This window comes from Nothobranchius furzeri, chromosome 9 (assembly GCF_043380555.1).
Source record: "Nothobranchius furzeri strain GRZ-AD chromosome 9, NfurGRZ-RIMD1, whole genome shotgun sequence".
NCBI classification, from domain to species: domain Eukaryota; kingdom Metazoa; phylum Chordata; class Actinopteri; order Cyprinodontiformes; family Nothobranchiidae; genus Nothobranchius; species Nothobranchius furzeri.
This window is the reverse complement of record NC_091749.1, coordinates 30,689,243-30,750,005: the sequence shown is the minus strand read 5'-3', so window position 1 is coordinate 30,750,005 and position 60,763 is coordinate 30,689,243. Positions and strand designations below refer to the sequence as shown.

The following is a 60,763-nucleotide window of genomic DNA, read 5'->3' as shown; positions in this document are numbered from 1 at the left end:
GTACTGATTTGTGTGTTTAGTTTTAGTTAATAAAAGTTTGTCTAGTAATCCTTATTGTTCATATGGTCTGATCAGCCAGTGTGTATATATAGAGCTCCGGGAGTTGACGTCACTTCTCCCAGCGTGCAACAGTTCAAATTGAAACGGCACCATCTTGGCAGGTAGAAGCTCGCAGCTGGGCTATTTGTTATTGTCAGAAAACTCAATCAAACGGGAAATATGGTAGATTCCTGTTGTGCCCCAGGATGCCAGAACAGACGCGGACGACATAAGAAATGAGCCATCTACAGAATTCCCCAAGATCCGGAATGCCGCAAACGTTGGATCATTGTAATAAAACACACTAGTGGCCGGGCTAAAATGAAACTGTGGGATCCCGAGAGTAAAGGTTTTCGCGTATGCAGCGACCACTTCTTATCAGGTACTTAAACCAACGTTTCCTCAACTGTATATGGTATTTATTTTAAATGCTTTCATTACAATTCTTAGTGGGCTTCCTAAACTTATTTTGGCATGGTTTTTCTTTCTTAATACTCACAGCAACAAGTAAACATCATGTAAAACGTAGCCTTGTGATGTTTTTTTTTACCTCTTTTATGAGCTTGAGCTATTTTTGTGACGATATTTTAAAAACAAAGAAAATTAAAGAGCCTCAATTTTTGGAGATTCCCTGTGTACCTCCACTTATTTGACTTGGTCCCGCACAATCACACATTTTAGATCCTCCTGAGTTTATGCTGCAGCACTAATCACTGACTTAAAGGGATATTCCACCCCTAAGTGAAATGTCTATTTCCGCATTCCCTAGAGTTAAGTAAGTGAGAATAAAGCATTTTGTAATTCTCCTGGTCTGGCAGCAGTCCGTCAGCTTTAGCTTAGCATAAACAATGGCAGTGAATAGCAGAAACTAGCATATTTTGTGCTAAAGTGATTAAAATTACTCAATGATACTAAATACTCCTGGTGAGCTCAATAATCATGTTGACTGCAAATGAAAAGTAAGAAGTAACCCGATGCTGCATGGCGCCTGGATAAAACAGCGGTCCACAGGGCATCTACGTATATAGGTTTGTGACAACACTGGTCATCGAGGAACTCGGGGCATGAACCCCCAAACTGGAGGAGTGGCTAAAGCAGGTCCCAGGAAAAACTTCAGACATCTGAGTCCAGAAAAGTGCAGTTCTAGGAACAGCTGAGATACTGCGCTCTCCAAGCTTCCAGGCCTCTGGTAGAGGATGTGAGCACCTGTGGAGGGTGAGATGAGAATATATATATATATATATATATATATATATATATATATATATATGTATATATATATATATATATATATATATATATGTATATATATATATATATATATATATATATATATATATATATATATATATATATATATATATATATATATATACTGTATATATTTGCATCACCAATACTTAAGTTTCTGTAGATCAGGGATCATAAATAAAATGTGCAAAAGGGCAAAATTATTCTAATCTGAAAGTGCAATAACAAATCTTTAATAAGTCATACTTTAGGAATAATCCCTTTTATGGGCTAACAATATGCTGCTGCAGTCTTATTTGATATGTTTTATTATTCCAAGTTCATATAGAGATCTGCATTTTTCGTGTGTGTGTGTGTGTGTGTGTGTGTGTGTGTGTTCTCACTGCTTCTAAATGCAGGTGTTTGGGTGCGTGGCCAGCTGCTGCTGATCTGTCACCAACTGGCCAGGGAATACAAGCTGCAGGGAGACACTTTCACTTTGCTGGATAATTACTCACTCTGGGTACAACTCATGCTGATAAGCTCTTGTTAAAAATCCTCTGGGGTTCTTTCTAGTTCTTTGTGCCTCCTGTGGATATTTGAAATTTTCCACCCAGCTCCATACCTGGCTCTCACTCCTAGGCCCTCATTTATCAACCGTACTTACGGACAGATCTGTGCGTATTACCAGACTAAATGACAGCACAGAAGAGGCTGAGGCTGCACTCTCAGACAATTTCAACCAACTCCCAACAGAACGACTCCTTAAATGTAAATGTAAATGGTAACCTGTTACTCTACATATTATCAAATCAATTTTTTTTTATTTCTGACAGGAACCTCTCTTCTTCCCCGACCACGTTTTATAACCTCTGCAACTTGTTTGGTTTATTTTTTTTCTCTGGCAGCCAATGTTTCAATCTTGTTGTTTTTTGTTTTATTTTTCTGGGGGGGGGGGGGGGGGGGGGATCCCCTCTCATGCTGAGGATGTAGCGTGACTAAATATGGTTAATGTCATGTTCTGTGTTCCTGTGAGCCCCAGCCCCCTCCGGGTTTCCCTCATCTTCCCCCTAGTCACTCACTTCTTATTTAGTTTACCCATTTTCAGGAGTGTTAAGATCCCCTGCATTAGATCTCCTCTTCCTTTGGTTCTTGTCTCTTTAGTTCATACCTTAGAGTCCGAGCGTCTCTAGTTTCAGGTTTATCAGTTCACCTTGCTTTACTTTTCTGTATGTTTAGATTATCTAGGCTGGTATTGCATTTTCCTTCCCCATTTAGGTTTGGTTTCCTCTCCAGCCCCGTTCTGCTCCTCCTCTCGATCATTAGTTGCTCCTGTGCCTTGTTCCCTTAATCACCAGCCCATGTGTATATAACCCTATCATGTCTCTCAGTGTTTGTTGGTCCATTGTCGTTTGTCAGCGTTTTGCCTCATGTGCTCCAGAGTTTTTTGTCACTCCTCCTAAAATAAAGGATTCTTATTTTTGCAACCGCTCCTACCTGTGTTGTTCTGAGTTTTTGCTTTTTGGGTCCAAACCTCCTAACCTCAACGTGACAGTTAATTGATGATGTTGTATGTAAATGACAGTGAACTGATACGAGCACCTGGGTACTCACAGGTGGGATTTATCATCAGACGATTGCAGAGGAACGTGCGTATGAGAGGCCGCCACATGTTTCGTACACACATTCTAAATTTTGGTCGTAGCAGGTTAATTTAGAACAGTTTCTACAAGCGTTTGCTAGATGAGGGCCCTGGTCTCACCACCCGCTCTCAGCCAATGGATTTCACCAGATCTTCACATCTGAAGCGTGGCAGAGTCTCTGTGGTGTTTATTTAATCTGTCAGCTGGGATTCGTCCAAAATAATAAACATCAAGATTAATAAGTCAGAACAACGCCATTTTGAGTTCAGTATTCAGCCAGCTCTCAAGATCATCTGATGTTCATCATTGCTAAGTGGAGTACGGGCCGGCCATCTGTACTTTTTACTTTTAAGCTGAGAACTGCCAAGCTGGGAAAATTCTGTCGTTATCAACAAAACAACGGTTCCTTCAGAATAAAAGCTGAACTCGCTGACCCAAAGGGGGGTCCCTTTGACGCTGTGAAACACCTGCCATTTTTACCTGGAGCCTACCCAAAGACTGGTTTGTCGTGCTGAGGACGCTGCTTCGTCGGCTCCAGTACCTTTGGAAGGTCGCGGACCTGGCAGCCTGATCTGTACGGGAGTCTCCCTGATGGGTAAAGTAGAACGGCACAGATAGCATCTCATGTCTTTTCTGACCACGGTTCAAACGTCGATCAGTTAGGAGCAAAACAACATCTCAGACTCGCTTTTCCAGAACGGAGGTTCTGAACTGATATCGCACCAACACACACTCCACCTCACATTCATTACATCAGCATCCATCACTAGTTAGAGTTAGTCCTGTTAATTGTTTAAAATAATTTAGATAATAAATTTTTCTTAAACGTTCCAAGGTCTCACTCTCTTCTCTTGTCTCTCAGTGCAAAGTGTTTATTTTAAGTTTCCCTGTAATAAAAAGGACCACTCTTCTGATTTTAAAAGCCCAGGTCCAGAGATGGGGTCCATGCCAGCTATGGATCATTAATATCTCTGGTCATTAATTAAATTGTAATACTCTTCATTTCCATTACAATAACGGTCGAGCCTTAGCCAAATATTTATACAATTTTAAAACACTTTGTGTCAAGTTTGAGACATATTTGAACTCTTTAAACCACCTAAAACAAATTAAAACAAAAAAAGTGATGTCCTAGTTTGAAATGAGGTGATCTCAAATTCAGCCGCTAGAGAGCAGCATCTCCTTTAAAGTAAACGGGGGGTTGACGTCAGTCACCCTCCACAGGAGGCGCTGTTTCATCTCAAACCACCCTAAGGCTGACGTGGCATGTAGAAGCCATTTTAGGCCTTGCACTGAAGGAAGTTTTCCCTGTCTTGTAAGTTGAATACTGTTTCTTTTCATATTCTTTCTCTAGTGTACGTGGCACTGTGTACAATTTATTGTGTAACAGGAGATAGAAATATCCCTGCCGGAAGTTCGCTTCCCTCGGTAGCTGTCCTGATCCCCGACTACCAAACCCCGTTCGAGCTTACTAGCATTAAACCGCTACTAGCATTAAACCGCTAATAACTAAAGTTTGACACGGAAGAGCGTCTCTGCATAACATGAAGTGCAAACGCTAAAGTCCGAATAACGAAACGCCCACGAACGTTCAGTGCTCGGGCTTTAAATCCTGGTCGCTCCAAGCCGGCGCTAGCTTAGCAACGGTGCTAACTAGTAGCTTTCCGGTAAGACAGCGGTATACGCGTGCCGACAACCTGTCAAGCCATTTCGACGCAGCGTTTCTGCATCCCAAAATCCGCTACGCCTAACCCCGGCTTTCCACAGGAGCCGTCAGCAGCACGTTACTGCAGCAGCACGTCATAGCTGCTGATAGGAACCGCTGTGGTCAACAGAACCTTTTCCACTGGAGCCGTCAGCAGCGCGAGTCGGCCGCGTCTCAGGAGCAGCATGTCGCGGCCTTTACGCGCCGGTTCTATTTTCTACGTGCGACGCCTCTGAAACAGGTCAAGTTCGACATTTTTGGGGAAGGAAAGACAGGAAATCGGACGCGGAAATGGAGAGAAGCTCCCGAGATTTTCAGAATAAAGAACGTACTGCCTTCCGGTTGCTTTACTTTTAAAAAAGGTTACTAACTGTGCGGTCCCGTGAGAAGTTATCACCTAGCTAGCGGTCTCCTTTGTTTTTCAGGTCCGTATTGGCGATTATAAAACAGACAGAACATAAAACACAAACCATGTTGTAATTTTCCCCTGCTTGTTGTTGTGTTTACTGACGATGTCACTCGTGTGACTTCGTGCTCTGTCGGTGACAGCTGCTCCCCTGCTGCTTCGCGTCTCGTGGGTAGGGCCAAGCAGCAGCTTACGCGAGCAAGACGTGCTGCTGCAGTAACGTGCTGCTGACGGCTCCGGTGGAAAGAAGGGGTAAGAGTAAAACGCCAAATTCGTTCGTGCAGTTTTAGCAGTGTTTTATTCACTCTTGGTGATTAAAGCTTTGCGGTGACATCATCGGCCACTGCCATTTTGGGTAACCAGACAACATACAGTGACGTCAACACCCCGCCCGCACCCACCAACGGTGCTCTGCCGCCATCTAGCGGAGTTTTCTGTTCATTACATTCATTTTGATGAAAAAGTCATTTTTATTTTAAAAAAATGTCTGAAGACGAGGTATTAACCCTTAACTCACTGGGAAGACAGGTGATTGATGCAGTGGAGTCTGTGGTAGGACAGACAGGCTTGTCTGAGCACGGCTACGCTGAAGGTTTGCAGGAACACCAAGCTGATGATCTGATGAAACTATCGCAAACTAACATTAGAAATCTCCCCACCTCAAGTAAACCTCTTAGATCAGCTGCCCACACAGAGTCCCTGGAGAAGTTCGCAGTGTTGCTAGTTCATCTCTGGGACAGAGAGGTAACTGCTCATATGGAGACACAAGGTAAGATGTGTGCTTTTCTTGAACAGCAAAAAGGTGAAACAAGTGGTTCTGATGCTGAGAAGAAGCTGAGCGAGGCTCAACAACAACTAACCGAAGTCCAAGACCAGCTATCAGCAGCTCTGGCAGAGACTAATAAAGTGTTAGATGGAAAGATTCAGCTGGTAGACAAAATTACCAACTTGGAAATGGAGAACTTAGAATTAAAACAAGAGGCAAATTTGCTTAGAGCTAAGATAGCAAACCAACAAACGGAACTGGAGTTTGTACAGTCAAAGTTGTCTGAACTCACAAGACCAAAACAGGAACCACACCAGCGATCTCCTTCACCATCTTCTCCTCCTCCTCCTCCTCCTCCGGCTGTTGCAGTGACTGCTTCACCTCCGGCTGTGAGTGCGGATGGGAGAGGTGCAGTGGCTACAGCAGGAAGAAAACGTTTCACACCACCTCCTCCTCTGGCTGATGCTATAGGTGCTGTTCCATCGGCGGGTGGAAGTGCACCTGCTGACGCAGGAAGGGGACATTTTCCTCAACCGTTTCAGCCAACCCAGTATAGAGCTCCAGACCCCACGTGACTCACAGTTAGTAGACGCCATATTGGCAGGAAAAAAAGGTAAACAAACACGGATCGTAAACATGAACATGAACGGGATCGGCTTGGATTTTACTTCGTCAGAGTTTACTTCACACTTTAAAACCGAAGAAATCATTTTATATAGTCAGAAATTAAATAGACTAAACATCTCCGACCCTTACTGTGCCCCTGGGATACTTTTTAAAAATGCCAGAAGCTGTCGGAGCGGACTTCTTACCGTACCTGGCCAGGGAACCCCTTGGGATTTACCCGGAGGAGCTGGCCCAAGTGGCTGGGAAGAGGGAAGTCTGGGCCTCTCGATGCTACTGCCCCCGCAACCAGACTCTGGATAAGCGGATGAAAATGGATGGACAAATAACATAGATTTACATGTAAGTAGTTTAAATAGAGTGCTGTGCTGTTTGAATGTATAAACTGAACGCCAAGAGAAATCACTAGTTTGATTTTTTTTCTGTGAATAAAATAAATATGTCAGGCAGGAGCGTCTCAGGATCTGTCTGAGATCTGTCTCGGTGAGACAGATAATAGCAATCCAAAGTGCTTTTTATGTGTGATCTGACAATTGATCAACCATTGCTTAAAATTAAATACAGCTTAGCCGGTTAATTGCTGTGATCATAAAACACGTAAACGGCAGCACGCAGAACTCACGAGGCAACGTTTTACGTGATGTTTACTTGTTGCTATGAGTAATAAGACAGAAAAAGCCACGCCAAAATAAGTTTAGGAAGCCCACTAAGAATGGTAATAAAAGCATTTAAAATTAATACCATATACAGTTGAGGAAACGTTGGTCGAAGTACGTGATATGAAGTGGTCGCTGCATACGCAAAAACCTTTACTCTCTGGATCCCACAATTTCATTTCAGCCCGGTCACTAGTGAGTTTTATTACAATGATCCAACGTTTGCGGCGTTCCGGATCTTGGGGAATCCTGTAGATGGCTCATTCCTTATGTCGTCCGCGTCTGTTCTGCATCCTGGGGCACAACAGGAATCTACCATATTTCCCGTTTCATTGAGTTTTCTGACAATAACAAACAGTCCAGCTGCGGGCTTCTGCATGCCAATATGGCGCCGTTTCGATTTGAACTGTTGCATGCCGGGAGAAGTGACGTCAACTCCCAGAGCTCTATAGGCCACCTCTAGCCCCTCATTTGGGCTACCCGGCTCCTCAGCAGGCTCATCAGTTCCCACCACCAGCCCTTTTTTCTGGCTACCCTCAGCTAGCTCTCCTGTACCCGGCTCCTCAGCCAGTCCATCCGTACCCGCCTCAGCTAGCTCAACCAACCGCACCTGTGCCCATAGCTGACATCTGCAGGATGTCTCGGAGCGTCAAGAAGTTCAGCCCTCAACCAGGTAAGTCGTACCCGGTTGACGCATACCTGAGCGACCTCCGACATCACTTTCAGCTATGTCCAGGAATGACCCTGGAGGACAAGATCGTTCTGATAAGGTTGACCTCCGATGGCGTGGGTTTGCTTATTGATCGCAAACTTAATTTTGTCACGAGCGTGCCGGGCAGCGAGGTGGTGATCAGAGGAGGATGCAAGGGCAGGGAGAAAGAAGGCGAACAGGTCAATCCATTTAACATCAGTTTATTAAAGAGACACGCTGGACACTGAAACAATGACACGACATGGAACACAGAACAGAAGGGGTTTAAATACACGAGGAGAGGGAGCTATGGTGATTGGGAAACAAGAGGCAGGTGGGAGCAATTAACGGAAATACCGACTAAAACCTAAGAGAAGACAGGACAGGGCGTGACAGTACCCCACCCCCCACCCCCCCTCAAAGGGCGGATCCCAGATGCCCACAGGAACAAGGAGCAGGGCGGGAGGAGGGGGACCCGGAGGGAGGGCCCAGAGGAACCGAGGGACCACAGGAGAGGCGGCAGGGATCAGCAGAATCAGGAGACCTGCACCTGCGGCAGATGAGGAGATGAGGACGGACCCTTGGGGGCCTGGGGCAGATGAGGAGGCGACGGTCCCTTGGAGGCCGGCGCCTGCGGCAGATGAGGAGACGAGGACGGGCCCTTGGGGGCCTGCGCCTGGGGCAGAAGAGGAGGCGACGGTCCCTTGGAGGCCGGCGCCAGCGGCAGAAGAGGAGGCGACGGGCCCTGGGAGGGCGGCGCCTGCGGTAGAGGAGCCCTGCAGGCTGGGCCGGGGACACAGGCTGGACCAGCGACAAAGTCCCTGCAGGCTGGACTGGAGCAACCTTCAGAATCACCATTGGAACCGGAGACGGAAGAGACGTCAGACCAGAGGCGACGTCATCGGACGAGCCGACATCAGAGGAGGCAACGTCATCGGACGAGCCGACTTCAGAGGAGGCAACGTCATCGGACGAGCCGACTTCAGAGGAGGCAACGTCATCGGACGAGCCGACTTCAGAGGAGGCGATGTCATCGGACGAGCCGACTTCAGGGGAGGCAACGTCATCGAATGAGGGGACCTCAGAGGAGGCGACAGACGAGCCGACTTCAGAGGAGGCGATAGACGAGCCGACTTCAGACGAGCCGACATCAGAGGAGGCGACGTCATCAGATGAGCCGACTTCAGAGGAGGCGACGTCATCAGACGAGCCGACTTCAGGGGAGGCGACGTCATAAGACGAGACGACTTCAGGGGAGGCGACGTCATCAGACGAGGCAACTTCAGGGGAGGCGACAGACGAGCCGACTTCAGACGAGCCGACATCAGAGGAGGCGACAGACGAGCCGACTTCAGACGAGCCGACATCAGAGGAGTTAACAGACGAGCAGACTTCAGACGAGCCGACATCGGAGGAGGCGACAGACGAGCCGACATCAGAGGAGGCGACAGACGAGCCGATATCAGAGGAGGCGACAGACGAGACGACATCAGAGGAGGCGACAGACGAGCCGACATCAGAGGAGGCGACAGACGAGCCGACATCAGAGGAGGCGACAGACGAGACGACTTCAGAGGAGGCGACAGACGAGACGACTTCAGACAAGCCGACATCAAAGGAGGCGCCGACTTCAGAGGACACGTCGACTTGGGAGCTGACTTCAGAGGACACGTCGACTTGGGAGCCGACTTCAGAGGACACGTCGACTTGGGAGCCAACTTCAGAGGAGGCGTTGACCCATGGATTGGAGGCGTCGACCCTTGGATTGGAGGCGTCGACCCTTGGATTGGAGGCGTCGACCCTTGGATTGGAGGTGTCGACCCTTGGATTGGAGGAGGTGTTGACTTTCATCAGCTTCTGGTCCTCCGGCTTCTGGACCGCCGGTCTCCGAACCACCGGCTTCTGGGCTGGTACCTTCTGCTTCTGGGCCCGCACCGTCTGCTTCTGGACCCACACCGCCTGCCTCTGGACCCCCGCTGGAACAGGCATTGAGTGAACGGGTGGTGCTGGAGACAGGGAGCGCAGAGCATCCATTAGGAGCTTATTAGAACTGGAGAGCTGTTGGATCTGGACCAGCTCAGCCTGGAGACTGGCAAGCTCAGTCAGCTGGGTTGCGGGCGTTGCTCCACCTCCTGCAGATGACGGAGAAGCCGATCGGACCGGAGGCGGGACAGCTGGTCCGACTGGGGGCGGGTCCACGCTGCTGCGAAGCAGCGAGCAGATTCTCCAGCTCGAGCCTCTCGAGAACGAGGGTCTGGCGCATCTGGACCAACTCAGCTCGGAGATTGGCGAGGTCCGTCAGCTGAACTGCGGGCGCAGCTCCTCCACCTGCAGACGCCGATTCGGCCAGAGACGGGACCGCTGGTCTGACCGGGGGCGTGTCCGAACTGGCTCGCCGACCACGGCCAGCCGCGGGCTCGCAGCTCCTTCCTGAAGCACAGGGCTGCGGTGGATTCCGGCGTCTCTCCCCACGCCGTGGACCGACCCCGCGGGAGCAGATAGCCAGCCTCGTGCCCTCGAAGCCGGAGCGATCCCGGGGCGTCTCCCCATCCAAACTCCCGTCCGGTTCGGGAAGGGAGGCGAGGAACGCCGAGGCAGAAGGTCGGGGACGCCGTCTGCGGCGAGGCGGAGCTGGAGCTGGGGAAGGAGAAGCCGGTCGATAGTCGGCGGAGAGGAACTGGAATAGATACTTCCATGGGAGGATCTCCCCGCTGGACCCTTCAGAGGTTTCGTGTCATTCTGTCACGAGCGTGCCGGGCAGCGAGGTGGTGATCAGAGGAGGATCCAAGCGCAGGGAGGAAGAAGGCGAACAGGTCAGTCCATTTAACATCAGTTTATAAAAGAGACACGCTGGACACTGAAACAATGGCACGACATGGAACACAGAACAGAAGGGGTTTAAATACACGAGGAGAGGGAGCTATGGTGATTGGGAAACAAGAGGCAGGTGGGAGAAATTAATGGAGACACCGACTAAAACCTAAGAGAAGACAGGACAGGGCGTGACAAATTTAATCGCGAACGATTATGAAAAGCTGGAAGCTGCGGTTCGGAAAGAGTACACCTAAAATTCACAGGAAGCTGGCATACAGCTAGCTTTGTCAGACCCACAAGTCTTCTATCAACGTCTCTTCAACGCATACTTGGGTACGGAATGCAAGGACGGGATGGAAGAGGAAAAAGGTTTTAGGGGACTATTCCTTGAGAACCTACATGCCCAGTATAGCCCATATATGGGTACAGTGGATCCTAAAACCACACCCATGGATGAGCTCAGAAGAATGGTGAGCTGTGCCTTTACACGATTTGGTAAAACCAGTAAGAGTTCAAGCAGTCCATCAGTTCTGGCGGTGGAGGAAAAGACCTCGCTGCGACTCGAGGGTGCTGCATACGGAACTCATAAAAATAAAAACCAAAGAGCTGGACCCAAATCACAGGTCCAAAAACCTGATAACAACCCCAAGCAAAAAGGCTTTCCAAACAACAGGCCTCAAAACCCAAACAGACCCCGGACCCCTCCACCAGCTCGTGGAGGGGACCCCAAGACACCACGACCAGGACGCGATAAACATCGCATTTCTTTCAGAGAAAAAGGGGGTTCGCCAGGCTCCTACAGGAGAGAGTCGCCTCGCCCAAGCGAGGGACACACTCCTTCGGGCCAAAAATCAACGCGTAATCCTTGCAAGGACTACAGTCCTGCCCCAAGGCTGAGAGCTGATTCTGGGAGTCGATCTCCAGACAAAATTCGCGCACTAGGAGAAATACTTATTGACCTGTTGAATGATTTGAAGGTACGTGAGTCGGTTCTGTGCATTACAAATCATATACAAATACAAGCCATTTACCATTTACACAGACAAGGTAAATTTATATCAGGTAGTAATTAAGTTAAAGAAATAAAAACTGTTTTCTTACATGTGTAGGGATAAATATAGATTTATGTCTATATGTATCAAGTGTGGTGTAGATTTAGCTTGTTTAGTCGTTTATAATCTTATATTAATTAATTAATTAATTGGGACACCACCAAGTCCTTGTTAGTGTGAACTTGGAACACTTGAATTGATATTCAGATTGGTTCAATGTGATCAGTCTCAAATTTAACACCACAAATTAACCTAAAGGATGAATTCTTGCCAGAATGCGCTAACTATTCTCGAGATCGCAAGAAATGATGAGGCGTTATTTACGTTTTTGTGAGTTTATTACAAACATCAGTTACATACATTTGACAAATGGATCAAATATATCTTATAGTTTCATGCATGGAATTAAGAAAATGGTTAAACCCAAAGCTTTATGGCAGTGATATGAAATAACTGATCTGTAATAAAAGTGGAAAATTGGTGACACACAAGATTATAGTAGAATTGGGACTGATTTCTAAAGGGGAACAAGTGAATTTTCATGTGAGTTTTGTAAAATGTGTGTGTGTGTGTGTGTGTGTGTGTGTGTGTGTGTGTGTGTGTGTGTGTGTGTGTGTGTGTGTGTGTGTGTGTGTGTGTGTGTGTGTGTGTGTGTGTGTGTGTGTGTGTGTGTGTGTGTGTGTGTGTGTGAGCAAATAAGTGTTCGTTGCGGCAGAGAAAGAAAGATAAATCTTGAGAGCTAACATGAATTTGGATCGAAATAAAACACGCCATGAAATGGGATAATCTGAATCCACTAATCGGTTTAGCAGAAAAGTCAGCCAGATTAAGGATTCACAGACCTGTTTCCATCGCCAGGGGTGACCAAAGGGCTGAAACAGCTGGAGGAGTCCTCCCTTGTGTGAAGCCTTCGGGACTATAGGATTTTTGGCCCCTGAGTTGGTCAACGTAGTCTTCCGTATGTTCAGGAGAATCTCGTTCCCTGGGAGTGGCTTGACTTTAAGGTTTCTTCACTTCAGCTGCACCAAAAATGTGGAATTCAGAGCGCGAGTCCAAATGATCAAAACCGATGCTGAATCAGAAAAACTGCTCCAAATTAGTTTGACTCTTACTGTGAAAACTTTACTGGACCAAACCGACTTCCGGTTTGACGTAGAAGGTCTAACAAAACAAACTGAGTGCCGTTGAGTTTTACCGTAACTTTTGAGAGCTAATGACTAAAAAAACTTTGAAAGCGACGACGTTGTTAGGCAAGATGGAAAAGCTTAGCAGGGATTTGTGCTTAAGGTGTCCTTTGTTCTTTGCTCTGCCGTCACGAGGTTGAAACCTGGCCTTTATAACCTTCTTTAGTCACGCCCACATGTATTTCACTCATTAACCACTGGATGGCACTATGGCTCTTTCAAATAACTACACTTTCAACAATGAAAGGACCATAATCACAATTTACCAAAGTTATCCATATAAGGCCTCAAAAGGTATTACTTTAAATAGAAAAGAACTAAATGCATGTCTTAAGCTTGACTGTATTGCTGCTAGCATGAATTTTAACTGGTGAAACAAAAACGGCAGAGGTTTAACATAAAAGAAAATAACACATAACAAGCAGTTAGGTTTGTAATTGATAAGAGTTTAAACATTTACTTTGAACATCTTGATTTTTAATGGTGAACAACCTGAAGCACATTTTGATGGTGGATAAACAGAAATACCAGGGTTTTTATAAAGACTAAATTCTGGAACCTTCCAGAACACGCCCTGAGAAGTTTTACGAGCTCCCAAGTCTTAGGTGAGAGCCAGGTCTTGGCAGGTTGACATAGAACAGATCAGTTTCTGATATCGTCCTGCTTCTCCGATTGGTAAAGGAGGGAAAAAAGTCACTTGGTAAAATGTATGTCTCTGGGAAAAGGTAGGAGTTGGCCAGATGTGCTGGAAAGGGAATGTTGGAATTTATATGACTACAGCCAGTTTCAAATTTCCCTTTTTGCTGCTAAGAGTGAGAGAAAGAAAACTTTGTACGAAAATAAGTTAATCTGAGAATATGAAATGTGGATTTCCGCTACACATGAAAAACCAATAACCAACTTTTCCAACATTTAAGTGAGTTAAAGTTTCAGACAAACCTGAGGAATTGTGCAAAGCACTAGGAAGAATCTAAGGTTTCTCTTCGGTTGCAGAAAACGACCAGAATCCAATTGAAATGCCTCTGTAGGTCGGATAATTTAGGAATTCTGAAGTCCAAGAAGGTAAATATTTTCAGCATGGAAATGATAAACCCCCAGTAAATAACAAAATTATTATATAATAAGGAAAAAATAATGAATGATTTGCATGTCAAAAATTAACTAATGTTATTTAAATATTGACTGAACCAGTCAATTACTGCCTGAATTACTGCCTCTGCTATGACTGACAAAACAGAAATAAATATTTTCACTCAAACATTAAACTGTCATGCAAATAAGCGATAGACTTGGTTACGGTAAAGGCATGTTAAAATTTTAAAATGTATATTAGCAGCACTTTGTTTCAGCTCTGACATTTGGTGATGTGTTATTTTAACTGGTGTTAATGAGGAAAACCTTTGCATCAACAGTATAATGTACAACATCATTGATTTATAAGTACAGATAGAAAAATGCAAACCACACAATATTGAAGGACCATTTAAACATTCAGTTGTACTTTCTGAGTCCTGCTGGGGACAATTCGAAGCAGATGGGGAGACGTCCTCAGTCAACCTGTGTCAGATACACTGAGGAATATAACAGTGTAGAGTCCTTCTTAAATTTATAGAAGTGTCCAAACCCAAACACAGGGTACAGCGGTTCGGTGAATGTGGCCTGAAAAGTGTGGAGGTGGATCTTCTGTATTGAGGAAACCAGTTTGGGCAGACAGTAGAAGGACAGCGTTCCTGCAGACCAGTCCAGATACACAGCTATTCTGTTAGACTCAGTGTTTTGTGGCATTTCTACATCCAGTGCTGTGTTTTTATGCCAAGCAGTGAACCCCTGCTGGGTGCAGAAGAGACTCCAGGAGTGATCATTCTTCCCAATGCAGATGTTATCACCTTTCCCCTTCCTCTTGATTGTTTTGTACGTCACTCCTATTCTAACACTTCCTTTCCATTTGACCTCCCAGTAGCAGCGACCAGTGAAACCATCACCGCAAAGCAGCTGTTTCCACTTTACAAACCTCTCTGGTTGATCAGGGTATGACTGCTTCTCTTTCATTACGATGGCATATTTCAGGTTCTGGGATACTTGGAGGTTTTCGTTCGCTGTACGTAGATCCAAAGTGAGCTCACAAAAGACTGAAGGCAGACAAAGAAAAAAGAAATAAAGAAAAGGTAGGTGATTTTATCAATGCAACCGTTCAACTGTGTTCATTTAAACCTACACTGACTGGATGGAAACAGCACAAATTCAAAATAAAAAACTCCTATGATGACAGAAAAGATGAACGAGGGACTAAATAGCATTTCATCTGAAAATACCCTTATAAATGAGGAAACCTTCACTTCAAGGGTAACAGTCAAATTAGTTACACTAAAAACACTTTAAATATTTTGTAGGCATGTCTTCATGGGTCTTTGTTGAAGTGAAGTACAACTCTGAAACATTTAACTTACATCTTTGTGGTGATGGACTCAGTCTAGACTTTCCACAATGATCAGTTCTGTGTATGGAGAGTAAGAAACGAACAAGAGCATCAACACATGCATTAAATAAACTGACAGTATTATTTATCTGACTGTACTTAAGAGCTTTCAGTTTCCACTTTTGTTCCTGCAGCCCAGCAAAAAGATGGTGCAGTCCTGATTCTCCTGGATGGTTGAAGCTCAGGTCCAGCTCTCTCAGATGGGATGGGTTGAAGCTCAGAGCTGTTGCCAGAGAATCACAGCCTTCCTGTGTGACCAGACAGCCTGACAAGCTGCAAACATTCACAAAATTATGTAGCAAGACTAACAACTTTATTTGGCATACATAGGAAATCTACAAATTGGGCCAATACATTAATGTGCCTGATCACAGTGAGTGCACTAAAGATAATCTTATCACAAAGACCTGCTGTGTGTGGAGTGTTAAGGGGCCTGTGTTCTGTTTGGAAGCACACTGGGATTGCTCGGATCATAAATTGGGGACATCAAATGTGTTGAATTGTTTTGGTCCCATTTTGAGGAGAAACAGGAGTGCTGACTGTTGAATGTGATGTGTAGCCAATGAGAAAGCAGGGTAAATGGACTGCATTTGTATATTTACATTGGATCTTGAGAAGTTTGGACAGTTTTTGATCTGGGAATGTTAAAGTGTGAAATTGGTTTGTGCCTGCCATTTTGCTGCACACCACACACATTAGGACCAAAACATATTCGTGATTAATTTATTTTTATTACCACATGTGTGTGTCATGATATGTGAGTGGAGTGTGAATTATTTGTTGTTTTACTTCATGTTAGGTTAGTTCATTCCCATTTGTTCGTTAATTTAGTCATCTGTCTTGACCCTTTGGTTGTTGGTTTTATTTTTCTTGTGTCCCTGTGTCCCTCAAGCCTTATCAACACTGAGTGCAGAATGGATGTAGACCCGCATGGTTTTCAAGTTCAATTCAATTCAAGTTTATTTATATAGCGCCAAATCATGGCAAGAGTCGTCTCAAGGCACTTCACATAGTAAACATTCCAATACAGGTCAGTTCATTAAGCCAATCAGAAAAAGTTTCCTATGTAAGGGACCCAGCAAATTGCATCAAGTCACTGACTTGTCCTCATATTAAGCAAGCATTTAGCGGCAGTGAAAAGGAAAATTCCCTTTTAACAGGAAGAAACCTCCGGAGGATCCTGGCTCAGTATAAGCAGCCATCCACCACGACTCACTGGGGATCGAGAAGATAGAGCGCGCGCGCGCACACACACACACACACACACACACACACACACACACACACACACACACACACACACACACAACATATATAGCAAGTAATGTTTCTATGGTTACATTGTGATTTCTTAGTAAATATTCTATTTGGTGAGAGATAAACTTTATTATATTTACCCTAGTGGATCTATAATTAAACGGGTAAACTAGTAGTAGCACAAAGATGGCTTCCACAAAGATCAAAATCATGGAGCCCAATTAGAGGGTTTGTGGTGCGGTGCAGATCTGGATGTGCATCCAGATTGTTATGAAGCTGAAGTAATTACACAAGCCAACCAGTATCAGTGTGCTCATCACTTCCGTTTAGAGATCGGAAGGAGGTATTCTTGAGAAGTGAAATAAAGTTTACAGGATTTACAGAAAGTGTGCAATAATTGTTTAAACAAAATAAGGCAAGTGCATAAATTTAGGCAGGGAGGCCAAACCTTAACCCTAACCCCCAAAAAAACTCAATACAACAACAGAGGACAAGGCAGAATAGTGAACTGTGTGGCTTTTGTCAGACTCCAAAAAAGAAGTGCCCAAAAAAGGTTGCAGGCAGCAAGGCTGAATACTCTGGAACAACCAGTGACTAATTGACCCTTGTTATTCATTACATGGGTTTCCATTTCTGGAACTTCAGGGTAGATTTACAAGAACTTCCCAACATGCACATGCCTCCATTTCACCGGGCCGGCCAACCGACCATTTTCTGGGGTATTTTCAGAAACTTTCTGACTATCTGATCAGAGGTAGGTACTCAGAACGGTGGAGTAGCTGAGCTGAGCCTTTGGTTAACTCATGCTGATTGGTTGTAACAAAGCAGGAAATTACATCAGCAGACATTGTTCAAACAGCTAGCTTTAGTAAAATTAGAAGAGTTGCTCGTGAAGCAGAATGGAAGCAAAAGAAAGTAACCACTGATCACGCTTAAAATCTAACTCTTGACACTGGAAAAGACGGCAGAACTCCCCCACAGCCCATACTAAACTCCCGACACTGGAAAACAAGAGGAAATGCCCCCACAAAGACTTAATTAATGGAGATTTGTTGTCAGACAGAGCACCATAAAAAGCAGCACATCTTCTGGGGCCTCATTTATAAAGCTTGCTTACGTACAAAACGAGGTCGGAAAACTTTGTAAGCAACTTTCCACCCAAACTTTGGGATTCATAAAAGAAAACGTAGCGGAAAAATGTCCGCAACTTTTAGTTGACTAAAGGCCTGGCTTACGCACATTTTGGACATGGAGAGCACCTGCAGTGCTGCTGATGAGAAGATACAATTATGAACTCATGGACTAAGACTGGGAGCTGGTTCCACAGGAGAGGAGCCTGATAACTAAAAGATCTGCCTCCCATCCTAATTTTAGATATTCTGAGAACCACCAGTAGACCTACAGTCTGAGAGCGAAGTGCTCGGTTAGAAACATATGGAACAATCAGATCACTGATGTATGATGGAGCTTGATTATTAAGAGCTTTATATGTGAGAAGAAGGATCTTAAAATCTATTCTGAATTTAACAGGTAGCCAATGTAGGGAAGCTAAGACAGGAGAGATATGATCTCTCTTTTTAATTCTCATCAGAACTCTAGCTGCAGCATTTTGGACAAGCTGAAGACTTTTAACTACATTCTGTGGACTTCCTGAGAGCAATGAATTACAGTAATCCAGTCTTGATGTAATAAATGCATGAACTAGTTTTTCAGCATCACTCCTGGAAAGGATGCTTCTAGATGTAACCCAGAAGCTAGAACCTTAATGAGGTATTAACTAATTGGCTTACTAATATGATCCATCCTCAATTTAGATAAAATATAAAATATAAATTAAGGAAATTAACAATACTAATTAATAGATATCTAATTAACTAATAGATAATTTCATAATGAATTATTGGAAGGGTGAATAACTAAAATAACGAGTTTAATATTAAACATCGGTTAAAACAAGAATCTTGAACATCCCTAACAGAAACATAAGAGGAAAGCTGTATACTATTGGTCCAGGTGGGAATCTGAAATTTCATTGGCTGAGAGAAATAAGTCCCGCCTCCGCGAAATAAAACCGTGCGACGCAGCTGAGCGAGAGGAGAGACAAACGGCTGTGCAGCACGCAGATACAGAAAGCAAAGACTGAGCGGTTAGAGAGAGAGAGAGAGAGAAAAAAAAACAACGGTCGAGGCCGTGAAGAACCCTGATTTGGGTGCCGCATAGATAGAGGGAGAGGCGGACTTGACTCCTTCTAATAAGAGCTAGGAACTTGGAACCAACGCGGTGAGTAAAGAAAAAAGAAGAGAAAAAGCTAACGATGCAACTTAAAAAAAAAAAGGAAACTTAAATAGCTTATCAAATTAATTCCATTCTTATAGATTTGTGTGGAGACGACAGAGTGAACCAATCCTCTGTAGGAGGGAACCGTTGGAGCGCGTTGGTGAGTGAATGAGATTAAATTCAGTAAATTATTAAATTCAAAAAGCTAATTACAGCAACCGAGGTGACAGCAGTGGGCTGCTAGACGTTAGATCCCAGGAGTTAACATCTCAAACTACCAGTTAACGGTGGTAGGGCATATAGGAGTTAACGGCTCAAACCGCCAGTTAACGGCGGTAGGGCATATGGGATTCCCAGGAGTTAACGGCTCAAACCGCCAGTTAATGGTGGTACGGCCTAGATGTACAAGGTCCTCAGGGGCGTTATAGCTAACGCCATAGAATTAGCAATGCGTCCCTTAACCAAACATTTAATAATAAAAAAAATAGATAAATAAAAATAAATAAAAGCTAACTGATTAGGGAGGAATTATTTTACAAAGGTGGACCAAAGGACCAGAATTTATATTTTGTTGAATTTTGTTATAGAACATTTTATTTATTTATTTATTTATTTATTTATTTATTTATTGTGTTACAGATATACAAGGTGTCACAATGCTGTATAGAAACACAACTAAATGTATCCTTGTTGTCATGAATGTATTTCTTGTTGAATAGTGTAGAGTAATAGAATCTAACTGAGCCTATTGAGCTGAACAATTGTTGTCATATGTAATTATATTTCCAGAGCTACTGAGAATTATTTTAATAGACAATCAAATTGATGTTATGTTAGTTGAACTGTGAACCCAAACATGATTGGCTATGCCAATAGAGTGAAGCATTTGTTTAAGTCTGTAAGACTTTATGCTGTGATGTGACGAGAAGGGTCGATGCCAACTCGCTAACAGTCCTGTTGTTTACAGGCTGGGTTTTTTTTTTTCCTTGGGTTTGATCCCGACTCCTATGATCACTCACTTGGAACGAGAACTGGATTTCTTCCTGACGAGGGAGATGGCGAGCCTTAACCACTGAACGAACCAGGACATCTCAAGTAACTGAAGAGCAGACTGCTCTCTTCTGTGAACAATCTCAACGGTGTGGTAGGAAAAAATCGCACCACCGGACTCTGACTTTCACCCCAAGCGTGGGGATTTGACTTGACGCCGGCTGACTTGTGACTCATATGATCAAATCTCATACCGACCATTTTACTATTGTCGATTGTTTTCATCTGTTTTTGTGTGTTATCTTTATGTGTTATATTTCCCATTATTATTAAAATTTAGTATATAAACCGTTTCATGCTATACCCGTGACTCCAGTCATTCTTAAACAACCTCCAATTCTCCCCGAACCTAATTATTGGCCCATTTGTTTATTTTTTCTTTTAATTATCTTATTGTATCCTGTAATCCGGTTACATAAAACTTGGCGAGCCAGCCAGGAGAATTGTAGAGTTGTTACCTTAGCTAACCATTGACTGACATCATAAGAGTGCCTGGAGGTCACAGTGGTTTGCCATTTTGGCATTATTGGTACTTTTGAGTGTTTTAAAATGGAAGTTGTGAAAACAGAAAAGGTCAAAGTTTCAAATGCTGTTTTAATCAGTGGGTTAACTGATACAGACCTTGATAACGAAGTCTTTGGGTTTATGGAAGGATTCGGACCAGTTAACAGGCGCATTAAGTTACCAAACTGTGATCAGATTATTGTGGAGTTTCAACATGAAGCCACTGTTAAGGAATTAAAGAAACAATGTTTACCCTATGACAAACCTTGTACTAGGAACCCAGATGTTTTCTTTCATATTCAAGACCTAGCCAGCGCGTACAGTCTAGAAACTACCACATCTGCCACTGATGCCTATCTGTCAGAGCTCAGGGACATAGCTGCGCGTAGCAATCAATCATTTAAAGACCTTCTAATGGAGGAACTGGCAAAAATTGGGGAATCTTTAGGAAGGGATACCCATGCATCTGAACCAGTCACTGAACCAGAGCCAATGCTCCATAGTGACCAAGTTACATATTCCCTGCCTTTAACACCAGAAGTTAACTATATGAACAACTCAAAGGACAATTGTCCACCTACAGAGACTGGAAAACAAAACCCTTGCATTCCACCAAATCTTTTAAACACACCTGAGGTTCAGCGAGTTATTGTGGAACACATTGTTAAAAGCAGTGAGGTTATCCCTCCGCCTACTTCACAATACAGACTAAAACCGTTCTCAGGGCGAGTTCCACACCCTTCTTTTGAAACTGACTATGATACTTGGCGTAGTAGTGTAGTGTTATGCATAAATGATCCTTCACTCACCAAGTCCCAAATTGTACGAAGAATCGTGGAGAGTCTGTCAGCCCCAGCAGCGAGCATCGTTAAAGCTCTTAGTCCAAAATCCGACCCGGAAACGTACCTTGAACATCTCGATTCAGCTTACGCAGCTGTCGAAGACGGCGACGAGCTCTTTGCTCGCTTCTTAAACACAAACCAGGACAGTGGTGAAAAACCTTCCGATTACTTTCAGAGGTTATACACCTTGTTAAACCTAGTTATTCAGAGGAATGGAATTTCCTCCAGTGACGCCGACCAGCAGCTGCTCAAGCAGTTTTGCAGAGGCTGTTGGGACAGCTCGCTGATTTCAAACCTGCAACTCGAACAAAAGAAAGACAACCCGCCTCATTTTACAGCACTTCTCCTCAAACTGCGCACTGAAGAAGACAAACAGGCTACTAAAGCAGCACGCATGAAACAACACTTAGGGGCACAACGAACTAGAGTGTATTCAAATGTGCAAACAACATGCTCTCAGAGTAAAAACACTTGTGAACTGGAAATAGATGATAACTGTGATGACTTACGCAAACAAATCGCTGAGCTCAGGAGCCAAATTGCACAGCTTAAGGTTAACAACACAGATAAAAAGGCAAAGAAAACTCAAAAAGAGTCAAAACCCCGTGTGGGGACTAAAATTCCAGATGAGCCCAAACAGATTCAGCAGATAACAGCAGTGGTGCCCAGACCAAAGCCTGGATACTGTTTTAAGTGCGGAGAAGATGGGCACATAGCTTCTAGCTGTAGCAACGAGCCAAATCCAGCACTAGTTGCAACTAAAAGACTTGCTCTTAGACAGAAGCAGCGCGAGTGGGAGATGTCAAAGCCAATTGCTCAGTCTCCTCCTTTAAACCGGTAGAAGCTCCTATCGTGGGACAGATAGGTGCTAAAGTAGAACCAAGTCCCTCTAAGGAAAGGACAGAGAGACTTTTTTGCAAGCCAGTTCATGCTCATTCAGTGCCAAAACTTCCCAAAAGATTAGTGGGTGCGCGATGCACAGCTACAGTCTCAGTTAACAGTGTTGAATGTAATTGTTTACTGGATTCAGGGTCCCAGGTAACCACCATTGCCAATTCTTTTTACCAAGAACACTTACCTGACCTCTCAATTAAACCCATCAGTAATCTGTTAGAAGTCGAGGGCGCAAACGGTCAAGCAGTTCCTTATTTAGGATACATAGAGATAAGTGTCACATTTCCAAAAGAGCTCGATCAGTCTGGACTTGAGTTACCTACCCTTGCGTTAGTGGTTCCGGATATAAGCTCAAACTCTGATACACCACTACTCATTGGCACAAACACACTCGATCCTTTGTATGAGCAATTGTCTGCCAATAACTTACCTGATTCCAAGGCACTCTCTTATGGGTACCAACACGTGCTAAAAGCCTTAGCAGTCAGAAAAAAACAAAGCAAAGATGGACGAGTTGGTGTGGTGAAGCTTCGAGGGAGAACCCAAGAAGTTCTCCCTGCAAATAAAAAACTGTTACTAGAAGGGTTTATGCAACCCAGCCAAAACAAGCATGAGCCTTATGCACTCATTGAACAACCCACCAATGGTTCTCTACCAGGGGGTATAATTGTAGACTGTTGCCTCATTTCCTTACCTTCACATGGTCCATACAAAGTACCTGTTGTACTAAGAAACGAAACTAACCATGACATCACATTACCCACTAACTGTGTGATCGCTGAGTTAGTTAAAGCCGATCGTGTTATGCCATATCCAGAACCTGACAAAAGTGATCAGAAAGTACTTGCGGCGTGTAGTTCGCAGCAACAGACTTCACCTTCAAACCCTCCTCTCAGTTTTGACTTCGGTACTTCGCCCTTGTCCGAAGAATGGAAAGGGAGGATCACCAACAAACTTAACACTTACTCCGATGTGTTTTCGCACCACGATCTTGATTTTGGTCATACACAACAGATAAGACATCACATCAACTTAAAAGACGAGACCCCATTCAAACAGAAATCTCGGCCGATCCATCCACATGATTATGAAGCCGTGAGAAAACATTTGGAAGCCCTCTTGGAAACCGGTATAATAAGAGAGTCGGAGTCTCCATTTGCCTCACCAATAGTGGTAGTTCGGAAAAAGAATGGTGAGGTACGTCTATGTATAGACTATAGAAAGCTTAATCTGCAAACCATTCGCGACGCATATGCCCTGCCTAACTTGGAGGAGTCCTTTTCTGCTCTCGCTGGATCACAGTGGTTTTCTGTGATGGACCTCAAGTCAGGTTACTATCAAATAGAGATGTGTGAAAAGGATAAACCTAAAACTGCTTTTGTTTGCCCGTTTGGGTTTTATGAATTTAACCGTATGCCACAAGGAATAACAAATGCTCCAAGCACTTTCCAACGGGTTATGGAAAAGTGTATGAAGGACATTAATCTGAAGGAAGTGTTAGTTTTCCTAGACGACTTGATCGTCTTTTCCAACTCCTTGGAAGAACACGAAACCAGACTTTCTCACGTTCTTGAACGGCTTAGAGAATACGGACTCAAGCTATCACCAGATAAGTGTCGTTTTTTCCAGACATCTGTGCGTTATCTTGGACATATAGTATCTCGAGATGGCATAAAAACCGATCCAGATAAGGTGGAAGCACTCAAAACATGGCCGAAGCCTCAGACTTTGAAGGAACTCCAATCTTTCTTAGGATTTACCGGTTATTACCGACGCTTCGTTAAAGATTACTCAAATATTGTCAAGCCACTAACATCTCTCACGGCTGGTTATCCACCCAAACGGAAAAACTTTAAAACACCACCATGTAGATCAAAGTACTTGAACCCCAAAGAACCCTTTGGGAATCGTTGGAGCCAAGACTGTGAGAAGTCCTTTCAAACTATTATTGAAAAACTTACCACTTCGCCAGTTCTTGGCTACGCTGACGCAAAACTCCCATATCTAGTACACACAGATGCTAGTACGACCGGACTCGGTGCAGCGCTATACCAAGTGCAAAACGGTGTCACACAGGTAATCGCTTATGCAAGTCGCGGTTTAAGCTCTAGTGAAACTAGGTACCCTGCGCACAAGTTGGAGTTTCTAGCCTTAAAGTGGGCCATAACAGATAAGTTTCATGACTATTTGTATGGGAACACATTCACTGTCATTACTGATAATAATCCGTTAACTTACCTCTTAACAACGGCAAAACTCGATGCAACGAGCTATCGTTGGCTAGCTGCGTTGTCCACCTATAATTTTGACATCAGATACCGTGCAGGTACACAGAACGTTGACGCGGATGGCCTGTCTAGGAGGCTGCATGATAAACCTGAAGACAACTCAAAATTCACTGAGGAATGCCAACGACTAGATGAGTTCCGATCTCATCTTTTATCCTCTGTCAAAGAAGTCGAGCTTCAACTTCAAGCCGAAGCAGTGAAGGCAACATGCCAAAAGCACATGGTCTTGGATGAGACTGATTCTCCTTGTGGTTTAGTTCAGTCACTTGCCATGTCTGCAGCGGCCATTCCAGACCTATTCCAGTTGGAAGACAATAGTGACAGTTTCTTTGCTGTGCCCAAGTATAACCATGCTAACCTTGTCTCCTTGCAGAGGAAAGATCCAACCATTGGCCGAGTCATTCAGCTGCTTATGACTGACAATAAACCGCCAACTGATACTATTGCAGAACCCCCAGTGGTTCTTAACCTTTTGAGAGAGTGGAAACGGTTCGAGTTTCAAAATGATTTACTGTACCGGAGACGCCAATTAGGACCAGAGACATCATTGCAGTTAGTCTTGCCTGATTCATTACGTTCAACAGTCATGCAAAGCCTACATGATGATATGGGGCATCTTGGGGTTGAACGTACGACAGATCTCATTCGGTCCCGTTTTTACTGGCCAAGAATGGCTAGTGATATCGAAATCAAAGTTAAAACTTGCGAAAGATGTATCCGTCGGAAGGCCCTCCCTGACAAAGCTGCTCCAATGGTGAGTATTACCACCACCAGACCTATGGAGTTAGTTTGCATGGATTTTCTCTCCATAGAACCAGACAGTAAGAACACTAAAGATGTCTTAGTGATTACAGACCATTTTACAAAGTATGCAGTGTCCATCCCAACCAAAGATCAGAAAGCCACCACCGTCGCGAAGAACCTGTGGGAACATTTTTTAGTCCACTACGGGTTTCCTGAGCGTCTTCATAGTGATCAGGGACGGGATTTCGAATCACGTACAATCAAGGAACTTTGTTCTTTACTTGGTATCCGTAAAGTCAGAACGAGCCCTTATCACCCTCGTGGCAACCCCGTTGAACGGTACAATCGTACATTACTCAGCATGTTGGGAACTTTACAAGCCACTGAGAAACATCACTGGCGCGATTTTGTAAAACCACTTACTCACTCGTACAATTGTACAAAAAATGACGTGACGGGATACTCTCCCTACGAGCTAATGTTCGGTAGGCAGCCTCGGTTGCCTATAGATATTGCCTTTGGGTTACCGCATTTGAACAAGCCCTCTATAACTCATTCTCAGTATGTTAAAGAACTGAAGAGTCATCTGGAACAGAGTTATGACATTGTCATAAAAAACTCTCAAAAAACAGCGAGGAAGAACAAAGAACGGTTCGACAGAAACATTCGTGAGTCCACACTAGGTGTGGGAGATCGTGTTTTAGTCCGAAATCTTCGCTTAAGAGAAAAGCATAAATTAGCAGACAAATGGGAGCAAACAGTGTATATAGTTCTCAAACAGATGGAAAACTTGCCAGTATACACTGTAAAACCAGAGAACGGAGAAGGACCCAACAGAACACTCCACAGAGATCTTTTACTGCCTTGTGGTTTTCTCTCTTCATTAGAAAATGAAACAGAACGCGTTACGAAACCTAGCAGACCTCATACAAGACAGAGTTCAGCCTTAGAACCTGACCCAGATGAGCCACTTGACGAAGAGGTAGATGAGTTTTATTACTCTGATCTTCCACAAGTGCTAAACCGACCATCCTATCAAATAGCGGTCACCTTGCCAAATAGGGAACTCATAGCAGATTCAGGACCGGTAAATAATATTCAACAACAAAACACACTATCCTTACACACAGGGGATCGCAAGGAACCAACCTTAGCTGGTAATGAAAATGCTGAATTGTCCTTACTTGACAAAGGCATCAACACCGAAACATTCTTACCTGACAGAATGAGTGAAACTGCGACATTCTTACCTGAAAGAGTGAAAGAAGCAGCAACATACTTACCTGAAAAAACGAAAAAAAACGAAGTATACTTACCTGACGTAGAAACGGGGGATGAAACTAACACAAACCTACCTCAATTGGATGGTGTCCTAAAGTCGCAGCAACGTGATGTAAGTTTTGAACCCATCATACACGATCAGACACATACATCTGAAAAGACCAAAGTCTTAGAGAATAGCTCATCAGCTCTGTCGGAAACAGAGAGCTCACTTCATCCTGTCTCAGTTGAGAATCAAACCGAAACGGATGAGCATGATACTGTGCAACCAGAGATGTATGTCAGGAGATCTGAACGAAGTAGTCAGCCTCCTCAAAGACTAACTTACTCTCAATTGGGCAATCCACTAGTGACCGTAGTTAGGTCCCTTTTCCAAGGACTTAATAAAGCTTTTATTGACTCTCTTACTCAAGAAGTTGTGTACCCCGTAGAAACAATGCACAGGGACGTGCATGATATTTAATGGGGGAGGATGTAACCCAGAAGCTAGAACCTTAATGAGGTATTAACTAATTGGCTTACTAACATGATCCATCCTCAATTTAGATAAAATATAAAATATAAATTAAGGAAATTAACAATACTAATTAATAGATATCTAATTAACTAATAGATAATTTCATAATGAATTATTGGAAGGGTGAATAACTAAAATAACGAGTTTAATATTAAACATCGGTTAAAACAAGAATCTTGAACATCCCTAACAGAAACATAAGAGGAAAGCTGTATACTATTGGTCCAGGTGGGAATCTGAAATTTCATTGGCTGAGAGAAATAAGTCCCGCCTCCGCGAAATAAAACCGTGCGACGCAGCTGAGCGAGAGGAGAGACAAACGGCTGTGCAGCACGCAGATACAGAAAGCAAAGACTGAGCGGTTAGAGAGAGAGAGAGAGAGAGAAAAAAACAACGGTCGAGGCCGTGAAGAACCCTGATTTGGGTGCCGCATAGATAGAGGGAGAGGCGGACTTGACTCCTTCTAATAAGAGCTAGGAACTTGGAACCAACGCGGTGAGTAAAGAAAAAAGAAGAGAAAAAGCTAACGATGCAACTTAAAAAAAAAAAAGGAAACTTAAATAGCTTATCAAATTAATTCCATTCTTATAGATTTGTGTGGAGACGACAGAGTGAACCAATCCTCTGTAGGAGGGAACCGTTGGAGCGCGTTGGTGAGTGAATGAGATTAAATTCAGTAAATTATTAAATTCAAAAAGCTAATTACAGCAACCGAGGTGACAGCAGTGGGCTGCTAGACGTTAGATCCCAGGAGTTAACATCTCAAACTACCAGTTAACGGTGGTAGGGCATATAGGAGTTAACGGCTCAAACCGCCAGTTAACGGCGGTAGGGCATATGGGATTCCCAGGAGTTAACGGCTCAAACCGCCAGTTAATGGTGGTACGGCCTAGATGTACAAGGTCCTCAGGGGCGTTATAGCTAACGCCATAGAATTAGCAATGCGTCCCTTAACCAAACATTTAATAATAAAAAAAATAGATAAATAAAAATAAATAAAAGCTAACTGATTAGGGAGGAATTATTTTACAAAGGTGGACCAAAGGACCAGAATTTATATTTTGTTGAATTTTGTTATAGAACATTTTATTTATTTATTTATTTATTTATTTATTTATTTATTTATTTATTTATTGTGTTACAGATATACAAGGTGTCACAATGCTGTATAGAAACACAACTAAATGTATCCTTGTTGTCATGAATGTATTTCTTGTTGAATAGTGTAGAGTAATAGAATCTAACTGAGCCTATTGAGCTGAACAATTGTTGTCATATGTAATTATATTTCCAGAGCTACTGAGAATTATTTTAATAGACAATCAAATTGATGTTATGTTAGTTGAACTGTGAACCCATACATGATTGGCTATGCCAATAGAGTGAAGCATTTGTTTAAGTCTGTAAGACTTTATGCTGTGATGTGACGAGAAGGGTCGATGCCAACTCGCTAACAGTCCTGTTGTTTACAGGCTGGGTTTTTTTTTTTCCTTGGGTTTGATCCCGACTCCTATGATCACTCACTTGGAACGAGAACTGGATTTCTTCCTGACGAGGGAGATGGCGAGCCTTAACCACTGAACGAACCAGGACATCTCAAGTAACTGAAGAGCAGACTGCTCTCTTCTGTGAACAATCTCAACGGTGTGGTAGGAAAAAATCGCACCACCGGACTCTGACTTTCACCCCAAGCGTGGGGATTTGACTTGACGCCGGCTGACTTGTGACTCATATGATCAAATCTCATACCGACCATTTTACTATTGTCGATTGTTTTCATCTGTTTTTGTGTGTTATCTTTATGTGTTATATTTCCCATTATTATTAAAATTTAGTATATAAACCGTTTCATGCTATACCCGTGACTCCAGTCATTCTTAAACAACCTCCAATTCTCCCCGAACCTAATTATTGGCCCATTTGTTTATTTTTTCTTTTAATTATCTTATTGTATCCTGTAATCCGGTTACATAAAACTTGGCTTAGCAATATTCCGAATGTGGAAAAAGGAAATCCTACAAACCTGATTAACCTGGTCAAAAATAACACCAAGGTTCCTTACTTTGTTCTCGGAGACTAATTTAATGCCATTCAGGTCAGGTGATTGACTAAGCAATTTCTTTTTCTGGATTTCTGGTCCAAAGATGAGAACTTCCGTCTTGTCTTGATTTAAAAGCAAAAAGTTTAGAGTCATCCAATTGTTTATGTCCTCAAGACAAGCCTGTAATCTACCTAACCGATTAGGTTCATCAGGGTCAATGGATAAATATAACTGAGTATCGTCAGCATAACAGTGAAAGTTTATCCCATGCTGTCTAATGATTTTACCAGTTGGGAGCATATATACAGTAAAAAGAATTGGTCCAAGCACTGAACCCTGTGGTGTTCTTTTCCATCAGACGCCATCTATGTGGGTCTACAGTCAGATGTCCTGTGTGTGTGTTTTGAAGCTTTGCTGAGTTTCGCCAGATGTCCTCGCTTCCTGAAATCAAATCCCTGCTTCATCACCTGGTTCTGCTGCCTGCTGCTCTGGGTTCCAGTTCTTCTAGAGTTCTGGACGTCCTATGGTTTTCCTGCTATGGTTTCCTAGATCACTACGAATCGCTGTGGATCGCTGGGATCTGATCTGTTTCTGCTCATGGCTCTGTTTCCTGCTCGTCATGGTCCCTGCCTGCGGATTTCTCTAAGTGGGATTACAATTTGCTGATTGGGAAATCTATTGACTATTCTGCTGTGTGGGGGGTTGCTTTTCTTCACTCCAAGTGCTTCGGTTTCTGAGAAATAACTCTGTCTTCCTCTGCTGAGTCCTCAGGGCCTCAGAGATTGTTCAACACCCGTGGTCTTCTGCCAAGACCCCGGGTCCTTGAAAAGGGGGGAGATGTTACGCATCAAAGGGGTCAATTTTTCACCATCTAATTGACACAACATAACCTTTCATACACATTCAAGGCTGCACCATCTATCGGGGCCCAGACGCCCAAAACAACCTTTGCCCACTTACTATTCCTCACTGGAGATGAAACAGTTTCCCTCAAGGTTTCCTGCCATCTCTGCGTGAATGCCAGATGTCAACAGTCTTCACTCGGAATAAGTGAAGACTCCATAACTTTACAACCATAAGCTTAAATAAACATATGTGATGAATGAACAAGATGTTTAAATGAAATTTTTGAATAATCTGTGCTTAAATTAATGAATTTAAAATGAATATTGTTCTTACAGTGATCCATTTATTTCACAAATCAGTATGTGTTGATTTAACAAGTTAATCAGTGTTTACACTCATACACATTACAATAAGATAGTCATTAAGGTTAACATTCACCTCACATAAGAGTTTTAAAGACTCTCATTCACAAAGTGTTAAAAACATCTTTGAATCTGAAGAAGGTGTGGCTTTTTGAGGAATGTTTTGGTAAAGCCTTGAAGACATGGCACATTCTAATTTGCCAGAATACGCCATAAATGATAAATAATGAGTTTACTAAACCAGGAATTACTTCCCGATTAATTCAGTTTCTATCTGACCCTTGAACCGGCCAATTCAGGAAGCATTTTCAAGACATCTCTTTTGACATACAAGTCAAAAGCCTTTCTGCACACTGCAAGCTGACACAGCCAAACGGCTCTTTTAAAAGCCAAACATCCACCTTGGATGCTGACAAGCATTCCAGCTTCCTGTTGTGACCTGGAGATATCTCAAGACCGGACGGGTCGTATCGGAGCTAATCTACAGGCTTCGGATACCTTGGGGTCGAGGTCCACCCGACTTCTGACAGTCTGGATCTGCTGGGGGTCTCCACAAGGGTATTGTAGACACGACAGATTGCATCTGATGACTTTTATCAATAACTAACTCTCTAGTTTATAACCAAACAACAAATTATTTTACACCCAGATTTCACAAGTTCTCTCAGATACATAGAAGGTTCTGCTAAAACATCTAGCTTCCATCACACCACCTCACACATCACATTACATCAGATCACAGCCACCACATCACATCTCATTATTCATATGTTGTCATGTATAAATTATTAGTTTAGGAAAATTAATTAAATTCAGTTTAAAAATGATATACCTGACTCTGTCTGAATTATACGAAGTGTGTTTATGGTCCCTGAACAAGTAAAAGAAACTATAATCTTCTGATTAAACAGTCAAAGATCAGTCAGGTTGATATTTCATATTGATATGGAAGAATCAAACCTTATTGGTCATTTTCATAATTGATTTGTAGTATTTCATGCTACATTTTCAATACACTTGGAACCACATCAAAGCAGGTACCCAAAAAGGAAGGTAACCTGGTTTTTCGCCTAGGAACTGAGTTCAGCTTTGCTGAGTAGGTACTGGTGGAAAAGGCCTATTATTGTTTTAGCTTGTTTAGTATCTTGTTAATACTACTTGAGTGAATGATCGAACAGGTTTCATTCATTGCTCCTCATGGCATTGTGTACAAAAGCATTTCTTTCAAATTTCTCAGTATGGTGCACCCCAGAATTGGAAACTGCAGTCGTTTACGTTATTTATGAACAAGACATTTGAGAACTGATGGAGGGGGCGACAGCCTGAGTCGAGAGGCCCATACAGAGCTTTGATGCAATTTTTCTTGCAAAGACATTGACAAAGACGTATCCAAGTTCTTGCAGTCAATCATCAAATGGCTGAATCAGTTAAACATGAGCATACTAAAAATGGTCCCTTTTTATATTTGCAATTTATCCTATGATATTGATGATTAAGTTGTTTGTTTTGTAATTGAATTCTGAAAAAGTATAATTAGTATGTTCAAAATGATAATCTGACCAGTAACGAGAATGTGTGTGTTTGTGTTTAAGCTAAATAGCTTCTCAGGTGTGACCCCTTGACACATTCAAAAGATACTGTAAACAGGTTCTATCTTTTGATCTATAATGATGATGTAAATTAAAGTAAAGTAAATTAAATCAAATATCTTCTAACTGACCTGAGGACCTCCAGTCGGCACATTGGATTCTTAAGTCCCTGAGAAAGCAGCTTTACACCAGCATCACGCAGGTCATTGTTGCTCAGGTCCAACTCTCTGAGATGAGAGTTCTTACAGGTTAAAATGTCCACCACAGATATACAGCTTCTCCACGAGAGGTTACAGCCACTAAGCCTGGAAAATAACATTTCAATAGAGACATTGTTTTTGAGTTGTACTTCATAACTATAACTATTATGTTTAATTGCATACGTACAAAGATATTTTTGATGCTTTAACCACGGGCTGCAGCCACTTAAGTGCCTCTTTTGAAGCACAAAATTTCTTCAAGTCAAAAGTCTCTAATTGTCTCTGAGATGACAGCAAAATAAAGGCAAGAGCTCTCCACTGAGATGCAGTGAGCTTCTTTGCAAAGTCGCTTTCGCTGAGCGACTGCTGGATCTCCTCCTCTAGAGAACGATCATTCAGTTCATTCAGCCAGTGGAACATCCGGATGCTTCTCTCAGTCGAAGAACAGTTATTGACCTTTTTCTTTACATACTGCACAAGAGTCTCTGTAGCCTGTGGTTTACGTCTCGTCTTCGACACCAAACCCTTTAAGAGCCTTTGATTTGTTTTCAGCGAAAGGCCCAACAGGAAGCGAACAAACATGTCCAGGTGTCCATTTGGACTCTCTAAAGCTTTGTCCACTGCACTCAGGTAGAACTGCTTAGTTTTAGCTTCGCTCAGAACCGACACACTCCTTCCTTTCAGGACATTGACTCCTGTGTTATTGAACTTCAAAAACACATAAAGGGCAGCCAGAAACTCTTGAATGCTCAGATGAACAAAGGAAAAGACCCTCTCCTGGTTCAGTCCACACTCTTCCTTGAAGATCTCTGTGAACATTCCAGAGTACATTGAGGCTGTATTTATATTCATGTTAAACTCTTTTAGATCCTCTTCATAGAACATCAGGTTTCCTTTTTCTAGCTGCTTGAATGCTAGTTTTCCCAGAGAACGAAACATCTTCTTGGTCTCTTCATTCCATATTGGACCTGCTGGAAGGTGTGTGAGATACTTCTCCTTGTCTCTTTTTGCCTGAACCAACAGGAAATGGATGTACAGCTCAGTAAGGGTCTTCGGCAACTCTTTGTTCTCGCTGTTCTTCAGGACATGGTCCAGGACTGTAGCTGTGATGCAGCAGAACACAGGGATGTGGCACATGATGTGGAGGCTTCGTGATGTCCCGATATGGGAGACTATTCTGTCGGCATGTTCTTCATCAGTAAACCTTTTCTTGAAGTATTCTTCCTTCTGTGGATCTTTAAACCCTCTGACCTCTGTCACCATGTCAACAAACTCGGGAGGGATCTGATTGGCTGCTGCTGGTCTTGTGGTAATCCAGAGGTGAGCAGATGGAAGTAACTTTCTTCTAATGAGGTTTATGATCAACACATCCACTGGAGCAGACTCTGTAACATCTGTCAAGATCTGAGTCTCATTGAAGTCCAGAGGGGGGCGACACTCATCCAGACCATCAAAGATGAACACAACCTGGAACTCCTCAAACCTGCAGATTCCAGCTTCTTTGATATCAGTGAAGACGTAATGGATGAGTTCCACTAAGCTGTAGGTTTTACCTTTTAGCAAATTGAGCTCACGGAAAGTAAACGGGAAGATAAACTGTATGTTGTGATTGGCTTTCTCTTCAACCCAGTCCAAGGTGTACTTATGTGTCAGAACTGTTTTCCCAATTCCTGCAACTCCTTTGGTCATTAGTGTCCAGCCTGGCTCCCCTTCTCTACGTTTAAAGATATCGTCACAGCTGATTGTGCTTTTTGAACTTTCTGGTATCCAAGATGCTGCTCCTATCTGTTGAAGCTCATGTTGCCCATTGGCCTCTCGTCTCCCATGCTCTGTGACGTAGAGCTCAGTGTAGATCTGATCCACAAATGTTGCCTTTGTGGTAGTCTCACACACACTTTTACACTTTTTCATCAGATGAGATTTGAATTTCAGTTGATAAATCATCACATGAGTTTCTGAAAAATACAAGATGTGTTTACAGTAAATAAAAAGTTCGTATGGTATTTAGCGTGTTTAAAGGCAGTTTTCAACCTAAGACCTCAACTAAGTAAACTAAATATGTTATTAATAATTCCACAAAACAAACTGAACAGAGGAAATAATGAAAATCTCTCACTTTTTTGCAGAATGTCAGAGAGCCACTCTGGCTTCCATTTACTAAGGAAAGTCATTGTGAACTTCAGAAAAAAGTCTCTTTTGATGTTCATTTGTTCTTTTTCTTCGTTGGTTTCTTCATGATCCTCTTGGAGCCTCCCTGAATCCTCCAGACTCAGGATGTTTCTCAGTCTCTCAAGTTCCTTTTCTGTGAAGGTGTTAACTTCCTCTTTCAACTCCTGGAAGCACACAGAATGTATTTGATTTTGGTCCAGACTTAAAATGTAATCATCAAATAAATAAGAAAATAAACAATAACCGGTCCCTACGTCCATCACCAGCAGACAAGGTGGGTTTGGTCTCTTGCCAAACGACACAGCAGAAAGTTTACAATCCTCCGATTACTGGACAACCCGCTCTACTACCTACACCCCTCCCCTCCTGTTAACCCTCCCACAGACTGCTGGAGATGGGCACCAGCTCCTATGACCCTATAGCAGTTTAACTGGTGAGTGAGTGGTTTAAATACACCATCGGGCATTAGATAAATACGTTTGGGTTATGATCTGCTAGTTTTGATTCGTTCGTTTTTCCTCCTCAGACTCATTCTGCACACCCTCTGTTCAGTTAGCCTTAGCTCACCTTAGCCTGCACCTGATTGTCACATAAGTGAATTCATGACAAACTCAAAACGAAACTGCAATCTGTTTAAACCTTTTTGGGTAAACTGGTTTTATAAACAAGCTTTGCTGTTAGTTTGCTCTTCTTTAAACACCAATGTGTATTTTTCTTCACTGCAGGCTCTTTGTTGTAGAAACTGAATCAGTTACACAAAATACTTCTCAGGTGATCGAACCATGAGTGTAAAAAACTTCAAGAATCTGAGCAAACTGGTTTCAAACTTACTGGGAATCTTTTTTTTTTTTTTGTTGCTACATCACCTTCACTGTAGGTGCTTGCTAAATATAGCAAAATTCTCTTTGCAGTCATGTAAAAGGTGAAAATGTAAAAAAGCTAAAATTTCAATATATTTTTGAAAATTAGCTTCTGGGAGTCATTTCTTTAACTGAAACAAAGAACACACACGATAAAAGCAAACTAACTACAGTTATACCTTAAAGGCAGAATCCAGTTGTTTACTGTACTCTTCATGATCACCGGGAATCTGCTCACCTGAACCTGTCTGGTTTGGATGAGCAGACGTGGGATCAGCACTGAAACAAAAAACAAACAAACTCAGAAACTGACAGATTTTATTTTATGGCTAAAATATCACAGATGTGATTTCCAGTCGTATTTATAATCCCAACTTAACCGAGGCATGGCCTCCTGTGTTTGTATAGTACCTTCTAGGGTTCTACAACCCCAAAGGTGCTTTACAACACATTACCCCAATGACACTTTCCACACTGGAGGAGATGAGCAACAGTAGCCACAGCTGCCCTGAGGCAGAAACAAGGCTGTCACATGCCGGTCCCTCCAACCAGGCACAGAGGGTGGAGTCTTGCTCATGGACACAGTTACTGCAACAGGCTGAGGGCTTTCAAACCTACATCCCTCCAATTATTATTTAGTTTTTTGTGTTTCTAAACCAATTTTTCAAAACCTCTGCCACACTTTGGTAAGCTCTCAAAGTATTTTTTCTGAGGTAAAAATTCTTTAAAACATTTCTGAGACACAAACTCCCCCTCGGTTCTGCTCAGTAACCCAGGAGCCTCCGTTACTGAACTCCATGGGTTCATCCTTAGATGTCTCACCTCAAAACCAACTGGCCCTGCTGGGTACGTCTAAATGCACAGAACAAAAATAAACAATGAAACATATTGTTGATGAAGTGGATGTAAAATCTTGTCTTGAGTGCCACGGCAACACAAATTTGAGTAAAATCTTACATTTCATCTTCTGGGAGGTTTCCATCCTTAAACTGAATTGGTTCATTTTTAGATCTTTCAGTTCTCAAAGACACACAGGTGGGCCTGGGGTCACCTGGCTGCTGCTCACCAGGCCTTTCACAAAGAACAGTCAACACATTTTAGGTTAAGAAATACATTTGAAAACATGTCAGGGGTAGGACACCAAGTCTTCATCAGTTGATCAAAGAACTAACCTTTGTTGGTGGATGGATTCTTCACTGTAGACATTAAAATGCACACTTAGGGATTTGGCCCGTTTATTTGTCAAAGATATTGGTGGATTTTGTTTCTCATCCTCCAAATGGCTGAAACGCAACAAGAAATCAATGATTTAAACTGCAAACATTCATGATCATCAACCAAAAATGAATGTGACAAATATTAGTGACTTACGGTTTATAAACAATATGGTCTTCATCCCGGAAACCAACTGGTGGTCTTATGAGCTGACCCAACCACATGGACACACCATCTGGCTCAGGTGGAGCCGATCTCTTCCTCATCACGGGCTTCAGTAACAAAATGTACAAATAAAGTTCAAATCAGACCAAACCTGTGAGCTGAGAAGCCCTCAGTGGCAGACGTTTGTATTTGCTGTCACTTGTGTTGACTATTGAGAAGTAAAATATGTTTGTTTAGTTTCTTCAGAAGTCATTATCAGTATAATCTGGACCGTCTCCGTTTAAACGCAGCTATACGATCAAACCAGTCCTTACAAGAACATAGTCCTTGGTTCCTACCTGCCAAGGTGTAATCCAGATCAAAGGTTTTAAATGCTGTAAAGTAGTAAAAAAAACACGGATCCTCGGGATTCAGATGAGTCTGAGCATGTCTGTGTCTCAGTCTTGTCTGACTGGTTAGTTTAATGAGCCAAACCTCTTCGGTTGTGTGTCTCCTTCCTCCTGTGTGATAACTATTGTTACCTGTCAGGGAGTTCGCACAAAGGTCAGATCCTCCTGACTGTCTGCTGTAACGTAGCATACCTTTCAACATTTTTTTAAAACACCTGACTCTAAAGAAAGAAAACTATCTTTTATTTAGCGCCTCTCAAGATAGGAATCACAAGGCGCTTCACACGAACACGTTTAAGAAATAAAAAGACTCAAAAATGTCATAAAAATGAGAAAAATTAAAAAAAATGTGATTGAAAATTGTGAGAAAAGAGAAAGAGAAAATGAATGAGAAAGTAATATCAGTGGATCCCGAGACAGGCGAAATAGGTAGAAAGAACAGAATAAGGACAGAGTGGTGACAAAGGTCACGTAAAAGCCTGAACAGGCAAGTCTTCAGCTGTGAAATCACAATATTATGATTAATATGTTTTTTATAAGCAAATGACTTATTCTAGTCACTAGACACGCTGATACACTAAGGTAAATTATCACATGACACATTGCTGTTGCTGATCCAATCAGAATCTTCCCCGTCTGAAGCGTAGCGAGTCTCTGTGGTGTTTATTTAATCTGTCAGCTTTGATTCGTCCAGAATCAAAAACATCCAGATTAATAAAACAGTTCCAACGCCATTTTAAGTTCAGTCAAGGGCGTCAGTTTGTTTTCAGAATTGCTGGGGACAATAACCATACACTTGAGTGGGGTTTAAAAATTGCTGGGGACAATAAAGTAGGCTAGGGGTCGGCAATCCGCGGCTCTGGAGCCGCATGCGGCTCTTCCATCCATCTGATGCGGCTCTCTGTGCTTGTAAAATAATGAATGGATATTTAAATAAAATGCTTTATATTTTACTGCATTAATTTTACACCTGTATGCCAATTCTAAATGTAAAGATTGTCTGCGTAAACCTGAACAGGTCCAACCCGGTCTGCGGTGGTTGACCGGTCACGCTTGTGCGTAATCATATCGGCACTTTATGAGCTGAAGAGGATGTGAGATTCTGGGATTCTCCTCAGACGGCTCCTGGATGTGTCGCCACATTGGAGACAGGAACAAGCACTATTCAGCCAAAGTTTCATAATCAGGGAACATTTTCTAAGTGACAAGTCTCTCTGAGAGACAGGGTTTGGAAAACACTCGCTTCAGTGGGAGGAACCTTCCCGCATGCGCACTGCATGGTTCTCTGGGTGGCTCTGGGGTTAATCAAGTTTAATTGTTTCTCTTTGCAACAATCTTCACAGGAAGGCAAAACAGTTAAACGGCAGGTTACAGATATTTCCATTTGACTGTTTATTTTGACAGATGAACTCAAGGATGTTGCTTGGTTTGAAAGAATTACCCAGACGCACACGGATGCGCATGGATGAGCTGACATTTTAATCGTTAACGCACATCGCGGAGGTAAAATATTCCCATCAGAACATCAGAGCTTTATACTGGACACTGTGTTCAGCGCGGCTCGGAGCGCCCACGCTGGACAGTGAGCTGAAGATATGGGGTTCCAGCGCAGTGCAGAACCACGCGCATGCGATAAGATTTCCTCCCACTGAAACAGTCTGGAAACCCGGTCTCTCTGAGGGATGTGTCACTTGGAAAAATGTTCTTTTTATGAAATTATGAAACTTTGGCTGAACAGCGATTGTTCCCATCTCTAATATGGAGACGCATGACCCGTAGAGACATTTGATTACGAACAAAGTTTATGTGGAGCAGAAGCGGTCGGGCCACGGCAGGTGGAATGTTCCTAGCCTACATGAAGTGAAACTGTTTAATTGTAACATTAATATGTTACTGGACACGCTGGTCTGGTTGGTTAGACCAGTGTTTGAAGTGGAAAACACACACACACACACACACACACACACACACAGACACACACACACACACACCAATTAACATAATGCTGATAGCGTGGACTAGAAGACAGGTGATGGTTTACGTATTTAAATGATGATCAGGCTGCTGTAAAATGTAATCTCCATCCACATCCAGACACAATGATCCTCTATTCTTTCTCTATTTGCTCTGCTCTTGTCTGGACTGATCAGCTTATGGTGCGCGCGGCGCGCCTAACTAGCGGCTGATGCACATTTTACGCATTTGGAGAGGTGGACTGGATGCTTTGCGTTTACTGGAAGATGGTCCACTTAACGCACGGGTGTAGACTACATATTAATGACAAATGAATGAAAATTTAATTGTGAGTTTTTACTTCATATTTTATAAATAAAAAGGACGGGGGAACACATTTATGACGTCTTTTTAAACTAAATTTTCTAGCGCGACCTGCCTGCTTCACTTAAGTTACTGCTTATTAAGGTCCGTCCAAAATTACCGTGGGAAACGGGTAATAATGGCTCTTTGATGGGAACAGGTTGCCGACCCCTGGTATAAGATCTGAGCTGGTAAAACAAAAATCCTCATCAGCAGGCTTTTTTGAAAGTGGGGGGGACACAGCTGCCAATCACAAATTTTGTTAAAATGACGCCTATGAGTTCAGTATTCAAGATCCCCTGAAGTTCACCACATGTTAAGTGAAGTATGGACAGGCCATCTATATTTTTCTTTCTAAGCTGAGAACCATTCAAGCTGGGGAAATTCTGTTGTTACCAGCGAAGCAACAGGTCCTTCAGAATGAAAGCTGAACTCGCTGACCCAAGGAGGGTCCTCTTTTTGACGCTGTGAAACACCTGTCGCTTTTTACCTGGAGACTATCCAAACACTGGTTTGTTGTGCTGTGACGCTGTACCATTGGCTCCAGTACCAAAAGGAGGATCCGTGGACCTGGCATCCGGATCTGTACGGAGGTCTCACTGAGGGTATGTGGATGCGACAGAATGGCGTCTCATGTGTTTATGACCACGGGTCTCAAACTTTGCTTCTCCGGATGCGAAGGTTCTGAATTTGACACCATTCGCACACACCATTCACCTCACACTTCATTCCAACAAAACATCCATCATTAGAGAGTTAGTCTTGTTAAATTGTTTAAAATTATTTAGTAATAAATTTCCTTAAATGTGTGAAAGTCTCTCTTTCTTCTCTTGTCTCTCAGTTAATGCAAAGTGTTATTAGAAGGTCCCTGTAATAAAAACATCCAATCTTCTGATTTAAATAACCCAGTGTCCGTAAGACGGGATTCATACTAGATATGAATTTTTAATGTCTTATGGTCCTTAATTAAATGTATATCTAATTCATTACAGCTTCATATAGTAAATAACTTATCCTGCTTCTTTTCATCAGACTAGTGTGTGTGTGTGTGTGTGTGTGTGTGTAAATTAAAAAACATGTTTTTTGTAGGGTCACAACTACGCCACCAGAGGGCGACAGCGTTAGTAACAGAAGCCAAAGATGAAAAGTTAACAAGATAGATCCTTGTCTTGTAAATTTGTGTTTAGAAAATCACTTCAGTTGGATGTTTTCAAAAGTCTTCTTCAACACCTTCTATTCAAAATAATTGTATTTTTAAGTTTCTTTTATTGTATTGGAGGATTTTATACGGGAAATGTCTGCTTCAAGAACCGGTGTTGTGCCATAAATCGACTCGCTGCCAAAAAATGATCGGCCACCGCGGGATCGCGCACGGTTAGGTAATTGCATTTCTAGACAAAATTCCCCAGGATTTCACCCTAAAACTCAGCATATCTAGCAATATGGACATTCAGAAAGCAGAGATAACCTCTTCCGGTACTTAAACAGATGTTTATCGCAGATATTAGTTTTTCCAGTTCCGAAGTTGTTTTAAGTGTTGCTATTTGTCCTAAACGTTCACAATGAGGATATATTAATCATTTTTGCAATATTTGTGATTGAAAGATGGTTTGTGGTAAGAACTGGCTTTCTTTATGTTACAGCCTTGATACTAAAAAATAAACAATGTAAAATGGCGCCCTGTATTGAATGTAAACGTTGTATAAATGGAAATAAACAATTCTCCAGCGATTTGATTTTTTTCCCCTTCCTTTCTTTAGTCCACTTGACATGGAGCCACAGTTAACTAGTTTGGGGCACATTTTTACTTGAAAAATAGTATTTAAACTGATCAAGCTTTGGCTTTAATGACACTGTGTAGGTTACTATCTATACATTACTTTGCTCTATTTAAAAGAAACAAGATAAAAGCACTTCAGCACATAAAATTAAGATTGTCACTTGCCAAATAGAGACTACACCCTCCTGTTTACCTATAAGAAACGCCCCAAAATATCTTTAAATTCTTTATTGATGATTTAATTGTAGACAACTAAAATGGCATTTTACTTGCCAAAAAGTGATTGAATCGCTCAGATTTTCATGGAGGCTAAAAGTGACCAAATAAGGGTTTTATGTATTATCTGTTGATGTTACTGTACTCATACTGTCTACTGTATCATCAAAAACACCCCAAAAATGGCAAAAAAAAAAAAAAATTAGATTATTTCCCTTGCCTAAAATTGATTACAGTGTCCTGGTCACCTGTAAAGAGTTAGATTTACCTAAATATTACTTTATTTATTATCTCTTGATGTTATTAGTACCATCACAGGATGCTGGGTCTCTTACACATTCATAAACACCTCAAAAATGACAACAAATGATCATTTCCCTTGCCAAAAATTGATCACAGTGTCCTGGTCACCTATAAAGGGTTAAATTTACCTAAATATTACTTTATTTATTATCTCTTGATGTTATTAGTACCATCACAGGATGCTGGGTGTCTTCCACATTCACAAACACCTCAAAAATGACAACAAATGATCATTTCCCTTGCCAAAAATTGATCGCAGTGTCCTGGTCACGTGTAAAGGGTTAAATTGAGATAAATATTACCTTATTTATTACCTCTTGATGTTATTAGTGCCATCACAGGATGATGGATCTCTTCCACATTCACAAACACCTCAAAAATGGCAAAAATGATATTTTCCCTTGCCAAAAACTTCAGTGTCCTGGTCACCTGTAAAGGGTTAAATTTACCTAAATATTATATTATATTATATTCAGGTCAATTTAACCCTTTACAGGTGACCAGGACACTGTGATCAATTTTTGGCAAGGGAAATTATCCTTTTTTGTGTGTGCCATTTTTGGGGTGTTTTTGATGATACAGTAGACAGTATGAGTACAGTAACATCAACAGATAATACATAAAACCCTTATTTGGTCACTTTTAGCCTCCATGAAAATCTGAGCGATTCAATCACTTTTTGGCAAGTAAAATGCCATTTTATTTGTCTACAATTAAATCATCAATAAAGAATTTAAAGATATTTTGAGGTGTTTCTTATAGGTAAACAGGAGGGTGTAGTCACTATTTGGCAAGTGACAATCTTAATTTTATGTGCTGAAGTGCTTTTATCGTGTTACTTTTAAATAGAGCAAAGTAATGTATAGATAGTAACCTACACAGTGTCATTAAAGCCAAAGCTTGATCAGTTTAAATACAATTTTTCAAGTACAAATGTGCCCCAAACTAGTTAACTGTGGCTCCATGTCAAGTGGACTAAAGAAAGGAAGGGGGAAAAATCAAATTGCTGGAGAATTGTTTATTTACATTTATACAGCGTTTACATTCAATACAGGGCGCGATTTTACATTATTTATTTATTTTTTAGTATCAAGGCTGTAACATTAAGAAAGCCAGTTCTTACCACAAACCATCTTTCAATCGCTAATATTGCAAAAAGGATTAATATATCCTCATTGTGAACGTTGAAGACAAATAGAAACACTTAAAACAACTTTCGAACTGGAAAAACTAATATCCGCAATAAACATCTGTCTAAATACCGGAAGAGGTTATCTCTGCTTTCTGAATGTCCATATTGCTAGATATGCTGAGTTTTAGGGCGAAATCCCGGGGAATTTCGTCTAGAAATGCAATTACCTAACCGTGCGCGATCCCGCGGTGGCTGATCATTTTTTGGCAGCGAGTCGATTTATGGCACAACACCGGAAACGGGCTGGTCTTGTGACCGGATGCTCCACCGCGACAGACGTCTGTGATGCACACTCAGGTGACCGATCAGATGACGGTCACGTGGTTCAGTCAGCTGACGCTAACCGGACAGCAAGCGGTTTGACTCGATCGGCCAGGATGCCTTTCTCTGAGTTGTATTTTAACGTGGATAATGGCTACCTGGAGGGGCTGGTTAGGGGGTTTAAAGCTGGTATATTGTCTCAGGGGGATTATTTAAACCTGGTGCAGTGTGAGACTCTGGAAGGTAAGTTTTAAAGAAGCTAATGCTAACTAGCGCAGCTCAATAGCTTAGCTCGGGTTACGTGGAGGATACTGGATCTTAATGGGCCACATTGACTCGTAGCCGTTTTTTGTGGGTTCTTACTGAATAACCTTTACCTTGACATTTGCCACCGAGTATTGTGGAAATGTGTCTAAGAATTGTATATTAATGGCTGCTACCATTCATTTAAGCTTGCCGTACTGGTATAGCATAATGAATATTCTCAGCGTTTCTTTGTCAACGTTGGACTACTTAGAGGAAGTGGAACAGCTGGCCAAACAGCAAAGCCTGGTTCAAAGTAACCTATAGGAATTCTACTAGAGCTCGTTTATTTATGACGTGTCTTAGGCGACTGTTTGTATTATTCACGCGTCTAGATCTAAGATCAACAAGAAGTGTGTAAAATACTATGTTTCCATTTATTTTTTAATCAGTGTTCAGGTGAACTGCTGCTTGTTTCATGGTTACGTTTATTTTCAACTGTGTTTTTACATATTTTATGAGGAAAATTGGATGCAGCAACCCAGTGAAATATGTGAAATATCGTTAATAGTGCAAACAGGAGCATTTGTTTTATTGCCTCTGTTCTCTTCAGGCCTGGGCTTTGTAGTGGCTGATTCACGACTAAAAATAAAATGTTCCATTTCCTGTTGTGAAAACACAGCATTCCACTTCGGTTCTGCATCGACGACGGTGTATTTTGGATCATTGTCATGCTGAGCAATTTTGTTTTCCTACGAGCTTCAACTTAACTCATCTACCTAACCTTGCTTTAGGACCGGACCCTTTCCAGTTTCATGCATCATAGGTTTAAAAATAGAAACACGTTTTTTTAAGCATACCCACATAATAACCAGAGTGTTACAAATTAGCATTTTTTTCCCCTCTATCTGTTTCCCGTGCAGATCTGAAGCTCCACTTGCAGAGCACCGACTATGGCAGCTTCCTGGCTAACGAGGCGTCTCCGCTCACGGTGTCGGTCATCGATGACAAGCTGAAGGAGAAGATGGTGGTGGAGTTTCGCCACATGAGAAACCAGTCTTACGAACCCCTGGCCAGCTTCATGGACTTCATCACGTAAGTCAGAATTTGTGAAACCGATCAAACCGATTCTTACCTCCTAAACGCTAAAGGGCCGGTCAGCCGCTGGGTGGAGTCTTACTTCACTCACGCTTCTTGTTGAAGGGCAGCATGCACACAAACACACACAGCAGACTCCCCGCACAAGCGACCAGAGAAACATCAGCAGGCTGGAGGTTTTTCACTTCCCCTCGTCTGACAGAAGGACAGACAGTGCCACCTGGGACCTCTTGGCCATCAGCTGCGGCTGATTCCTAATCAATGTAGAGCTGATTTTTAACCTGAAGAGGGAGATATAATTACAGTTTTAGGCTGAACGTTTAAATTTTAAGCAACATGAACTAAAATGTCAAAAATAATGACTATGCGTGTCTGCAGCACTGTTAGACACTCATCTATACAGTTTATCAGCAAAAAAAGTCTTATTTAGGTGTTACTCGCTCTTTAAATTTCACCTACATGCTTTCCTGGATGAAGGTGTACAGGTGCAATGAGCTGGTTTTCCTACAGTGTTTTGGAACGTTTTTTCTCTCTGATGTGACACATATTACATCTGTGGCTGATGGATAAAAGCAAAGTGCCCAAACACAGGTGGTTGTAAGGTGTTTTCTCTCAGATAATTTTATCCTCCGCTGGCTCACCTGTTTACTCTCTACACAAATGTGTCAAAGCCACACCCCAGGTCATCACAACGACAGTCTTAAACTCTGCTCTTAATAAGCTCACGTTCTGGTTTAAAGGCTCCTTCTCTGACTAAAATGTGCAAAAAGACTGAAGACGTGATTTAGGATTGTGGAAACCTCAGCTGTGTTTCCTCCAGTGGTGATGGATGGTCTGGTGGTAGAGCATGTAACCCTGATAGTTGGTCATTATGATAGATGATGAATTGACCTTTAAATGTTGTGTTGATGTAACGTACAAGAAGGCCCAGCCATGTGTGTATTTTTATCCCTAGAGTTGCTAATTGAAGGCTGAAGAAACCCTCATGATGCTGTTTTTATTCTTGTTTTATCAGTCCTGACCAACGCTTTCATGAGCGGCTCTAAAAACGGCTCATTAAAGACCTGCTTCAGCCTGGTGAGGTTAGGGTTTCATACAAGGCCCAGTCAGGTTTTAGGGTTTCCATCCGTCTCCTGGTAAAAAGAGTTTAAATGGTTCCTAGACCACCTGTCTGCAGAATAAACAGAGTAAAACATTCATTTGTTCCTGTTAATCCTAATTAAAGGCTCATTAATATGCTGTCCATGACAGTAGGGTATTTTTATTCTTTTATTTTGAAAATTTTACCAGTTTGTAGCTAATTTTTGCTGTGTTCTGTTCTATAACCGAACCTACTAGCCTCAGACTGTTTAATTTTTTATTTAATTGGGGGGGGGGGGGGGGGGGGGGCATTTGAATGCTTCAGATCAACAAAGGAGCTTCACTGTCAAAGATAACCTGAGTAAATATAAAACACTGTTTTTTATTCATTAAAGAGCAAGTCACCCCCAAATCTTTTTTTTTCTGATAAACTATATAAATGTGTGTCTAATTGTGCTGCAGACACGTGGAGTCAATAGTTTAGCACTTCAGTGCATTTTAGTTAAAATTTAAATTTTCTGCCCAAAACTGCCAGTGTTGTCCCGTTGTCAGGTAAAAACTCTGCACTGGAGTTGAATTTAAATCTGCCATCATTATTGTCTAAGAGGTACCCTAGAACGTTAGCTGGTACCATATGATGTCACAGTGACGTTGTGAGCCTGTGTGTGTGTGTATTTGTTAGCGGCCCCGCCCTCTCGGTCTGCTAGACAATAGCATTTGTTGTATTTTTCAAACAGGAAGTGGGAGTGGAGTTATACTCTGGTAGGGGGTGACTTGCTCTTTAAGAAGAGATTTCAATCTAATGCAGCCTGGCCCTGTTACAGGTACAGCCTCTGTTAAAGAGAACATCTATAACCTAATATTTTCAAAAGCTGAGTTTTGTTAAATTCGTCACACTGCTCAGACTTACTCACCTCAGTAAAACCTGTCTGACTCAAATAAGCTCAAATCATCTTACAAGGCAAAAGGTCATCATCTCATGATGGACGGGGTTCTCCTGGTGGACGCTCTTCTCGTCATAAATAATAAACATTCAAATGAAGTGACTGCTCTGCTTTGTTTGCCCCAACTTCAACACTGGAGTAACACGTCTCAGTAGCTCCTTAACATCTCCTAGGCAGAACCAGGGATGCTGTTTGTAATATATATGCAAGTCTTAATAAAATACTAATAGCTATAGATTTGTGTACTAAAATTAGTTAGTTAAAATGCTGCTCATGGATTCACGTTTAGAGTTTTTCTCATTAATGAGAAAACAGGATTGGTGGAGTCTTTAGTTGGATTGTGTTTTTGTGTCTGGGCCTCTCTACGTAGGCTGCTTCCCCCGCGACCCGGCCCGGATAAGCAGAGGCTGGATGGAGATTGTGTTTTGATCAGAGCACTGTACAAATAAACAACACAGCATCACATGATGGTTCTGTATTCTCATCACTTCCGCCCCACTGCTCTCCTCAGGTACAGCTACATGATCGATAACGTCATCCTGCTGATCACCGGCACGCTGCACCAGAGGGCCATCTCCGAGCTCGTCCCTAAGTGTCACCCTCTGGGCAGCTTTGAGCAGATGGAGGCCGTCAACATCGCCCAGACCCCCGCTGAGCTCTACAACGCCATCCTGGTGGACACGCCTCTGGGTACGCACTAACCTGTCCTGTCCTTTAATGTCTCATGCTGAACAGCAGGGGGAGACAAAGCCATCACTAACTCTGGTCCTTGTTCTTCCAGCTGCATTCTTTCAGGATTGTATATCAGAGCAGGACTTGGATGAGATGAACATTGAAATCATTCGTAACACCCTTTACAAGGTAAAACAGAGGAGCAGCTTTCATAAGTGTGAACTTTTTATAGCGTGTGATGAACTAAAAGATTATATCTGTGGTTCAGGGGAACACGACACATGATGAATTAATATACCGTAAATCCTCTAATATTAGCCTGTGTTCAATTAACGGCCGGGTATCATATTTTGGCCGGTGTCGGAGTCGGCGGAGGTGAATAATGGCCGGTATTTTATTGTGGCAGGGTGGAATGTGGTAACAAGCAAGTACAGGGGGCGGTTGTGTCATCCGTCTCACTTTTGATTTGCCAGTGATAGACCGCGAGGGTAACTTTAACCGTGCGGAGATGAAGAGGAGGCGAAAATTTGATATCAAGTTCAAAGAGAACGTGCTGATTATGCTGCAGAACACTCTGGGGAGCAGTAACAGGGGTTGTATGAACTAGTCGACTTCACTATAGTGACTTTTTATGCCTGTCATCGACTAGTCGCTGTCACTTGATAATGACCGGCAAGATGCAGTCCACGGAAAAGACAGCAGCCTGCTGTCAGCAGGTGACAAGCTCCTGCGCTCGGGGGGGGGGGGGGGGGGGGGGCAACGCGCTGTGCCAGAGCGTCGGTACTGACACGCGATCGTTCATGTCTGTTCATTTCCTTTAATGTTTTCTGTCTTTTATTTGCGCCTGATGTGTTTCGCTGCTGTGGAGCGGGGCGCTTCACCTTGTCCTCCGACGCACTGATCACTGATGCGGCCCCCAAGCAGCGAGCACTCCGCTGTTTTTGCGGTCGGTAGATCTGCATCCTGAGCACGGCCACAGTAACATTATCAAATCAGGTGTCGCCACCTCAAAAACTAATTTAACACGCGATCGTTCATGTCGGTTCATTTCCTTTAATGTTTTCTGTCTTTTATTTGCGCCTGATGCGTTTCGCTGCTGTGGAGCGGGGCACCACCTTGTCCTCCGACGCACCGATCACTGATGCGGCTGGCAAGCACTCCGCTGTTTTTGCGGTCGGTAGATCTTTTAGAACTGCAGTTCAAAGGTAACTCATAAGGTGAATATATGAACCCAGGTAGCAGTTTTTCTTTAGGATTGAGAGGAGATGCAGGAAGATAATAAACAGACAGGACACAAAAATAGTCAAATAAAAACAAGTTAGTTTTTGTACCTGGTGGTTGCAACAAACAGACACCATTGAAGGTAATCAGAAGTGAGGAGCAGAAAATGAAATAATTATTTTAATGTTTAGAGCAGCAGGAACTCTGAGAGGCTGCAGGTGTATCAGTGAGCTTGCGGCCACTGTGCAGGGGGAGGGGGGAGATGGCTGAAGCAGAAACTACCGTTGTTAAAAGAAATGTGTTTAACTTTGAAAATGTGGGCACAATTTTAATTGTCAAAAACTCCAGCGAACCATTAGTTCATTTTGCTCAAATAGAAATTGAGGCCTGCCTCTAATTCTGGCCCTCCTTCCAATAAAGGCCTGGAGCTTGGTGAGCTTGAGTCAAATACAGGCCCGGGCCTGCATTAGAGGATTTACGGTAAAACAATAAAAAAAACTTCCAGTATGTGTTTATAAGACATTAAATACAGGTTCTAGTAATCAAAGCTGTTATTAAAAAGTACCTAAATGTGTGTTTTTGTTGCATCCTCTCAGGCTTATCTGGAGGCTTTCTATAAGTTCTGCTCCAACCTGGGAGGAACCACTGCTGACACCATGTGTCCTATCTTGGAGGTGGGTTGTTTAAGGCGTTAGTTGTTCTCTGGGTTATAGTTTCATTAACTTTATTCTGTCTGTGTGTCAGTTCGAGGCCGACAGAAGAGCCTTCATCATCACCATCAACTCCTTTGGTACTGAGCTGTCCAAAGAGGACCGTGCTAAACTCTTCCCCCACTGTGGCAAGCTCTACCCAGAAGGCCTTGCACAGCTGGCTCGGGCAGATGACTACGAGCAGGTCAAGTCTGTCGCTGATTATTATCCCGTAAGTCTAAGAATCTGGGTTTGCCTGGTGGGTTGAACAGTCTTTTATTTTGGGTTTGTAACTGAACAGCAACATTTGGCATCGTCGTTTGGAGGCAAAGTGTTGCTCATCCATGTTTGTATTTTCTGTACATGCATGTCCTCTACCATCCACTAGAGGGTGGTGCAGCACCCTGTATCAAGCCAACTATTATCATGCTTGTGTCTTATTTTGTACATTTAGGACAGACGGAACAACGTGTTTATTTATTTATTTTTTGTAGTTTTCTCTCATTAGTGAGGAGTTAATTCTGCCATTGAATTTGCTTTTCTCTTCTCAGGAATACAAGCTGCTGTTTGAGGGCGCTGGCAGCAACCCAGGAGATAAAACTCTAGAGGACCGTTTCTTTGAGCACGAGGTGACTGATGTATTTTATACCACACACAGAAGGTCCACTTACTTTATTAACACAAGAGTTATTGTAAGCCCACGCATAGCCCACAGCTGTTTTTCTCCTGGGCTGCATTAAAACACTCTGATCTGCAGGATGGGTTACTGATGTGTATGAATGTTTAAAGAGATTTCACTCTAAAGGACTTACATTCTGAATGTTTTAGGCCTGATTTTGCCAAATCGGTTTTTCATGCTGAAGAATGACACACATAGCAGCGTACTGCTAAAACCTGGCAATAGCGACGCTCAACACCTGCTCACTGACGGCCTTTCTGCAGTGAAGCAGCGGTTAAATCAGAAGTTTTTGTTTCTGAATGAAAAGACTGAGTTCATTTTGTTCTGTGAGAGCGCCTCTGTTGGTACCGCTACTCTGAACTTTGACTTTGGCATTACTGTAAAACTCTAGGTGTGATTTTAGATTAGAATTTCTCTATTTCCAAACAAGTTGATTCAGTAGTCAATCAAGCTTCTATCACCTTCGTCTTTCAACTAAGGTTTTTATGCCTTTTTATGCCAAACTGACCTTGAGAAGGCCATGCATGCTTTTATCGGCTCCAGGGGCCTCATTCATCACACGTTCGTAGAAATATTCCTAAATCCCTTCCTATGAACAAAATTTAGAATGTTCATATGAACGGTCAAAATTCTGATTTATGAAACATGCGGTGGTCTCTCGTACGCACGTTTCTCCGCACTCGTCTGACGATAAATCCCACCTGTGCATACCCAGGTGCTCTTGTCTGTTCCCAGTCATTTACATACAGGAATGCCCTCAATTAACCGTATTTGGTCACGCTACGTCCTCCGCTTGTGAGGGGATTCCCTGCTTTCTACCCGGAAAAAAGAATGAAAACTTTGTTGCGAGATCAAGAGACTGGCTGCTGAAGTGCAAAAGAATTAAACAAGTTGCAAAGGTTGTAAATGCGGTTAGGACCGAGAAGAGGTTCCCGACAGGAATAAATAAAAACTTTAATGTGATAAATCGTGGAGTAACTGGTTGTCATTTACATTTAATGACATACATACACACGCATACAAGCTCACAACGACATTGTGACATCATATGGTACCAGCTAATGTTCTAGGGTACCTCTTAGCCAATAGCGATGGCAGATTTAAATTCAAATGCAGTGCAGACTTTTGACAGTTTTAGGCAGAAAATTAAAATTTTAACTAAAATGCACTAAAGTGCAAAACTTTTGACTACATGTGTCTGCAGCACGATTTATATAGTGTATCAGAAGATAAAAAGTTGATGTGGGGGTGACTTGCTCTTTAACGTGAACTTTTCCTAATTAACACGATGAGGCGTCTGATTGTTACTATAAATAATAGTCCTATTCTGGCAGAACTTCATGAGCCACAAACAGTTCTGCTGATTGTCTGCTGTCCTCTATGCTTGCAGGTGAAGCTGAACAAGTTGGCGTTTCTTAATCAGTTCCACTTCAGCGTGTTCTACGCGTACGTCAAGCTGAAGGAGCAGGAGTGCAGGAACATCGTCTGGATCGCTGAGTGCATCGCTCAGCGACACCGTGCCAAAATCGATAACTACATTCCGATCTTTTAGTCTTCCCTTTCCTCTCAGGCTTCCATGCTCCTTCTCTCCATCATAATTTCATTCAGTCCTTTGTCTCTAGTCTCAGTGTGATGGAAGGATGCAAAAAGTTCTCCATTATTCACCTTTGTATGCAAATTGGTTCTAGATGACAATATTTCATGACTTTTTTTTCTAACTTATCTACAAAGTAAAAGAGAGTTCTACGAATAACTCCGTTTTAAATGGGAATAAAACAACATGATCCTGAGTCACCAGGTGTACCTCGTTCACCCATTTGACTTTCAAACACATCTTCATAAACTTTCCAAAGCTCAGTGTGTTTCACACGACACACAATGTCCAGCTGACACTTCAGGCAGATAAACAAATCTGTGTATTTGCAATTCATCAGAGGGAGGAAACGACTTGAAAGGCACCAAGCAACGAAGTTGATTTGTTTTTCTTCAGCTACACCAGTCAGCAACTGCATTTTATGAGCTTACTGACGTTGCAGTTTATCAGAGTTTGAGATCTGTCATAAGGGTAACTTTACTCTGAATGTCCCTTCTGTCCAGCTCAGTGTACATGAACGTTCTTCTGCTCCTGTCTGGCTCTTTATTTATTTCTGCTCCAGTGCGAGGTTTTGTCTGTATGTCTAAATTATATAAGACTAACAAGTGAAGTGATTCTGATTTGTTGTTTGAATAGATTATTGTTAAATGTTATAAATGAAACCGCAGAGCAGGATCTTCCTCCCGCGTCACGTTCTACATGAGTAAAGTAAATAAAAATAAACAAAGCTATATAGATGTTTAAGATGACCGTATGATTTATGTATTTTCATGCTGTAAAAACTTGATTTATTACTGTTTTGCTCTGTTGTGACGTGTTGTAAATGTAACAGAATAAACTGCTCTGATGCAGTTATGAAAAAGTAACTATGACTGATTTATTAATTACTCTTCAGTTTTATTTGGTTGGCTTTTAAATTAGAATTTAGGTCAACGATCCATCCATTTTCGTCATCTTATCCGGAGTCGGGTCGCAGGTGAAGCAACCTAAGTCGAGAGGCCCAGACTTCCCTCTCCCCAGCCACTTGGGCCAGCTCCTCTGGGGGAATCCCAAGGTGTTCCCTGGCCAGGTGAGAGGCATAGTCCCTCCACCGTGTCTTGGGTCTACCTTTAGGTCTCCTCCCGGTTGGACGTGCCTGGAAAACCACCAGGGAGGCGTCCAGGAAGTATCCTGACCAGATGCCCGAGCCACCTCTACTGGCTCCTCTCGATGTCAGCCATCGTGCTTTAAATTCACCATATTCATTATTTTGTGCGGTGTAGGAGGTTCAGAGGGAAAACGCTTATTTTTTTTAACCAGATGGGCCGATTGAGAACTCATTCTCATTTACAATGATCTGGCCAAGAGGCAGCAGCAACAGATGCATGAGTACTCCGAAGCAGGCACATTGATCAGAAAATATCGATTGCAGTGAATTATTGAAGGTAGATAATGGAATCTACCTCCAGAGATTTTTGCAACTCATTTTAGTTGTTGGAAGCTGCAAACTGGAATGAGGTGCAAGCTTTGGGAATAACCATAAAGATTAAGTTACTGGAACATAAAATGTGCTGGTTGATGGAAGTGATGAGTAATGAGAGGTCAGTTAAGGAAAATGCTGTCGTCAGGTGTGAATGCTGGAAGCCTGCTGAGCTGCATCAAATTCTAAAATAGCACCTGTCCGTTAACTGAGAAAAACAAATCAATAACACACATCTGGGGTGTTTAATGGTAAATGGTCTGTATATGTGGAGTGCCTTCTTAAGTTTATACAACCCCCAAGGCTTCGCAACACAATCAGTCATCCACCCATTCACACACATTAGTGATGATGAGCTACAGTGTAGCCACAGCTGTCCTGGGGCACGCTGGTGGACTGCAAAACACTGGCACCACCGGTCCCTCCAACCTCCACCAGCAGGCAAGGGGGTTAAGCATCTTGCCCACAGACACAACAGCAGCATTCTCTGGTGGGAGCCAGAATCAAACCTCCTGATTACTGGACAACCCTCTCTACCTCCTGAGCTACTGCTGTCTCCTGCTTGTTTAAATCAACAACAATCTGCACATCTACTCAGGATAAATCTTAATCAACACATCTGGAAAAAAGTGATGTAAACTATTTTTGCTACTTTTTAATTCTATTTGAAATGACAAATGGTTAAATCCAAAAGAGGAACTTTAATTCAATTCAGTTCAGTTTATTTATATAGCGCCAAATCACGACAAGAGTCGTCTCAAGGTACTTCACATAATAAACATTCCAATACAGGTCAGTTCATTAAGCCAATCAGTAAAAAGTTTCCTATATAAGGAACCCAGCAGATTGTACCGAGTCACTGACTAGTGTCAGAGTCTTTACAGCAATCCTCATACTAGCAAGCATGTAGCGACAGTGGAGAGGAAAACTCCCTTTTAGCAGGAAGAAACCTCCAGAGGATCCTGCCTCAGTGTAAGCAGCCATCCACCACGACTCACTGGGGATCGAGAAGACAGAGCAGACACACACACGTTAAACCTCCAGTTTGCGCAAATTATATGTTTGTATAGTTTAGTATGTGGGACGTTTTAATTTTCACACCACATTTGTTTCAAATATCCAACTTGTTCAGCCCACAGCTGAATTATGCATGAATTCCATTTATCTACCTTCATTTGACCCACTTCCAGTCTTATTTCCACAATGGACATGCTGACCTGAACGAGTAAGAAAGTGTTAACAGAGGCTGTGTCCCACCTTTTTGTTTTCAGCATGAAAATGCAAAACAAAAACTTCCTCTAAGGGAAACGCATCCCTCATTAGTAAACCATGCCTGACTTCTCCAAGTCAAAAAGTCTGTAAATAGAACATCTGATGAGTTAGATTTAATTAGCTGCTGACCTACTGTACCAATAAAATACATCTTACCCTGCTAAGGTGGTTTGATGACATAACTTGACAGCAGTTGAGTGTGTTTTGTTGCCTAACCCAATCAAACTAGAAAGCACATAAACTAAACAGATCTAAAACCAGGGTCCAAATCAGATGGTAAAACTTTGACACCAATTTCAAAAATATGTCAATCTCACCTCTTTCATTTTAGATTAACCCAGGGTTTTCTTTTTTATTCATTTGTTCATTCTGTCACTGTTTAATACTTATTTTTATTGCTGTACTACCAATATTATTTCTGTTATTGGTATCAAATACATTATCTGCTATTATTTTTGTTGTATACAATTAATAAAGTGATACATTCCATAGAGGGTAATAAATAAGTGTGTGTGTGTGTGTGTGTGTGTGTGTGTGTGTGTGTGTGTGCGTGCGTGCGTGCGTGTGTGTGTGTCCATTATGAGTGATAAAAGCTGTCAAGTAGACAGGTACCTCAGTAGATTTAGATTAAATTACAAGCAGAGCCAGACCACTGTGACCGGGAGCCCTGGCCCCACAAATCAGCTCATTCTCCAAGGTCAGAGATCAGTGGGATATTAGCTACATGCTAAACCGAAGCTAACAGAGTTTTTCGGGCATTTTTAGCAAGAAAAACGTGGTAGATCGACTCCAACGTGAAGACTAGGCATCCGCTCAAGTTTCTTATCCAGCGAGCAGCCCCGCTAACGTGTTTGACACATCGACATATAAATATTGGACAATGGGTTTCCATAGACTCCAATAACACGTTTTTGAGGCCAAATGGGAGGTGGACACCACCGCCATTTTGACCGTGTCACAGGTTCCGTCAAGCCCAGACAATTCCACAAAAGGTAAGAGAGGTGGAGCTGAGGGTGGGGCTGTAAGGCTGGGATCAACTGACGACACCCAGTCGAACTAGCTACAAGCTAACCTGAAGCTAACCCAAAGCTAACGGTGGGAGCTAAGCTAACGGAGGTAGCAACCTAGCTACAACCGGAGTTAACTGTGCACAACCCCAGAGCTTCTTGAGTCAGAGATACGCCGGGCTGACCGCTAGGTAAAACCGGGTGGAACACAGAGGTCTCTGAGAGCTCCACCAGCCGGCAGCCGCACAGCAGACAAGCGCTGCTGCGATCTGAGATGCGCAAAGCTGCCGCTGGGGAGAACCAAGTGGAAAGGTTTCCATCCCAGAGCTCCACAAGCCGGCAGCCCGCGCAGCAGACAGGAGCCGCAATCAGACAGAGATGCGCCAAGCTGCGGGGAGGGGAGAACCGGGTGGAAAACATCGGGATCCATCCAGAGCTCCACAAGCCGGCAGCCCGCGCAGCAGATAGAAGCCGCGATCAGACAAAGATGCAGGGAGGGGAGAACCGGGTGGAAAACATCGGTCTCCCGAGAGCTCCACAAGCCAATAGTCGGAACCCAGCTCCACCAACATGTTATATTTCAACCCATTTTCTAAAGTGCAGCATTATGTTAAATGCACTGGGTTTTACCCTATTACATTTAAATTTCATGGTTAAACAGTACATGTTAAAATCTAAGCTCAGCTCAGCAGTGACCTAAAATACATAAATATAATTTTACTTACTGAAAAAAATGAAGTGGAGACTCCTTGGATGCTCTATTAGTGCAATTGATACCACAGCAAGTCATTTTGTCCAACAATTGCACAAATAATATCCAAAAAACAATACACAAACACAGAGACTCAAAATGCCGGAGCAGTTTCCAAGCCAGACTGAGGCTCTACTGAGATCTTTCCACGGAGCTAGCTCTGTGGTCACGTGGGTCTGAGGCGGTAGTCACGTGGGTCTGATGCTCATTAATTATACAGAATTTTAGGCTTTTAATACACTTAAAAAGAAGAGTGAGAAAAAAATTCACCCCCTTCAGAGTTGTCATGAGTGTAAACTAGATAATTTAGATAGATAATAACAAAAAACATGTTCTGGTACCAGGCTGTAAACATGTTTATTTCTGCTGTGAAATTGGTATTTTTAACATGGGAGTCAATGAGGATTTGCTCACTTCTGACACCGGCCCCCAGTGGATGAGGGTGGAACTGCAATTTTTGGTACTTCCGAGTTTGGCTCAATTTTTGAGCCACATTGTGGGTCTTGGCATGACAGCATTTCCCCTCATTCAACCAGCGAAATAAATATAATTTTACTGACTGATAAAAAAGAAGCAGAAACCGCTTGGTCCAAGCAGCTTGGATGGTCTGTTACTAACCACAGCTTGCCCTTTTGCCCAACTAATTCCATGATTAACATCCAAACACACAGACAAAACTAAAGTTGAGAGAGTCCAAATGGCTGAACATCTATTAAAGTGAGGCTGAGGCCTTTCCCGGAGCTAGTTCTGAAGTCACGTGGCTCTGATGCTCATTAGTTATTCAGAAATTTAAGCATTTCATTCCACCTAAACAGAAGAGTTACAAAATACCCCCCCCCCCCCCCAGAGTCGTCATGAATGTAAATTAGATCTAATAAACCTAAAAGGGATTTTTGAACCAGACTGTAAACATGTTTATTTCTGCTGTGAAATGGGCATTTTTAACATGAGTCAATGAGGATTTGCTCACTTCTGATACCACCCCTAGTGGATGAGAATGGAACTGCAGTTTTAGCCACTCCTCCTCCTTCTTGGCTTCAAAAATGTAGACCATAGTGTTTCCTTGGTTTGCCGTCTGGTAGGTAAATCTTACCTTCATTTGCAATCATTCAAATAGCTTCTGGAGAAACAGAGATAGTTTAAGCTTGACTGTTGATGTTAACTGCATATGTTAATCAAATGATTGTGCTGGGGTGTGGGAGATACCACTTTGGACTCTGGCTTACCAAGCAGAAGCATCACATAAGGACAGGTATTTACAGCATGATAAAGCTTAGATTTTTGAAGGTTTTAACTTTGGATTTTATGTTTATTTAGATAATTTTTTTGTTTAGAAGTGATACAAGAGGCTCTGATCTATTGACTTGTACACATAAAGGTGCATTTTGTTCAAGAACAGGACTTTGAAGATGAGGAGCAGACTTTCTGGATCCTTGATCCTTCTTCTCCTCAGCATCACATCTGCAGTGGTATTTAAGCATTACCAATACAATGGAATCTATTACAAGTGGAGTGATGCACAAAACTTCTGCAAGAAGTAAGCTGTCTTTTGTTTATTTTTGTTTGATGTTAATAATTGAGGCACTGTAAAGTGTACTCAAAACTGCGAAGAAAACAATAAACAGCTGCCTGCTTTGGATGACATATTCACCGCTCGCTGCCTTCGGAAAACCGCAAACATCCTAAAAGACACAATCCAGCCTTCTCTTTAAGTTTCTTCTGTCTGACAAATGATGAAGGGCAGTAAAAACATGCACCATAGGCTGTTGCACAGCTTTTATGCAAGAGCCATCACTGAAGTGAATGTTGCTGCTAGGAGGTCATGAACACTGATTCTGTGTGACGGTTAGTGCCCTATAGAACTTTAGTTATGTTTACATTTAGCTAGTTTTCACCCAACACCTTAACATGTGCAGTGACGTGCCTAACTCTGTTTAAGTTTATCTTAAAGTTTATTTAAAATTTTTGTCATGTTTAAGGTTTTTCTTATTACAATGTTTATATAAACATTTCCATTTGTGCACCTTAAACTGACTCTGTGTGTGTGTGTGTGTGTGTGTGTGTGTGTGTGTGTGTGTGTGTGTGTGTGTGTGTGTGTGTGTTTAAAAGACATCGGTTTTAGTCTTGTTGTTTATTTATATCTCATACACCCTTATGAGAACTGTCTTTAAGCAAGAGCAATGACAATTTCATTTTAAACCTGACAAAAAAGCTGAATCTTAAACACTTTGATTTGTTGACTTTAACATTGCCAGGTTTTATTTTGTTAGCAATACAAAATCAAAAGAAAACAGCAGAAAGAACCAATGAAAAGCTGTTAAAACTACCTCTGTGCTTAGGTGAAACAAGTGCATGAAGATAATGAATCATCAATTTGCATCAGCACACAACTGATAATGGGTGTAACAGAAACCTGCATAAAACCTAAGCTTGTCATTAATCACCTTTTCTATATGAATCATTGGTAGGCAGCAGTTTCTTTCCTTCCATTCATTTTCCTCCACGTATCTTGTTTCGGCTCGCAGGACCAGCAGCCTAAGCAGAGAGGCCCAGACTTCCTTCTCCCCAGCAACTTGGTTGAGGAATCCTCAGGCCTCCCCCGGTTAGACATGCCCAGAAAATCTCACCTTTAGAGCTAAAGGGAGCCCAGCTCCCCTGAAAGGGTGTCGGGCTCTCCTAGAAGCCCTCAGCTTACACACCCAGGGGAGCCCAAAAAGTTCCTGTTTTCGCTTATGTTACACAATTCATATGGACTCTTAATCCTACTTCACATCTAAAGCATCAGCAGCACGGAATGGCAGCGGAACGTTGCTGCTTCAAATAGAATCCATTAGAGTCTACGGGGGTGATAAACCAGTTGCAACACAAACATTTTCAGGCGCATCCCCGAAGCAGCTCACCACGCTGTGCAGCTAAAGATAAGATCAGGTTCTATTTTTGCCACGAGCAGCTTCAGGGATCATCAATTTTCGCAGTTAACATAGGGCTAAACAGTAAATCACATACGGTTCAGTGTAAAATCCCCAGTAATTTTTAAAATAAAAGATTATTGCAGCATTGCCATTTCATATCTATGCACAGTAGATTATGTCAATACAAGTGACCTAATGGAGTATTTACTCCCAGTATCGTTCCAGAAGTGCAGCAGAATTATTTTCATGTTTAATCCTGGCAGTGGAGAGGAACAGCATCATATATGCCGTCAAACAGCAATTTCAAACATGATTTCCTTCTTTTTGGTTTAATGGCGGATGGCATAAACAAACCATGACCTTTGAGGTCTCGAGGGATTTTGTGATCTCGCAAGTTTAGCGAGGAGCACGGCAGAGATGCCGCTCCGCCGATGCTTCCAGTATGAAGTAGGAGTCAGCGTAGCGTTAGCGGAGAGGATGGATAGTGGCAGAGCTCTGATTTTTGATGCGTTCCAGGCAGTGTCTTCCAACACATGGCCACAGTAACATTCTCAAAGTAGCACCACCAAATAAATAAATAAATATGTCCACTCACATTCTCTGATACTTTCTGTCTTTTATTCATGCCTGACGCGCTCCACTTCTGCAGAGCTCATCTCCCGTGCTTTGGTGACTTTACCTCACTCAGTGCGTTTACATGCAGCCAGTAACCCTTTTAAAACCCGAATATTCACAATAATCCGGTTCCGCAGGTCCTTGTAAACACCGCCAAAAACCCGGATATGCTCATAACCGGGTTTTTAAAAACCCGGTTACTACACCTGGGGTAACCCTTTTCTAACCCGAATGTTTGGTCGTGTAAACGCATATCGGGATTTCCCCATCAAAGCGTGTGTTCTGCGCATCCTCTGTTCGCAAGGAATCTTGGTCTTTTGAGTAGCGAGACGTCTTGTATGCGCCAGAACACCGGAAGTAAACGACAAGTTGGGAGCAAAATGGCGAGTCGCGGCACAGCACCACACTTTTGGAGTGACGAAGAAACTAAAGCACAAACAAATGTGGTCGTTATCTCTTCTGAACTGGGAAACATGTTGTTGTTTTCACGGATACCGGAACAAGAAGAACCGGAAATTAGGCATATTGCGTCTGGACATAGTCCACACGTCCCGACGCTAACCCAACGTCCGCATTTAAATCGGGTTATGCAAATTAGGGGTAACTCTTTCTATTTATGCTTGTAAACGGGTTATTCTGATCAACTCAGAAACCCGAATACCGACCTTAACCCGATCATAACCCGGATATTGGCTGCATGTAAACGTAGTCACTGGTGCGGTTTGATCTGCTTAGTTCAAAGGTAACTCATGAGGTGAAAAATGGGAAGCCAGGCAGCAGTTTTCATGGGGGATCGAGAGGAGATGCAGGACGATAACAGTCAGGATAGAAAAATAACCAAATAAAAAACTATAAGAATAAACAAGGAGAAGGATTTAGACTGCATTATTACACATTTGAACCTTTTTTTTTTTTTACCTGTATTTGATATAGCGCCTTCTAGAGTCCTGGAATCCCCCCCCCCCCCCCCCCCCCCCCAAGGCACTTTATAACACAATCAGTCATTCACACAAACATTTAAACCCTGGTGGTGATGAGCTACATCGTAGCCACAGCTGCCCTGGGGCAAACAGACAGAGGCGAGTTTGCCGTACACGGGCGCCACCTGTTAAAAGGGAGTTTTCCTCTCCACTATCGCTGCATGCTTGCTTAATATGAGGATTGCTGTAAAAGACTCTGACACTACTCGATGACTCGATGCAACCTGCTGGGTTCCTTATATAGGGAACTTTTTACTGAATGGCTTAATGAACTGACCTGTATTGGAATGTTTACCTTGTGAAAAGCCTTGAGACGATGCTTGTCCTGATTTGGAGCTATATAAAAAAAACTGAACTGAATTGTTTTGAAGCCCTTTATGACAGGCTACTCTTTCAGACATTCCTGGCAGACCCTTACAACTTGTTTGGGCTTGCTTGAACATGGTGTTCATTTTAGACGATTCATGATGAGCACAGGAGTCAAATAACAAAACACTCTGATTTAGATTGGTGGGGCCATTCCTCTCAACCACAGTTCTCCAGGTTTCACTGTCCTTTTCCACATGAGCAGAAGAACAAGGCTATCACTGGACAAGGCACCAACATGGGGGGCAACAAGTTGCTCAGTCCTGCTCGACTTCTCTCGGTGGGGATGACTCCAGAGTGGTAAATTCTCTCTCTCTCTCTCTCTCTCTCTCTCTCT

General features: G+C 42.6%; 2 protein-coding genes across 4 annotated transcripts; one reads left to right on the top strand and one right to left on the bottom strand.

Annotated features, from left to right (window-relative positions):
• Window positions 1-11,805: 11,805 nt before the first annotated feature.
• On the bottom strand, window positions 11,806-37,296 carry LOC107382032 (protein NLRC3). 3 transcript variants are annotated; one of them, XM_070554751.1, is made up of 11 exons: window positions 36,726-37,296; window positions 36,379-36,494; window positions 36,180-36,290; window positions 35,965-36,078; window positions 35,187-35,286; window positions 34,095-34,311; window positions 32,166-33,933; window positions 31,910-32,083; window positions 15,386-15,559; window positions 15,258-15,304; window positions 11,807-14,939 (listed from the first exon to the last, which is right to left on the bottom strand). In XM_070554751.1, exons 2-11 carry the CDS (start codon window positions 36,486-36,488, stop codon window positions 14,359-14,361), a joined length of 3,396 nt encoding a protein of 1,131 aa, XP_070410852.1. In that variant the 5' UTR covers window positions 36,489-36,494; window positions 36,726-37,296; the 3' UTR covers window positions 11,807-14,358. The 3 variants fall into 3 exon arrangements, with proteins under 3 accessions (XP_015809485.3, XP_070410851.1, XP_070410852.1); XM_015953999.3 differs by having other exon boundaries at window positions 11,806-14,939; window positions 15,258-15,559; XM_070554750.1 differs by lacking the exon at window positions 36,726-37,296 and having other exon boundaries at window positions 11,806-14,939; window positions 15,258-15,559; window positions 36,379-36,716.
• Window positions 37,297-42,879: 5,583 nt separating this feature from the next.
• atp6v0d1 (ATPase H+ transporting V0 subunit d1) lies at window positions 42,880-51,687 on the top strand. Its single transcript, XM_015953998.3, has 8 exons — window positions 42,880-43,087; window positions 44,011-44,182; window positions 46,721-46,899; window positions 46,991-47,070; window positions 48,699-48,776; window positions 48,847-49,023; window positions 49,343-49,420; window positions 50,861-51,687. Exons 1-8 carry the CDS (start codon window positions 42,961-42,963, stop codon window positions 51,020-51,022), a joined length of 1,053 nt encoding a protein of 350 aa, XP_015809484.1. The 5' UTR covers window positions 42,880-42,960; the 3' UTR covers window positions 51,023-51,687.
• The last annotated feature ends 9,076 nt before the right edge of the window (window positions 51,688-60,763 follow it).

Coding starts and splice junctions, on each gene's coding strand:
- LOC107382032 (XM_015953999.3), bottom strand. CDS start 36,488: ATGAGGAAGAGATCGGCTCCACCTGAGCCAGATGGTGTGTCCATGTGG. Junction 35,287..35,964: donor AACCTCCCAGAAGATGAAAT/GTAAGATTTTAC, acceptor TTTTTGTTTCAG/TGCTGATCCCACGTCTGCTC. Junction 14,940..15,257: donor GAGTCCATCACCACAAAGAT/GTAAGTTAAATG, acceptor GTCTGCCTTCAG/TCTTTTGTGAGCTCACTTTG.
- atp6v0d1 (XM_015953998.3), top strand. CDS start 42,961: ATGCCTTTCTCTGAGTTGTATTTTAACGTGGATAATGGCTACCTGGAG. Junction 44,183..46,720: donor AGCTTCATGGACTTCATCAC/GTAAGTCAGAAT, acceptor TGCTCTCCTCAG/GTACAGCTACATGATCGATA. Junction 49,024..49,342: donor CTGTCGCTGATTATTATCCC/GTAAGTCTAAGA, acceptor TTCTCTTCTCAG/GAATACAAGCTGCTGTTTGA.